Below are 72,089 nucleotides of genomic sequence, written 5' to 3'. Positions count from 1 at the left end.
GACTAGTCTCTGGAACAGTCTCTCCTGACAGATCGGACCGTCTCTCTTGACAGATCGGACCGTCTCTCCTGACAGACCAGTCTCTCCTAACAGATCAGACTAGTCTCTCCTGACAGATCAGACCGTCTCTCCTGACAGATCGGACTGTCTCTCCTGACAGATCACACTAGTTTCTCCTGACAGATCAGACTAGTCTCTCCTGACAGATCGGACCGTCTCTCTTGACAGATCGGACAGTCTCTCCTGACAGATCAGACCGTCTCTCCTGACAGATCATACCGTCTCTCCTGACAGACCAGTCTCTCCTGACAGATCAGACCGTCTCTCCTGACAGATCAGACCGTCTCTCCTGACAGATCAGACTAGTCTCTCGAACAGTCTCTCCTGACAGATCGGACCGTCTCTCCTGACAGTTCGGACCGTCTCTCCTGACAGTTCGGACCGTCTCTCCTGACAGATCAAACCAGTCTCTCCTGACAGATCAGACCAGTCTCTCCTGACAGATCGGACCGTCTCTCCTGACGGATCAGACCGTCTCTCCTGACGGATCAGACCGTCTCTCCTGACAGATCAGACTAGTCTCTCCTGACAGATCAGACTAGTTTCTCCTGACAGATCAGACCGTCTCTCCTGACAGATCAGGTTAGTCTCTCCTGACAGATCAGACTAGTTTCTCCTGACAGATCAGACCGTTTCTCCTGACAGATCAGACCGTCTCTCCTGACAGATTGGACTAGTCTCTCCTGACAGATCGGACAGTCTCTCCTGACAGATCGGACAGTCTCTCCTGACAGATCAGACCGTCTCTCCTGACAGATCGGACCGTCTCTGGACCAGTCTCTCCTGACAGATCAGACCGTCTCTCCTGACAGATCAGACTAGTCTCTCCTGACAGATCAGAACATCTCTCCTGACAGATCAGACCAGTCTCTCCTGACAGATCGGACCAGTCTCTCCTGACAGATCGGACCGTCTCTCCTGACAGATCGGACCGTCTCTCCTGACAGATCAGACCAGTCTCTCCTGACAGATCAGACCAGTCTCTCCTGACAGATCAGACCGTTTCTGGACTAGTCTCTCCTGACAGATCAGACTAGGCTCTGGACCGTCTCTCCTGACAGATCGGACCAGTCTCTCCTGACAGATCAGACCAGTCTCTCCTGACAGATCAGACCAGTCTCTCCTGACAGATCAGACTGTCTCTGGACCAGTCTTTCCCGACAGATCAGACCGTCTCTCCTGTTAGATCTGACCGTCTCTCCTGACAGATCAGTCTCTCCTGACAGATCAGACCGTCTCTCCTGACAGATCAGACCATCTCTCCTGACAGATCAGACTAGTCTCTGGACCAGTCTTTCCCGACAGATCAGACCGTCTCTCCTGACAGATCAGACCGTCTCTCCTGACAGATCAGACCGTCTCTGGACTAGTCTCTCCTGACAGATCAGACCATCTCTGGACTAGTCTCTCCTGACAGATCACACCGTCTCTCCTGACAGATCGGACCGTCTCTCCTGACAGATCGGACCGTCTCTGGACCAGTCTCTCCTGACAGATCAGACCAGTTTCTCCTGACAGATCAGACTAGTCTCTCCTGACAGATCGGACCGTCTCTCCTGACAGACCAGTCTCTCCTGACAGATCAGACCGTCTCTCCTGACAGATAAGACTAGTGTCTCCTGACAGATCAGACCGTCTCTCCTGACAGATCAGACCGTCTCTGGACTCGTCTCTCCTGACAGACCAGTCTCTCCTGGACAATTCAGACCGTCTCTAGACCAGTCTCTCCTGACAGATCAGACCGTCTCTCCTGACAGATCAGACTAGTCTCTCCTGACAGATCAGAACATCTCTCCTGACAGATCAGACCAGTCTCTCCTGACAGATCAGACCGTCTCTCCTGACAGATCAGACCGTCTCTCCTAACAGATCAGACTAGTCTCTCCTGACAGATCGGACAGTCTCTCCTGACAGATCGGACTGTCTCTCCTGACAGATCAGACTAGTTTCTCCTGACAGATCAGACTAGTTTCTCCTGACAGATCAGACCGTCTCTCCTGACAGATCAGACTAATCTCTGGAACAGTCTCTCCTGACAGATCGGACCGTCTCTCTTGACAGATCGGACCGTCTCTCCTGACAGACCAGTCTCTCCTGACAGATCAGACCGTCTCTCCTGACAGATCAGACCGTCTCTCCTAACAGATCAGACTAGTCTCTCCTGACAGATCAGACAGTCTCTCCTGACAGATCGGACTGTCTCTCCTGACAGATCAGACTAGATTCTCCTGACAGATCAGACTAGTCTCTCCTGACAGATCAGACAGTCTCTCCTGACAGATCGGACTGTCTCTCCTGACAGATCAGACTAGATTCTCCTGACAGATCAGACTAGTTTCTCCTGACAGATCAGACCGTCTCTCCTGACAGATCGGACTAGTCTCTCCTGACAGATCGGAGCAGTCTCTCCTGACAGATCAGACCATCTCTCCTGACAGATCGGACCAGTCTCTCCTGACAGATCAGACCGTCTCTCCTGACAGATCCGAGCGTCTCTCCTGACAGATGAGACTAGTCTCTCCTGACAGATCAGACTAGTTTCTCCTGACAGATCAGACCAGTCTCTCCTGACAAATCAGACCGTCTCTGGACTAGTCTCTCCTGACAGATCAGACCGTCTGTCCTGACAGACCAGTCTCTCCTGACAGATCAGAACGTCTCTCCTGACAGATCAGACCGTCTCTCCTGACAGATCAGACCGTCTCTCCTGACAGATCAGACCGTCTCTCCTGACAGATCAGACCGTCTCTCCTGACAGATCAGACCGTCTCTCCTGACAGATCAGACCGTCTCTCCTGACAGATCAGACTAGTCTCTCCTGACAGATCAGACTAGTCTCTCCTGACAGATCAGACCGTCTCTCCTGACCGATCAGACTAGTCTCTGGAACAGTCTCTCCTGACAGATCGGACCGTCTCTCCTGACAGTTCGGACCGTCTCTCCTGACAGATCGGAACGTCTCTCCTGACAGATCAGACCGTCTCTCCTGACAGATCAGACCGTCTCTCCTGACAGATCAGACCGTCTCTCCTGACAGATCAGACCGTCTCTCCTGACAGATCAGACTAGTCTCTCCTGACAGATCAGACTAGTCTCTCCTGACAGATCAGACCGTCTCTCCTGACCGATCAGACTAGTCTCTGGAACAGTCTCTCCTAACAGATCGGACCGTCTCTCTTGACAGATCGGACAGTCTCTCCTGACAGATCAGACGGTCTCTCCTGACAGATCAGACCGTCTCTCCTGACAGATGAGACTAGTCTCTCCTGACAGATCAGACTAGTTTCTCCTGACAGATCAGACCAGTCTCTCCTGACAAATCAGACCGTCTCTAGACCAGTCTCTTCTGACAGATCAGACCGTCTCTGGACCAGTCTCTCCTGACAGATCAGACCAGTTTCTCCTGACAGATCAGACTAGTCTCTCCTGACAGATCGGACCATCTCTCCTGACAGATCGGACAGTCTCTCCAGACAGATCAGACTAGTCTCTCCTGACAGATCAGACCAGTCTCTCCTGACAAATCAGACCGTCTCTAGACCAGTCTCTCCTGACAGATCAGACCGTCTCTGGACCAGTCTCTCCTGACAGATCAGACCAGTTTCTCCTGACAGATCAGACCGTCTCTGGACCAGTCTCTCCTGACAGATCAGACCAGTCTCTCCTGACAGATCAGACCGTCTCTGGACCAGTCTCTCTTGAGAGATCAGACCGGCTCTCCTGACAGATAAGACTAGTGTCTCCTGACAGATCAGACCATCTCTCCTGACAGACCAGTCTCTCCTGACAGATCAGACCGTCTCTCCTGACAGATCGGAACAGTCTCTGCTGACAGATCAGACCGTCTCTCCTGACAGATCAGACCGTCTCTCCTGACAGATCAGACTAGTCTCTGGAACAGTCTCTCCTGACAGATCGGACCGTCTCTCTTGACAGATCGGACCGTCTCTCCTGACAGACCAGTCTCTCCTGACAGATCAGACCGTCTCTCCTGACAGATCAGACCGTCTCTCCTAACAGATCAGACTAGTCTCTCCTGACAGATCAGACAGTCTCTCCTGACAGATCGGACTGTCTCTCCTGACAGATCACACTAGTTTCTCCTGACAGATCAGACTAGTTTCTCCTGACAGATCAGACTAGTCTCTGGAACAGTCTCTCCTGACAGATCGGACCGTCTCTCTTGACAGATCGGACCGTCTCTCCTGACAGACCAGTCTCTCCTAACAGATCAGACCGTCTCTCCTGACAGATCAGACCGTCTCTCCTAACAGATCAGACTAGTCTCTCCTGACAGATCAGACAGTCTCTCCTGACAGATCGGACTGTCTCTCCTGACAGATCACACTAGTTTCTCCTGACAGATCAGACTAGTCTCTCCTGACAGATCGGACCGTCTCTCTTGACAGATCGGACAGTCTCTCCTGACAGATCAGACCGTCTCTCCTGACAGATCATACCGTCTCTCCTGACAGACCAGTCTCTCCTGACAGATCAGACGGTCTCTCCTGACAGATCAGACCGTCTCTCCTGACAGATGAGACTAGTCTCTCCTGACAGATCAGACCGTCTCTCCTGACAGATCAGACCGTCTCTCCTGACAGATCAGACTAGTCTCTGGAACAGTCTCTCCTGACAGATCGGACCGTCTCTCTTGACAGATCGGACCGTCTCTCCTGACAGACCAGTCTCTCCTGACAGATCAGACCGTCTCTCCTGACAGATCAGACCGTCTCTCCTAACAGATCAGACTAGTCTCTCCTGACAGATCAGACAGTCTCTCCTGACAGATCGGACTGTCTCTCCTGACAGATCACACTAGTTTCTCCTGACAGATCAGACTAGTTTCTCCTGACAGATCAGACCGTCTCTGCTGACAGATCGGACTAGTCTCTCCTGACAGATCGGAGCAGTCTCTCCTGACAGATCAGACCATCTCTCCTGACAGATCGGACCAGTCTCTCCTGACAGATCAGACCAGTCTCTCCTGACAGATCAGACCATTTCTCCTGACAAATCAGACCGTCTCTAGACCAGTCTCTCCTGACAGATCAGACCGTCTCTGGACTAGTTTCTCCTGTCAGATCAAACCAGTCTCTCCTGACAGATCAGACCGTCTCTCTTGACAGATTAGACTGTCTCTCCTGACAGATCAGACCGTCTCTCCTGACAGATCAGACAGTCTCTCCTGACAGATCAGACTAGTTTCTCCTGACAGATCAGACTAGTCTCTCCTGACAGATCAGACCATCTCTGGACTAGTTTCTCCTGTCAGATCAGACCAGTCTCTCCTGACAGATCAGACCGTCTCTCCTGACAGAAGAGACCGTCTCTCCTGACAGATCATATAGTTTCTAGATCAGTCTCTCCTGACAGATCAGACCGTCTCTGGACCATTCTCTCCTGAGAGATCAGACCGTCTCTGGACCAGTTTCTCCTGACAGATCAGACTAGTTTCTCCTGACAGATCAGACTAGTTTCTCCTGACAGATCGGACTAGTCTCTCCTGACAGATCGGACCAGTCTCTCCTGACAGATCGGACCAGTCTCTCCTGACAGATCAGACCAGTCTCTCCTGACAGATCAGACTAGTCTCTGGACAAGTCTCTCCTGACAGATCAGACTACTCTCTGGACAAGTCTCTCCTGACAGATCGGACCATCTCTCCTGACAGATCAGACCATCTCTCCTGACAGATCAGACCAGTCTCTCCTGACATATCAGACTAGTCTCTCCTGACAGATCAGACCATTTCTCCTGACAGATCAGACCAGTCTCTCCTGACAAATCAGACCGTCTCTAGACCAGTCTCTCCTGACAGATCAGACCGTCTCTCCTGACAGATCAGACCGTCTCTCCTGACAGATCAGACTAGTCTCTGGAACAGTCTCTCCTGACAGATCGGACCGTCTCTCCTGACAGTTCGGACCGTCTCTCCTGACAGATCAGACCGTCTCTCCTGACAGATCAGACCAGTCTCTCCTGACAGATCAGACCGTCTCTGGACCAGTCTCTCTTGAGAGATCAGACCGTCTCTCCTGACAGATCAGACCGTCTCTCCTGACAGATCAGACCGTCTCTCCTGACAGATCAGACCGTCTCTCCTGACAGATCAGACTAGTCTCTCCTGACAGATCAGACTAGTTTCTCCTGACAGATCGGAACAGTCTCTCCTGACAGATCAGACCAGTCTCTCCTGACAGATCAGACCGTCTCTAGACCAGTCTCTCCTGACAGATCAGACCGTCTCTGGACCAGTCTCTCCTGACAGATCAGACCAGTTTCTCCTGACAGATCAGACTAGTCTCTCCTGACAGATCGGACCGTCTCTCCTGACAGACCAGTCTCTCCTGACAGATCAGACCGTCTCTCCTGACAGATAAGACTAGTGTCTCCTGACAGATCAGACCGTCTCTCCTGACAGATCAGACCGTCTCTCCTGACAAATCAGACCGTCTCTAGACCAGTCTCTCCTGACAGATCAGACCGTCTCTGGACCAGTCTCTCCTGACAGATCGGACCGTCTCTCCTGACAGATCAGACCGTCTCTGGACCATTCTCTCAAGAGAGATCAGACCGTCTCTGGACCAGTCTCTCCTGACAGATCAGACTAGTTTCTCCTGACATATCAGACTAGTTTCTCCTGACAGATCAGACCGTCTCTCCTGACAGATCAGGCCAGTCTGTCCTGGCAGATCGGACCTGTCTCTCCTGACAGATCAGACTAGTCTCTCCTGACAGATCAGACCAGTCTCTCCTGACAGATCAGACCGTCTCTCCTGACAGATCAGATCGTCTCTGGACCAGTCTCTCCTGACAGATCAGACCAGTCTCTCCTGACAGATCAGACTGTCTCTGGACCAGTCTCTCCTAACAGATCAGACCGTCTCTCCTGACAGATTAGACCAGTCTCTCCTGACAGATCAGACCAGTCTCTCCTGACAGATCGGACCGTCTCTCCTGACAGATCAGACCGTCTCTGGACCATTCTCTCAAGAGAGATCAGACCGTCTCTGGACCAGTCTCTCCTGACAGATCAGACTAGTTTCTCCTGACAGATCAGACCATCTCTCCTGACAGATCAGACCAGTCTCTCCTGACAGATCAGATCGTCTCTGGACCAGTCTCTCCTGACAGATCAGATCGTCTCTGGACCAGTCTCTCCTGACAGATCAGACTAGTTTCTCCTGACAGATCAGACCGTCTCTCCTGACAGATCAGGCCAGTCTCTCCTGACAGATCAGACTAGTTTCTCCTGACAGATCAGACCGTCTCTCCTGACAGATCAGACCATCTCTCCTGACAGATCAGACCAGTCTCTCCTGACAGATCAGATCGTCTCTGGACCAGTCTCTCCTGACAGATCAGATCGTCTCTGGACCAGTCTCTCCTGACAGATCAGACCAGTCTCTCCTGACAGATCAGACCGTCTCTAGACCAGTCTCTCCTGACAGATCGGACTAGTCTCTCCTGACTGATCGGACCATCTCTCCTGACAGATCAGAAAGTCTCTGGACCAGTCTCTCCTGACAGATAGGACCGTCTCTCCTGACAGATAGGACCGTCTCTCCTGACAGATCAGACAGTCTCTCCTGACAGATCAGACCAGTCTCTCCTGACAGATCAGACCGTCTCTCCTGACAGATCAGACCGTCTCTCCTGACAGATCAGACTAGTCTCTCGAACAGTCTCTCCTGACAGATCGGACCGTCTCTCCTGACAGTTCGGACCGTCTCTCCTGACAGTTCGGACCGTCTCTCCTGACAGTTCGGACCGTCTCTCCTGACAGATCAGACCAGTCTCTCCTGACAGATCAGACCAGTCTCTCCTGACAGATCGGACCGTCTCTCCTGACAGATCAGACAGTCTCTCCTGACAGATCAGACCAGTCTCTCCTAACAGATCAGACAGTCTCTCCTGACAGATCGGACAGTCTCTCCTGACAGATCGGACCGTCTCTCCTGACAGATCAGACCGTCTCTCCTGACAGATCAGACCGTCTCTCCTGACGGATCAGACCGTCTCTCCTGACAGATCAGACTAGTCTCTCCTGACAGATCAGACTAGTTTCTCCTGACAGATCAGACCGTCTCTCCTGACAGATCAGGTTAGTCTCTCCTGACAGATCAGACTAGTTTCTCCTGACAGATCAGACCGTTTCTCCTGACAGATCAGACCGTCTCTCCTGACAGATTGGACTAGTCTCTCCTGACAGATCGGACAGTCTCTCCTGACAGATCGGACAGTCTCTCCTGACAGATCAGACCGTCTCTCCTGACAGATCGGACCGTCTCTGGACCAGTCTCTCCTGACAGATCAGAACATCTCTTCTGACAGATCAGACCAGTCTCTCCTGACAGATCAGACCAGTCTCTCCTGACAGATCGGACCGTCTCTCCTGACAGATCGGACCGTCTCTCCTGACAGATCAGACCAGTCTCTCCTGACAGATCAGACCAGTCTCTCCTGACAGATCAGACCAGTCTCTCCTGACAGATCGGACCAGTCTCTCCTGACAGATCAGACCAGTCTCTCCTGACAGATCGGACCGTCTCTCCTGACAGATCGGACCGTCTCTCCTGACAGATCAGACCAGTCTCTCCTGACAGATCAGACCAGTCTCTCCTGACAGATCAGACCGTCTCTGGACTAGTCTCTCCTGACAGATCAGACTAGGCTCTGGACCGTCTCTCCTGACAGATCGGACCAGTCTCTCCTGACAGATCAGACCGTCTCTCTTGACAGATTAGACTGTCTCTCCTGACAGATCAGACCGTCTCTCCTGACAGATCAGACCGTCTCTGGACCATTCTCTCCTGAGAGATCAGACCGTCTCTGGACCAGTTTCTCCTGACAGATCGGACTAGTCTCTCCTGACAGATCGGACCAGTCTCTCCTGACAGATCGGACCAGTCTCTCCTGACAGATCAGACCAGTCTCTCCTGACAGATCAGACTAGTCTCTGGACAAGTCTCTCCTGACAGATCGGACCGTCTCTCCTGACAGATCGGACCAGTCTCTCCGGACAGATCGGAACAGTCTCTGCTGACAGATCAGACTAGTTTCTCCTGACAGATCAGACCGTCTCTCCTGACAGATCGGACTAGTCTCTCCTGACAGATCGGACCAGTCTCTCCTGACACATCGGAACAGTCTCTGCTGACAGATCAGACCAGTCTCTCCTGACAGATCAGACTAGTCTCTCCTGACAGATCAGACCAGTCTCTCCTGACAAATCAGACCGTCTCTAGACCAGTCTCTCCTGACAGATCAGACCGTCTCTGGACCAGTCTCTCCTGACAGATCAGACCAGTTTCTCCTGACAGATCAGACTAGTCTCTCCTGACAGATCAGACTAGTGTCTCCTGACATATCAGACCGTCTCTCCTGACAGATCAGACTACTCTCTGGACAAGTCTCTCCTGACAGATCGGACCGTCTCTCCTGACAGATCGGACCGTCTCTCCTGACAGATCGGACAGTCTCTCCTGACAGATCGGACAGTCTCTCCTGACAGATCAGGCTAGTCTCTCCTGACAGATCAGACCGTCTCTCCTGACAGATCGGACTAGTCTCTCCTGACAGATCGGACCAGTCTCTCCTGACAGATCAGACCATCTCTCCTGACAGATCAGACCATCTCTCCTGACAGATCAGACCAGTCTCTCCTGACATATCAGACTAGTCTCTCCTGACAGATCAGACCATTTCTCCTGACAGATCAGACCAGTCTCTCCTGACAAATCAGACCGTCTCTAGACCAGTCTCTCCTGACAGATCAGACCAGTCTCTCCTGACAGATCAGACTAGTCTCTCCTGACAGATCAGACTAGTTTCTCCTGACAGATCAGACCGTCTCTCCTGACAGATCAGACTAGTCTCTCCTGACAGATCAGACCATCTCTCCTGACAGACCAGTCTCTCCTGACAGATCAGACCGTCTCTGGACCAGTCTCTCCTGACAGATCAGACCAGTTTCTCCTGACAGATCAGACTAGTCTCTCCTGACAGATCGGACCGTCTCTCCTGACAGACCAGTCTCTCCTGACAGATCAGACCGTCTCTCCTGACAGATAAGACTAGTGTCTCCTGACAGATCAGACCGTCTCTCCTGACAGATCAGACCGTCTCTCCTGACAAACCAGTCTCTCCTGACAGATCAGACCGTCTCTAGACCAGTCTCTCCTGACAGATCAGACCGTCTCTGGACCAGTCTCTCCTGACAGATCGGACCGTCTCTCCTGACAGATCAGACCGTCTCTGGACCATTCTCTCAAGAGAGATCAGACCGTCTCTGGACCAGTCTCTCAAGAGAGATCAGACCGTCTCTGGACCAGTCTCTCCTGACAGATCAGGCCAGTCTCTCCTGACAGATCAGGCTAGTTTCTACTTACAGATCAGACCGTCTCTCCTGACAGATCGGACTAGTCTCTCCTGGCAGATCGGACCAGTCTCTCCTGACAGATCAGACTAGTCTCTCCTGACAGATCGGACTAGTCTCTCCTGGCAGATCGGACCAGTCTCTCCTGACAGATCAGACTAGTCTCTCCTGACAGATCAGACCATCTCTCCTGACAGATCAGACCAGTCTCTCCTGACAGATCAGATCGTCTCTGGACCAGTCTCTCCTGACAGATCAGATCGTCTCTGGACCAGTCTCTCCTGACAGATCAGACCAGTCTCTCCTGACAGATCAGACCGTCTCTAGACCAGTCTCTCCTGACAGATCGGACTAGTCTCTCCTGACTGATCGGACCATCTCTCCTGACAGATCAGAAAGTCTCTGGACCAGTCTCTCCTGACAGATAGGACCGTCTCTCCTGACAGATAGGACCGTCTCTCCTGACAGATCAGACAGTCTCTCCTGACAGATCAGACCAGTCTCTCCTGACAGATCAGACCAGTCTCTCCTGACAGATCAGACCGTCTCTCCTGACAGATCAGACCGTCTCTCCTGACAGATCAGACTAGTCTCTCGAACAGTCTCTCCTGACAGATCGGACCGTCTCTCCTGACAGTTCGGACCGTCTCTCCTGACAGTTCGGACCGTCTCTCCTGACAGTTCGGACCGTCTCTCCTGACAGATCAGACCAGTCTCTCCTGACAGATCAGACCAGTCTCTCCTGACAGATCGGACCGTCTCTCCTGACAGATCAGACAGTCTCTCCTGACAGATCAGACCAGTCTCTCCTGACAGATCAGACCGTCTCTCCTAACAGATCAGACAGTCTCTCCTGACAGATCGGACAGTCTCTCCTGACAGATCAGACCGTCTCTCCTGACAGATCAGACCGTCTCTCCTGACGGATCAGACCGTCTCTCCTGACAGATCAGACTAGTCTCTCCTGACAGATCAGACTAGTTTCTCCTGACAGATCAGACCGTCTCTCCTGACAGATCAGGTTAGTCTCTCCTGACAGATCAGACTAGTTTCTCCTGACAGATCAGACCGTTTCTCCTGACAGATCAGACCGTCTCTCCTGACAGATTGGACTAGTCTCTCCTGACAGATCGGACAGTCTCTCCTGACAGATCGGACAGTCTCTCCTGACAGATCAGACCGTCTCTCCTGACAGATCGGACCGTCTCTGGACCAGTCTCTCCTGACAGATCAGAACATCTCTTCTGACAGATCAGACCAGTCTCTCCTGACAGATCAGACCAGTCTCTCCTGACAGATCGGACCGTCTCTCCTGACAGATCAGACCAGTCTCTCCTGACAGATCAGACCAGTCTCTCCTGACAGATCAGACCGTCTCTGGACTAGTCTCTCCTGACAGATCAGACTAGGCTCTGGACCGTCTCTCCTGACAGATCGGACCAGTCTCTCCTGACAGATCAGACCAGTCTCTCCTGACAGATCAGACTAGTCTCTGGACAAGTCTCTCCTGACAGATCGGACCGTCTCTCCTGACAGATCGGACCAGTCTCTCCGGACAGATCGGAACAGTCTCTGCTGACAGATCAGACTAGTTTCTCCTGACAGATCAGACCGTCTCTCCTGACAGATCGGACTAGTCTCTCCTGACAGATCGGACCAGTCTCTCCTGACACATCGGAACAGTCTCTGCTGACAGATCAGACCAGTCTCTCCTGACAGATCAGACTAGTCTCTCCTGACAGATCAGACCAGTCTCTCCTGACAAATCAGACCGTCTCTAGACCAGTCTCTCCTGACAGATCAGACCGTCTCTAGACCAGTCTCTCCTGACAGATCAGACCAGTCTCTCCTGACAGATCAGACCAGTTTCTCCTGACAGATCAGACTAGTCTCTCCTGACAGATCAGACTAGTGTCTCCTGACATATCAGACCGTCTCTCCTGACAGATCAGACTACTCTCTGGACAAGTCTCTCCTGACAGATCGGACCGTCTCTCCTGACAGATCGGACCGTCTCTCCTGACAGATCGGACCGTCTCTCCTGACAGATCGGACAGTCTCTCCTGACAGATCGGACAGTCTCTCCTGACAGATCGGACAGTCTCTCCTGACAGATCAGGCTAGTCTCTCCTGACAGATCAGACTAGTTTCTCCTGACAGATCAGACCGTCTCTCCTGACAGATCGGACTAGTCTCTCCTGACAGATCGGACCAGTCTCTCCTGACAGATCAGACCATCTCTCCTGACAGATCAGACCATCTCTCCTGACAGATCAGACCAGTCTCTCCTGACATATCAGACTAGTCTCTCCTGACAGATCAGACCATTTCTCCTGACAGATCAGACCAGTCTCTCCTGACAAATCAGACCGTCTCTAGACCAGTCTCTCCTGACAGATCAGACCAGTCTCTCCTGACAGATCAGACTAGTCTCTCCTGACAGATCAGACTAGTTTCTCCTGACAGATCAGACCGTCTCTCCTGACAGATCAGACTAGTCTCTCCTGACAGATCAGACCATCTCTCCTGACAGACCAGTCTCTCCTGACAGATCAGACCGTCTCTGGACCAGTCTCTCCTGACAGATCAGACCAGTTTCTCCTGACAGATCAGACTAGTCTCTCCTGACAGACCAGTCTCTCCTGACAGATCAGACCGTCTCTCCTGACAAATCAGACCGTCTCTAGACCAGTCTCTCCTGACAGATCAGACCGTCTCTGGACCAGTCTCTCCTGACAGATCGGACCGTCTCTCCTGACAGATCAGACCGTCTCTGGACCATTCTCTCAAGAGAGATCAGACCGTCTCTGGACCAGTCTCTCAAGAGAGATCAGACCGTCTCTGGACCAGTCTCTCCTGACAGATCAGGCCAGTCTCTCCTGACAGATCAGGCTAGTTTCTACTTACAGATCAGACCGTCTCTCCTGACAGATCGGACCAGTCTCTCCTGGCAGATCGGACCAGTCTCTCCTGACAGATCGGACTAGTCTCTCCTGGCAGATCGGACCAGTCTCTCCTGACAGATCAGACTAGTCTCTCCTGACAGATCAGACCATCTCTCCTGACAGATCAGACCAGTCTCTCCTGACAGATCAGACCAGTCTCTCCTGACAGATCAGACCGTCTCTAGACCAGTCTCTCCTGACAGATCAGATCGTCTCTGGACCAGTCTCTCCTAACAGATCAGACCGTCTCTCCTGACATTAGACCAGTCTCTCCTGACAGATCAGACCAGTCTCTCCTGACAGATCGGACCGTCTCTCCTGACAGATCAGACCGTCTCTGGACCATTCTCTCAAGAGAGATCAGACCGTCTCTGGACCAGTCTCTCCTAACAGATCAGACCGTCTCTCCTGACAGATCAGGCCAGTCTCTCCTGACAGATCAGACTAGTTTCTCCTGACAGATCAGACCGTCTCTCCTGACAGATCAGACCATCTCTCCTGACAGATCAGACTAGTCTCTGGACCAGTCTTTCCCGACAGATCAGACCGTCTCTCCTGACAGATCAGACCGTCTCTCCTGACAGATCAGACCGTCTCTGGACTAGTCTCTCCTGACAGATCAGACCATCTCTGGACTAGTCTCTCCTGACAGATCACACCGTCTCTCCTGACAGATCGGACCGTCTCTCCTGACAGATCGGACCGTCTCTCCTGACAGATCGGACCGTCTCTCCTGACAGATCGGACCGTCTCTCCTGACAGATCGGACCGTCTCTCCTGACAGATCGGACCGTCTCTGGACCAGTCTCTCCTTATAGATCAGACCAGGAGAGTTTTCTTAAGTGATTGTGGTCTGACCTCAGAATGGCTGTCATCATTCACGGTCATGACTCTGCGTCGTTGGGAAAGAGCTTGTAAGTTAGAATCTCAGTGAGGGTCGACAGCCGTTATAAATCTGCATGTGACAACTGCAACTCCCATCCGAGGAATCCCTATCAGCTATTGATCGGTAGTAATGGATTATATTCTACCTGTTGCCATTGTTTTTAATTGAAAAACCACATGATCAAAGTTGAATTACTCTACAAAAACATTCAGACATTTTTTGTTGTTGTTGAATTTATACATTTATTTACAGCACCCTTATGATACAATCCCACACGAAAATCAGACCCAAGTCACCGGGTTTAGTAGATAAAGCTTTGGTATTAAATACGTTTCACCACGTGGTTAAAAGCATCCCAGAGTGCAGCTGGATACATTCCGAGATGACATCAAAGCATTACAAAACGACATCGTTTTTGGAAGACTGTGCAAAAGATTGGTTATGAAAAAAAAAAGAAAAAAAAAAAGAGCTTAGATTCAAATCTAAAAAACAGGAAATGCAGTCATTCAAATTGGACAGGCCAGTTACGGTCAACACAAACATACCTCAACATTGGGGTTTGCATCCCTAATGGCACCCCGATTCTCTACTTGGTGCACTACTTTAGACCAGGGCCCATAGGGTAGTAGTGCACTGTATAGGAAATGATGCCATTTGGGACACACACACCTAATAACAGGATTCTCTGTTCCCTCCCTCCACCCTTGGTATGTTCCTCCTGAAGGAATAAAGGGACACTTTTGGTCGGCTGTTACTTTGTAACAATCTTTTCAAGTGTGCCAAAATGATCACTACTATAATTATAATGTAATTCGACTATTTAATAGGCTAAACGCAAAATACAACATCTGCAAGGCAGCATATATGACAAAATGAAGCTAAATGAATTATATAACCCTTTAAAGAAAAAAGTAAAGATAATATAAAGTCCACATCCGCAACTAAAAACTACTATTCCAGAAAATAAGATCCATGCAACAAAAAAACACTTCTAACTAAAAAAAGACAGGAAACCTTAAGATTCTTCCTATACAGCTACCGCTGTACAATGCTTTTAAACACACACACACACACACACACACACACACACACACACACACACACACACACACACACACACACACACACACACACACAGAGAGAGAGTCAGAATAAAGTAATAAATATAGCGAGTTAATGGTTAATTAAAAAGGACAGATGCTCCCCAGCATGAAGAGAACAGACCCCAGGACAGTTTATAAAAAAAACACCTGGAGAACAGTTCAACAGCATCGTTCTCCATAGAACGGATGGCCTAACATGTCAGTAGCCAGTCACTAATATGGATGTCTGAGCCGTCTCTAGCCCTTCCTGAATCGTTGACTGATTTCGTGGTCCGTCCCAAAAGCCTATTCCCTTTCTAGTGCACTACTGTTGGCCAGGGCCCCAATAGTGCACTACTTTTGACCAGGGCCCGCAATAGTGCACTACTTTTGACCAGGGCCCGCAATAGTGCACTACTTTTGACCAGGGCCCGCAATAGTGCACTACTTTTGGCCAGGGTCCCCAATAGTGCACTACTTTTGGCCAGGGTCCCCAATAGTGCACTACTTTTGGCCAGGGTCCCCAATAGTGCACTACTTTTGGCCAGGGCCCCCAATAGTGCTCTGGTCAACAGCAGTGCACTATAGAAGGGAAAAACCCATCCATGGTATTCAGTCAGCGTTCACTTCTCCTGGAGTGTTCATTACATTGGACTGTAGGTCGCAGCAGTCAGAACCGGTCTCCGCTTCCCTTTGATCTTCAGAGATCCATAACGGGCCTGTTGGACAGAATAGATTAGAACAACAATGTATTCATCATCATCATCATCAGACTGGTATAACTCTGACCTAGTTAATGTACAATAACAAGGATTACAGCCTCCTGAAACAGAACAGAGCCTTTAAAAGACTGAAGAAGAAGAAGACAGTTGTATAGACTGTAGAGGTGGTCACCAGCCTTTCCTCAGTAGAGATCACTTTCAGTGTCAAAAAGCAAGCAGAGATGTTTATTTAAACATTCAAAAAGCAAGCAGAGATTTTTATTTAAAACATTCAATGTAACATTAACCCAATAAAAACAGTTCTGTAGGAATGTGGTTTGGGCAGTACACCTAATACATTATCACAACATAGTGGCTATCTGCCAGGCCTAATACATTATCACAGCATAGTGGCTATATGCCTGGTCTAATACATTATCACAGCATAATGGCTATGTGTCTGGTCTAATACATTATCACAGCATAATGGCTATATGCCTGGTCTAATACATTATCCCAGCATAATTGCTACATGTCTGGTGTAATACATTATCACAGCATAATGGCTAGCTCTCTGGCCTGTCAATATTGTTATTCTCAGACCATATTATATTTCAGAACTTGAGCGTTGATAACAAAAGAGATCAGTTGATGTAGCACCTGCCAGGCACAGCTGAGAATAAATTGAAATAATTAGTGGTTTTTATTTTTAGGCATCTTTCTCGTTATACCCCATTGTTGGCTTTTCTACACAAATTGTTTGGTGATCAACCGGTTGGTGACCACTGCATTAGAGAGCTAGTATTTAACACATCCAAGCCAGAAGAGAGCAGCGGCAGAGCGCGTTGTAGTCAGACGTACATCTTCACGGCGCGTTGTAGTCAGACGAACATCTTCACGGCGCGTTGTAGTCAGACGTACATCTTCACGGCGCGTTGTAGTCAGACGTACATCTTCACGGCGCGTTGTAGTCAGACGTACATCTTCACGGCGCGTTGTAGTCAGACGTACATCTTTACGGCGCGTTGTAGTCAGACGTACATCTTTACGGCGCGTTGTAGTCAGACGTACATCTTCACGGCGCGTTGTAGTCAGACGTACATCTTCACGGCGCGTTGTAGTCAGACGTACATCTTCACGGCGCGTTGTAGTCAGACGTACATCTTCACGGCGCGTTGTAGTCAGACGTACATCTTCACGGCGCGTTGTAGTCAGACGTACATCTTCACGGCGCGTTGTAGTCAGACGTACATTTTCACGGCGTGTGATAGTCAGACGTACATCTTTACGGCGTGTGATAGTCAGACGTACATCTTTACGGCGTGTGATAGTCAGACGTACATCTTTACGGCGTGTGATAGTCAGACGTACATCTTTACGGCGTGTGATAGTCAGACGTACATCTTTACGGCGTGTGATAGTCAGACGTACATCTTTACGGCGTGTGATAGTCAGACGTACATCTTTACGGCGTGTGATAGTCAGACGTACATCTTTACGGCGTGTGATAGTCAGACGTACATCTTTACGGCGTGTGATAGTCAGACGTACATCTTTACAGCGTGTGATAGTCAGACGTACATCTTTACAGCGTGTGATAGTCAGATGTACATCTTTACAGCGTGTGATAGTCAGACGTACATCTTTACAGCGTGTGATAGTCAGACGTACATCTTTACAGCGTGTTATAGTCAGACGTACATCTTTACAGCGTGTTATATTCAGACTTACATCTTTACGGCGTGTTATAGTCAGACATACATCTTTACGGCGTGTTATAGTCAGACATACATCTTTACGGCGTGTTATAGTCAGACTTACATCTTTGCGGGCTTTAGAGCGTGTGATCTTGACACTCTGGGACCTCCTCAGACCTCTCTGGGTGACAGCCTCGTCCTCTGAGAAAAGTTGCTCCCCCTCCTCGTCTGTCCTGTCCTCCTGCTCATAGTACTCTGGGGAGACACGTCCATATCAGTTAGACATAGTACTCTGGGGAGACACGTCCATATCAGTTAGACATAGTGCATGTCTCCCCAGAGTACTATGCCTAACTGATATGGACAACTAAACCAGAAGCAGGTTAACTTGGTCTTCTGACATGACTCCTAGATCGTGTCCTCATGGTAAAAGTGCTGAGTCCGAGGGGGACAGACTGGTGTGTTGGAGAGAGAGAGAGACGGGCTGCCTGGGGACAAAGCCAATCACTGGGGCTGAATTCCACAGCCGAGGCCACAACAACCAAACGCTGTCATCCCCTGACAGATTGCTATGACATACACTACATTACCTAAAGTATGTGGACACAGTGCAGGACAGTCAAGTTCTTCCGCACTCATCTCCACAATCCATTTCTGATTGGACCTCACTTTGTGCACGGGGGCATTGTCATGCTGAAACAGGAAAGGGCTTTCCCCAAACTGTTGTCATAAAGTTCGAAGCACAGAATTGTCTAGAATTTCATTGTATGCTGTAGCGTTAATATTTTCCTTCACTGGAACAAAGGGGCCCGAACCATGAAAAACAGGCCCAGACCAGTATTCCTCCTCCACCAAACTTTACAGTTGGAACAGGTAATGTTCTACTGGCATCCACCAAACCCAGATTCATCCATCGGACTGTCAGATGGTGAAACATGATTCATCACTCCAGAGAACGAGTTTCCACTGATCCACAGTCCAACGGTGGCGAGATTTACACCACCTCATCACTGGGATATGACCACTACTAACTGACTGGGTCTGTTCTGTTCTGTAATATCATCACTGGGATATGACCACTACTAACTGACTGGGTCTGTTCTGTTCTGTAATATCATCACTGGGATATGACCCCTACTAACTGACTGGGTCTGTTCTGTTCTGTAATATCATCACTGGGATACGACCACTACTAACTGACTGGGTCTGTTCTGTAATATCATCACTGGGATACGACCACAACTAACTGACTGGGTCTGTTCTGTAATATCATCACTGGGATACAACCACTACTAACTGACTGGGTCCGTTCTGTAATATCATCACTGGGATACGACCCCTACTAACTGACTGGGTCTGTTCTGTAATATCATCACTGGGATACGACCACTACTAACTGACTGGGTCCGTTCTGTAATATCATCACTGGGATATGACCACTACTAACTGACTGGGTCTGTTCTGTAATATCATCACTGGGATACGACCACAACTAACTGACTGGGTCTGTTCTGTAATATCATCACTGGGATACGACCACTACTAACTGACTGGGTCTGGTCTGTTCTGTAATATCATCACTGGGATACGACCACTACTAACTGACTGGGTCTGGTCTGTTCTGTAATATCATCACTGGGATACGACCACCACTACTAACTGACTGGGTCTGGTCTGTTCTGTAATATCATCACTGGGATACGACCACCACTACTAACTGACTGGGTCTGGTCTGTTCTGTAATATCATCACTGGGATATGACCACTACTAACTGACTGGGTCTGTTCTGTAATATCATCACTGGGATACAACCACTACTAACTGACTGGGTCTGTTCTGTAATATCATCACTGGGATACGACCACAACTAACTGACTGGGTCTGTTCTGTAATATCATCACTGGGATACAACCACTACTAACTGACTGGGTCTGTTCTGTAATATCATCACTGGGATACGACCCCTACTAACTGACTGGGTCTGTTCTGTAATATCATCACTGGGATACGACCACTACTAACTGACTGGGTCCGTTCTGTAATATCATCACTGGGATATGACCACTACTAACTGACTGGGTCTGTTCTGTAATATCATCACTGGGATACGACCACAACTAACTGACTGGGTCTGTTCTGTAATATCATCACTGGGATACGACCACTACTAACTGACTGGGTCTGGTCTGTTCTGTAATATCATCACTGGGATACGACCACTACTAACTGACTGGGTCTGGTCTGTTCTGTAATATCATCACTGGGATACGACCACCACTACTAACTGACTGGGTCTGGTCTGTTCTGTAATATCATCACTGGGATACGACCACCACTACTAACTGACTGGGTCTGGTCTGTTCTGTAATATCATCACTGGGATACGACCACCACTACTAACTGACTGGGTCTGGTCTGTTCTGTAATATCATCACTGGGATATGACCACTACTAACTGACTGGGTCTGTTCTGTAATATCATCACTGGGATACAACCACTACTAACTGACTGGGTCTGTTCTGTAATATCATCACTGGGATACGACCACAACTAACTGACTGGGTCTGTTCTGTAATATCATCACTGGGATACAACCACAACTAACTGACTGGGTCTGTTCTGTAATATCATCACTGGGATACAACCACTACTAACTGACTGGGTCTGTTCTGTAATATCATCACTGGGATATGACCCCTACTAACTGACTGGGTCTGTTCTGTAATATCATCACTGGGATACGACCACTACTAACTGACTGGGTCTGTTCTGTAATATCATCACTGGGATACGACCCCTACTAACTGACTGGGTCTGTTCTGTTCTGTAATATCATCACTGGGATATGACCCCTACTAACTGACTGGGTCTGTTCTGTTCGGTAATATCATCACTGGGATATGACCCCTACTAACTGACTGGGTCTGTTCTGTTCTGTAATATCATCACTGGGATACGACCACAACTAACTGACTGGGTCTGTTCTGTAATATCATCACTGGGATATGACCACTACTAACTGACTGGGTCTGTTCTGTAATATCATCACTGGGATACGACCACTACTAACTGACTGGGTCTGGTCTGTTCTGTAATATCATCACTGGGATACGACCACTACTAACTGACTGGGTCTGGTCTGTTCTGTAATATCATCACTGGGATACGACCACCACTACTAACTGACTGGGTCTGTTCTGTAATATCATCACTGGGATACGACCACCACTACTAACTGACTGGGTCTGGTCTGTTCTGTAATATCATCACTGGGATATGACCACTACTAACTGACTGGGTCTGTTCTGTAATATCATCACTGGGATATGACCACTACTAACTGACTGGGTCTGTTCTGTAATATCATCACTGGGATATGACCACTACTAACTGACTGGGTCTGTTCTGTAATATCATCACTGGGATATGACCCCTACTAACTGACTGGGTCTGTTCTGTAATATCATCACTGGGATATGACCCCTACTAACTGACTGGGTCTGTTCTGTTCTGTAATATCATCACTGGGATATGACCCCTACTAACTGACTGGGTCTGTTCTGTTCTGTAATATCATCACTGGGATACGACCACAACTAACTGACTGGGTCTGTTCTGTTCTGTAATATCATCACTGGGATACGACCACAACTAACTGACTGGGTCTGTTCTGTAATATCATCACTGGGATACGACCACCACTACTAACTGACTGGGTCTGTTCTGTAATATCATCACTGGGATACGACCACTACTAACTGACTGGGTCTGGTCTGTTCTGTAATATCATCACTGGGATACGACCACCACTACTAACTGACTGGGTCTGGTCTGTTCTGTAATATCATCACTGGGATACGACCACCACTACTAACTGACTGGGTCTGTTCTGTAATATCATCACTGGGATACGACCACTACTAACTGACTGGGTCTGGTCTGTTCTGTAATATCATCACTGGGATACGACCACCACTACTAACTGACTGGGTCTGGTCTGTTCTGTAATATCATCACTGGGATACGACCACCACTACTAACTGACTGGGTCTGGTCTGTTATGTAATATCATCACTGGGATACGACCACCACTACTAACTGACTGGGTCTGGTCTGTAATATCATCACTGGGATATGACCACTACTAACTGACTGGGTCTGTTCTGTAATATCATCACTGGGATATGACCACTACTAACTGACTGGGTCTGTTCTGTAATATCATCACTGGGATATGACCACTACTAACTGACTGGGTCTGTTCTGTTCTGTAATATCATCACTGGGATATGACCACTACTAACTGACTGGGTCTGTTCTGTAATATCATCACTGGGATATGACCACTACTAACTGACTGGGTCTGTTCTGTAATATCATCACTGGGATATGACCACTACTAACTGACTGGGTCTGTTCTGTAATATCATCACTGGGATATGACCACTACTAACTGACTGGGTCTGTTCTGTTCTGTAATATCATCACTGGGATATGACCACTACTAACTGACTGGGTCTGTTCTGTAATATCATCACTGGGATATGACCACTACTAACTGACTGGGTCTGTTCTGTAATATCATCACTGGGATACGACCCCTACTAACTGACTGGGTCTGTTCTGTAATATCATCACTGGGATATGACCACTACTAACTGACTGGGTCTGTTCTGTAATATCATCACTGGGATACGACCACAACTAACTGACTGGGTCTGTTCTGTAATATCATCACTGGGATACAACCACTACTAACTGACTGGGTCTGTTCTGTTCTGTAATATCATCACTGGGATACGACCACTACTAACTGACTGGGTCTGGTCTGTTCTGTAATATCGTCACTGGGATATGACCACTACTAACTGACTGGGTCTGTTCTGTGTTGTGAGTCACGACAGCTGCCATTCTACCAGCCACCACCAGGGGGAGCAGTAACACAGTAACAGCCTCTAGTGCTCTCCTTTGTTCCTGTAGCTCGTCACATCTGCTCTCCATTCTCAAAGTATCCTCGGGATCTGGAGCCACTATTAAAATCTACAAGGATATTCATACTTGTTTGAGGATTGAAACTTTCTGTAAGCTAAGAAATGTTGTTTTTTGTTTTTTAATGCTAGTCTTCACACAGTCCAAGGCAAACGGCTATGTATCATATGAAGCTGTTGAGACCTATTGGTCGAGCAGTCCAGCCCAGCGAATTCATCTCACCAATGATCTATATCCATTATTAGGATCTTTAATATCCTGGATTTATCTGTCTTCTAGCACACCTCTGACAGGTCATGGCTGAGCTGGTCCAGCCCAGAGCAGCCCAGCCCAGAGCAGTCCAGCCCCACTGATCCTCTGTTAACCTGAGGAGAACAGAACCAACCCCTCCCTGTACTGATCCTCTGTTAACCCGAGGAGAACAGAACCAACCCCTCCCTGTACTGATCCTCTGTTAACCTGAGGAGAACAGAACCAACCCCTCCCTGTACTGATCCTCTGTTAACCCGAGGAGAACAGAACCAACCCCTCCCTGTACTGATCCTCTGTTAACCCGAGGAGAACAGAACCAACCCCTCCCTGTACTGATCCTCTGTTAACCCGAGGAGAACAGAACCAACCCCTCCCTGTACTGATCCTCTGTTAACCCGAGGGGAACAGAACCAATAGAAGACCCAACCATGTGGACGTTTGAGGAAGGTGGAGAACAGAGCCTTACTGTGGTATAAATGGATCCCACTTCAGATCAATGATTAACAGACCACCGGAAGGTACTAGGTGACGGGTTCATGTAAGGACGTGTGTGTGTGTGTGTGTGTGTGTGTGTGTGTGTGTGTACACCACGTCCTACCTGTTCTGTCGGTCAAGTTTGCGGCGAGTGCCCTCCTGCTCACGGCAGGGTTGCCGGCATGGGCTGTATAGATCTGATTGGCTGCTGCGTCGTCGAGGGGTATCTGAGTCAGGTCGTGCATACTGAAGCTCCTCAGCTTCTCTGAGATCGCTCCCTGGCCCTACACACACACACACACACACAGTTAGCGTCACCACTGGGATAACACTGTCCTCTAAACGCCTCCTCATGACATCATGGCTACAGCATCTTATTGTAATCTGACAAAATACAGTAACACGCCGAGGGAGCGTCACGGCAACATGCCGAGGGAGCGTTTGTTATTGTAATCTGACAAAATACAGTAACACGCCGAGGGAGCGTTACAGTAACATGTTAAGGGAGTGTGTGTTATTGTAATCTGACAAAATACAGCAACACGCCGAGGGAGCGTCACGGCAACATGTTAAGGGAGTGTGTGTTATTGTAATCTGACAAAATACAGCAACACGCCGAGGGAGCGCCACGGCAACACGCCGAGGGAGCGCCACGGCAACACGCCGAGGGAGCGTCACGGCAACACGCCGAGGGAGCGTTACGGTAACACGCCGAGGGAGTGTTTGTGTTATTGTAATCTGACACATACAGTAACATGCTGAGGGAGGTAGACAAACGCAACACACACTGGGACATTCCTGTGCCCTTTCAGGAAGTTGTAGAAAAATACCAATCACTATGTGTTTTCATTAACTGGGTTCAAACCAATACATTTAGTTGATTTCCTACTATATTCAATACATTTAGTTGATTTCCTACTAAATTCAACACATTTAGTTGATTTCCTACTAAATTTAACACATTTAGTTGATTTCCTACTAAATTTAACACATTTAGTTGATTTCCTACTAAATTCAACACATTTAGTTGATTTCCTACTAAATTTAACACATTTAGTTGATTTCCTACTAAATTCAACACATTTAGTTGATTTCCTACTAAATTCAACACATTTTAGAATATTGTTGAATTCCGTTTTAAATGGTGTGGATTCCGTCCTCATGGTAAACTTTACAGGGCTCAACACTAGCATGTTCATATTGTTAGTTACAACCAGTCAGACACAATACCAGCACAATCAATCAGATCCCTCTGACTTCAACAGACAAGACTGACGCCTCCATGGAACTCTCTCTCTCTCGCTCTCTGAAGCAAAAACAGTCCCATTAAGAGTAGAAAAGGAGAACAAAACACTAGTCCCTCTGTGTTGAGTCCTGATGACACAGGCCAGGGACTGGCACGTGCTGCTCTGTGTATTGCTGTTAGCCCTGGGACTGGCACGTGCTGCTCTGTGCATTGCTGTTAGCCCAGGGACTGGCACGTGCTGCTCTGTGCATTGCTGTTAGCCCAGGGACTGGCACGTGCTGCTCTGTGCATTGCTGTTAGCCCAGGGACTGGCACGTGCTGCTCTGTGCATTGCTGTTAGCCCAGGGACTGGCACGTGCTGCTCTGTGCTAGAGGTCGACCGATTAAATCAGAATGGCCGATTAATTAGGGCCGATTTCAAGTTTTCATAACAATCGGAAATCGGTATATTTGGACGCCGATTTGGCCGATATTTTTTTCGATATATATTTTTTAGACCTTTATTTAACTAGGCAAGTCAGTTAAGAACACATTCTTATTTTCAATGACGGCCTGGGAACGGTGGGTTAACTGCCTTGTTCAGGGGCAGAACGACAGATTTTTACCTTGTCAGCTCGGGGATTCGATCTTGCAACCTTACGGTTAACTAGTCCAACGCTCTAACCACCTGCTTTACATTGCACTCCACGAGGAGCCTGCCTGTTACGTGAATGCAGTAAGAAGCCAAGGTAAGTTGCTAGCTAGCATTAAACTTATCTTATAAAAAACAATCAATCATAATCACTAGTTAACCTAACTAGATTCCTTGATGCCCTTCCAGACTGCCTCTGCCTACCCAAGGACGTCAGAGGACAAAAATCAGTTAACCACCTAACCGAGGAACTCAATTTAACCTTGCGCAATACCCTAGATGCAGTTGCACCCCTAAAAACATCTGTCATAAGAAACTAGCTCCCTGGTATACAGAAAATACACGAGCTCTGAAGCAAGCTTCCAGAAAATTGGAACGGAAATGGCGCCACACCAAACTGGAAGTCTTCCGACTAGCTTGGAAAGACAGTACCGTGCAGTATCGAAGAGCCCTCACTGCTGCTCGATCATCCTATTTTTCCAACTTAATTGAGGAAAATAAGAACAAGCCGAAATGTCTTTTTGATACTGTCGCAAAGCTAACTAAAAAGCAGCCTTCGCAAATGGAGGATGGCTTTCACTTCAGCAGTAATACATTTATGAACTTCTTTGAGGAAAAGATCATGATCATTAGAAAGCAAATTACAGACTCCTCTTTAAATCTGGGTATTCCTCCAAAGCTCCATTGTCCTGAGTCTACACAACTCTGCCAGGACCTAGGATCAAGGGAGATGCTAAAGTGTTTTAGTACTATATCTCTTGACGCAATGATGAAAATAATCATGGCCTCCAAACCCTCAAGCTGCATACTGGACCCTATTCCAACTAAACTACTGAAAGAGCTGCTTCCTGTGCTTGGCCCTCCTATGTTGAACATAATAAACGGCTCTCTATCCACCGGATGTGTACCAAGCTCACTAAAAGTGGCAGTAATAAAGCCTCTCTTGAAAAAGCCGAATCTTGATCCAGAAATTATAAAAAACTATCGGCCTATATCGAATCTTCCATTCCTCTCAAAAATTGTAGAAAAAGCTGTTGCACAGCAACTCACTGCCTTCCTGAAGACAAACAATGTATACGAAACGCTTCAGTCTGGTTTTAGACCCCATCATAGCACTGAGACTGCACTTGTGAAGGTGGTAAATGACCTTTTAATGACGTCAGACCGAGGCTCTGCATCTGTCCTCGTGCTCCTAGATCTTAGTGCCGCTTTTGATACCATCGATGACCACATTCTTTTGGAGAGATTGGAAACCCAAATTGGTCTACATGGACAAGTTCTGGCCTGGTTTAGATCTTATCTGTCGGAAAGATATCAGTTTGTCTCTGTGAATAGTTTGTCCTCTGACAAATCAATTGTAAATTTCGGTGTTCCTCAAGGTTCCATTTTAGGACCACTATTGTTTTCACTATATATTTTACCTCTTGGGGATGTCATTCGAAAACATAATGTTAAATTTCACTGCTATGCGGACGACACACAGCTGTACATTTCAATGAAACATGGTGAAGCCCCAAAATTGCCCTCGCTAGAAGCCTGTGTTTCAGACATAAAGAAGTGGATGGCTGCAAACTTTCTACTTTTAAACTCGGACAAAACAGAGATGCTTGTTCTAGGTCCCAAGAAACAAAGAGATCTTCTGTTGAATCTGACAATTAATCTGGATGGTTGTACAGTCGTCTCAAATAAAACTGAAGGACCTCGGCGTTACTCTGGACCCTGATCTCTCTTTTGAAGAACATATCAAGACTGTTTCAAGGACAGCTTTTTTCCATCTACGTAACATTGCAAAAATCAGAAATTTTCTGTCCAAAAATGACGCAGAAAAATTTATCCATGCTTTTGTTACTTCTAGGCTGACTACTGCAATGCTCTACTTTCCGGCTACCCGGGATAAAGCACTAAATAAACTTCAGTTAGTGCTAAATACGGCTGCTAGAATCCTGACTAGAACCAAAAAATTTGATCATATTACTCCAGTGCTAGCCTCCCTACACTGGCTTCCTGTTAAGGCAAGGGCTGATTTCAAGGTTTTACTGCTAACCTACAAAGCATTACATGGGCTTGCTCCTACCTATCTTTCCGATTTGGTCCTGCCGTACATACCTACACGTACGCTACGGTCACAAGACGCAGGCCTCCTAATTGTCCCTAGAATTTCTAAGCAAACGGCTGGAGGTAGGGCTTTCTCCTATAGAGCTCCATTTTTATGGAATGGTCTGCCTACCAATGTGAGAGACGCAGACTCAGTCTCAACCTTTAAGTCTTTACTGAAGACTTATCTCTTCAGTAGGTCCTATGATTAACCTCTCTAGGCTAGGCGGGACGAATTCGTCCCACCTACGTAACAGCCACTGCTATCCTGTGGCGCGATTTTCAAAACCTTAAAAATCCTATTACTTCAATTTCTCAAACATATGACTATTTTACAGCCATTTAAAGATAAGACTCTCGTTAATCTAACCACACTGTCCGATTTCAAAAAGGCTTTACAACGAAAGCAAAACATTAGATTGTCAGCAGAGTACCAAGCCAGAAATAATCAGACACCCATTTTTCAAGCCAGCATATAATGTCACCAAAACCCAGAAGACAGCTAAATGCAGCACTCACCTTTGATGATCTTCATCAGATGACAACCCTAGGACATTATGTTATACAATACATGCATGTTTTGTTCAATCAAGTTCATATTTATATCAAAAACCAGCTTTTTACATTAGCATGTGACGTTCAGAACTAGCATACCCCCCGCAAACTTCCGGGGAATTCGCTAACATTTTACTAAATTACTCACGATAAACGTTCACAAAAAGCATAACAATTATTTTAAGAATTATAGATACAGACCTCCTCTATGCACTCGATATGTCCGATTTTAAAATAGCTTTTTGGTGAAAGCACATTTTGCAATATTCTAAGTACATAGCCCAGGCATCACGGGCTCGCTATTTAGACACCCGGCAAGTTTAGCACTCACCATAATCATATTTACTATTATAAAAATGTCATTACCTTTTGTTGTCTTCGTCAGAATACACACCCAGGACAGCTACTTCAATAACAAATGTTGGTTTGGTCCAAAATAATCCATCGTTATATCCGAATAGCGGCGTTTTGTTCGTGCGTTCCAGACACTATCCGAAATAGTAAAGAAGTGTCACGCGCTTGGCGCAATTCGTGACAATAAAATTCTAAGTATTCCATTACCGTACTTCGAAGCATGTCAACCGCTGTTTAAAATCAATTTTTACGACATTTTTCTCGTAGAAAAGCGATAATATTCCGACAGGGAATCTCCTTTTCGGCAAACAGAGGAAAAAATCCCAAAGGCGGGGGCGGTCGGGGTCACGCGCATAAGCTAGTGTCTCTTGATGGGCCACTTGAGAAAGGCGATAATGTGTTTCAGCCTGGGGCTGGAATGACGACATTCTGTTTTTTCCCGGGCTCTGAGCGCCTATGGACGACGTGGGAAGTGTCACGTTAGAGCAGAGATCCTTAGTAAATGATAGAGATGGAAAAGAAGTTCAACAAATGGTCAGACAGGCCACTTCCTGTAAAGGAATCTCTCAGGTTTTGACCTGCCATTTGAGTTCTGTTATACTCACAGACACCATTCAAACAGTTTTAGAAAATTTAGGGTGTTTTCTATCCATATGTAATAAGTATATGCATATTCTAGTTACTGAGTAGGAGTGGTAACCAGATTAAATCGGGTATGTTTTTTATCCAGCCGTGTCAATGCTGCCCCCTAGCCCTAACAGGTTAAGTATAGTCTGGCCCAGGAGTGTGAAGGTGAACGGAAAGGCTGGAGCAACGAACCGCCCTTGCTGTCTCTGCCTTGCCGGTTCCCCTCTTTCCACTGGGATTCTCTGCCTCTAACCCTTTTACAGGGGCTGAGTCACTGGCCTACTGGTGTTCTTCCATGCCGTCCATGGGAGGGGTGCGTCACTTGAGTGGGTTGAGTCACTGACGTGGTCCTCCTGTCTGGGTTGGCGCCCCCCCCTTGGGTTGTGCCATGGCGGAGATCGTTGTGGGCTATACTCGGCCTTGTCTTAGGACGGTAAGTTGGTGGTTGGAGACATCCCTCTAGTGGTGTGGGGGCTGTGCTTTGGCAAAGTGGGTGGGGTTATATCCTGCCTGTTTGGCCCTGTCCGGGGGTATCATCGGATGGGGCCACAGTGTCTTCTGATCCCTCCTGTCTCAGCCTCCAGTATTTATGCTGCAGTAGTTTATGTGTCGGGGGGCTAGGGTCAGTCTGTTACATCTGGAGTATTTCTCTTGTCTTATCCGGTGTCCTGTGTGTATTTAAATATGCTCTCTCTAATTCTCTCTTTCTGTCTTTCTCTCGGAGGACCTGAGCCCTAGGACCATGCCTCAGGACTACCTGGTATGATGACTCCTTGCTGTCCCCAGTCCACCTGGCCGTGCTGCTGCTCCAGTTTCAACTGTTCTGCCTGCGGCTATGGAACCCTGACCTGTTCACCGGACGTGCTTGTTGCACCCTCGACAACTACTATGATTATTATTATTTGACCATGCTGGTCATTTATGAACATTTTAACATCTTGACCATGTTCTGTTATAATATCCACCCTGCACAGCCAGAAGAGGACTGGCCACCCCTCATAGCCTGGTTCCTCTCTAGGTTTCTTCCTAGGTTTTTGGCCTTTCTAGGGAGTTTTTCCTAGGGAGTTTTTCCTAGCCACCGTGCTTCTTTCACATGCTTGCTTGCTGTTTGGGGTTTTAGGCTGGGTTTCTGTACAGCACTTTGAGAATATCAGCTGATGTACGAAGGGCTATATAAAAATAAATTTGATTTGATTTGATCTAGACGTTCCGCTAGCGGAACACCTGCTCCAATATCCAATGATGGGCGTGGCGCGAAATACAAAGTCGTCGAAAATCCGAAAAATTGAAGTTTTCAAACATATGACTATTTTACACCATTTTAAAGACAAGACTCTCCTTTATCTAACCACACTGTCCGATTTCAAAAAGGCTTTACAACGAAAGCAAAACATTAGATTATGTCAGCAGAGTATCCAGCCAGAAATAATCAGACACCCATTTTTCAAGCTAGCATATAATGTCACAAAAACCAAAACCACAGCTAAATGCAGCACTAACCTTTGATGATCTTCATCAGATGACACTCCTAGGACATTGTTATACAATACATGCATGTTTTGTTCAATCAAGTTCATATTTATATCAAAAACCAGCTTTTTACATTAGCATGTGACGTTCAGAACTAGCATTCCCACCGAACACTTCCGGTGAATTTACTAAATTACTCACGATAAACGTTCACAAAAAACATAATTATTTTAAGAATTATAGATACAGAACTCCTTTATGCAATCGCGGTGTCAGATTTTAAAATAGCTTTTCAGTGAAAGCACATTTTGCAATATTATGAGTAGATAGCTCGCCATCACGGGCTAGCTATTTTGACAGCCACCAAGTGTGGTACTCACCAAACTCAGATTTACTATAAGAAAAATTTGATTACCTTTGCTGTTCTTCGTCAGAATGCACTCCCAGGACTTCTACTTCAATAACAAAATATTCCATTACCGTACTTCGAAGCATGTCAAACGCTGTTTAAAATCAATTTTTATGCGATTTTTCTCGTAAAAAAGCGATAATATTCCGACCGGGAAACCTTGTTTTCGTTCAAAGACGAAAAAATAAAAACATGGAGTCGTCTCGTGCATGCAGTCTCATTGTTCTCAGATCGACCACTATCCAAATGCGCTACTGTTTTTCAGCCATGGCCTGCAAAGTCATCATTCAACGTTCTGGCGCCTTCTGAGAGCCTATGGGAGCGTTAGAAAATGTCACGTTACAGCAGAGATCCCCTGTTTTGGATAGAGATGATCAAGAAGGCCAAGAAATAGAGAGGGCGCTTCCTGTTTGGAATCTTCTCAGGTTTTGACCTGCCAAATTAGTTCTGTTATACTCACAGACACCATTCAAACAGTTTTAGAAACTTTAGGGTGTTTTCTATCCAAATCAAACAATTATATGCATATTCTAGTTTCTGGGCAGGAGTAATAATCAGATTAAATCAGGTACGTTTTTTATCCGGCCGTGAAAATACTGCCCCCTATCCATAAAAAGTTAACTACACATGGTTGATGATATTACTAATTTATCTAGCCTGTCCTGCGTTGCATATAATCACTTAGGTACACGTTGCTCCAACCATAAACATCAATGCCTTTCTTAAAATCAATACACAAGTATATATTTTTGAACCTGCATATTTAGTTAATATTGCCTGCTAACATGAATTTCTTTTAACTAGGGAAAATGTGTCACTTCTCTTGCAAACAGAGTCAGGGTATATGCAGCAGTTTGGGCCGCCTGACTCGTTGCGAACTGTGAAGACTATTTCTTCCTAACAAAGACAGCCGACTTCGCCAAACGGGGGATGATTTAACAAAAGCGCATTTGCAACAAAAAAAAGCACAATCGTTGCACGACTGTACCTAACCATAAACATCAATGCCTTTCTTAAAATCAATACACAGAAGTATATATTTTTAAACCTGCATATTTAGCTAAATGAAATCCAGGTTAGCAGGCAAAATTAACTGGGTACTACACATTCATTTCACGCAGAGTCAGGGTATATGCAACAGTTTGGGCCGCCTGGCTCGTTGTGAACTAATTTGCCAGAATTTTACGTAATTATGACATAACATTGAAGGTTGTGCAATGTAACATGAATAACGTTTTGTTTTTGAGATGATAGTTTCCGGATTCGACCATATTAATGACCTAAGGCTCGTAATTCTGTGTGTTATTATGTTGTAATTAAGTCTATGATTTGATATAGCAGTCTGAGCGGTGGTAGGCAGCAGCAGGCTCGTAAGCATTCATTCAAACAGCACTTTCGTGCATTTTGCCAGCAGCCCTTCGCAATGCATTGCGCTGTTTATGACTTCAAGCCTGTCAACTCCCAAGATGAGGCTGGTGTAACCGATGTGAAATGGCTAGCTTGTTAGCCGGGTGCGCGCTAATAGCGTTTCAAACATCACTCGCTCTGAGACTTGGAGTAGTTGTTCCCCTTCCTCTACATGGGTAACGTTGCTTCGAGGGTGGCTGTTGTCGATCTGTTCCTGGTTCGAGCCCAGATAGGAGCGAGGAGAGGGACGGAAGCTATACTGTTACACTGGAAATACTAAAGTGCCTATAAGAACATCCAATAGTCAAAGTTATATGAAATACAAATCGTAGAGAGAGAAATAGTTCTATAATTCCTATAATAACTACAACCTAAAACATCTTACCTGGGAATATTGAAGACTCATGTTAAAAGGAACCACCAGCTTTCATATGTTCTCGTTCTGAGCAAGGAACTTAAACGTTAGCTTTTTTACATGGCACATATTGCACTTTTACTTTCTTCTCCAACACTTTGTTTTTGCATTATTTAAACCAAATTGAACATGTTTCATTATTTATTTGAGGCTAAATTGATTTTATTGATGTATTAAGTTAAAATAAGTGTTCATTCAGTATAGTTGTCATTATAAAAAAAATAAAAAAAGTTATATATATATATATACACACAACTAAATTAAATCAGCCGATTAATCGGTATCGGCTTTTTTTGGTCCTCCAATAATCAGTATCGGCATTGAAAAATCATAATCGGCCAACCTCTAGTCTGCGCATTGCTGTTTGCCCAGTTACACCCAATAGAGAGTCTCACACACACACTCACACACACACACACACACACACACACACACACACACACACACACACACACACACACACACACACACACACACACACACACACACACACACACACACACACACACACACACACACACACACACACACACACACGCCAGTCCTTTAACCTGTTGGGGGTAGGGGGCAGTATTGACACGGCCGGATAAAAAACGTACCCGATTTAATCTGGTTACTACTCCTGCCCAGTAACTAGAATATGCATATAATTATTGGCTTTGGATAGAAAACACCCTAAAGTTTCTAAAACTGTTTGAATGGTGTCTGTGAGTATAACAGAACTCATATGGCAGGCAAAAACCTGAGAGGATTCTATATGGGAAGTGGCCTGTCTGACAAGTTGTTGTTCATCTGGGCTCTTTTTATTGAAGACTGAGGATCTTTGCTCTAACGTGACGCTCCCATAGGCTCTAAGAGCCCGGGAAAAAGCTGAACGATATCGAGGCAGCCTCTGGCTGAAACACTTTATCGCTTTTGGCAAGTGGCCGATCAGAGTACTATGGGCTTAGGCGCGTGCCCGAGTCGACCCCATGCTTTATTTTCTTTCGTCTGTTTACCTAAACGCAGATTCCCGGTCGGAATATTATCGCTTTTTTATGAGAAAAATGGCATAAAAATGGATTTTAAACAGCGGTTGACATGCTTCCAAGTACGGTAATGGAATATTTAGACATTTTTTGTCACGAAATGCGCCATGCTCGTCACCCTTATTTACCCTTTCGGATAGTGTCTTGAACGCACGAACAAAACGCCGCTATTTCGATATAACTATGGATTATTTGGGACCAAACCAACATTTGTTATTGAAGTAGAAGTCCTGGGAGTGCATTCTGACGAAGAACACCAAAGGTAATAACATTTTTCTTATAGTAAATCTGACTTTGGTGAGTGCTAAACTTGCTGGGTGTCTAAATAGCTAGCCCTGTGATGCCGGGCTATCTACTTAGAATATTGCAAAATGTGCTTTCATCGAAAAGCTATTTTAAAATCGGACATATCGAGTGCATAGAGGAGTTCTGTATCTATAATTCTTAAAATAATTGTTATGCTTTTTGTGAACGTTTATCGTGAGTAATTTAGTAAATTCACCGGAAGTTTGCGGGGGGTATGCAAGTTCTGAACATCACATGCTAATGTAAAAAGCTGGTTTTTGATATAAATATGAACTTGATTGAACAAAACATGCATGTATTGTATAACATAATGTCCTAGGTGTGTCATCTGATGAAGATCAAAGGTTAGTGCTGCATTTAGCTGTCTTCTGGGTTTTTGTGACATTATATGCTAGCTTGAAAAATGGGTGTCTGATTATTTCTGGCTGGGCACTCTGCTGACATAATCTAATGTTTTGCTTTCGTTGTAAAGCCTTTTTGAAATCGGACAGTGTGGTTAGATTAACGAGAGTCTTGTCTTTAAAATGGTCATATGTTTGAGAAATTGAAGTAATAGCATTTCTAAGGTATTTGAATAACGCGCCACAGGATTCCACTGGCTGTTACGTAGGTGGGACGATTTCGTCCCGCCGGCCCTAGAGAAGTTAACAGACTCTTTATCCAGAGCGACTTAGTTAGGGCATTCATCTTCAGATAGCTAGGTAGGAAAACCACATATCACAGTAAGTACATTTTTCCTCAATAAAGTATCACATTAGCAAAGTCACAGCCAGTAACAAGGGCTGGGGGGTGGGGGACTCGTGCAGTACTTGCCTTGACAGCTGCGGAGACAGCTGCAGTAGCAGCTATACTGAGGCCCTGCTTGCCGAAGGTCACCATGGTCTCGTAACTACGCTCCTTGGCCTGGACAATGTACTCGTCTATCTCCTGGGTGACGACAACCGTTACAGAGAGTCCATTTACAGAACACCAACTGTAGTACGCAACATGTCCACCCATGACAACACAACCGCTAAATATCTTGTCAACTGACAGCTTTTTTTAAGTAGAAGGATAAAAAACAAATACAGGATTCAAAAAGGTATTCTTCTATTGCTTGCCTTGGCTTCATATTCAAACACATTCAATACACCATTAACAAAGTGCTCAGTATTCAGTCAGTCAGTCTTACCCTCTCTCTTGAGGACAGTAGAGGATGGAGACACTTCCTGTAGATGAGACTAGCTCCTCTGGTGTAGGGAGACAGCAACCAGATAACAAACGCTATCTTTATCTCATAGTACAGAGGGAACCTAGAGAGAGACAACGCATTACATTATTAACACAGTGTTAACACTGACCCATAATACACTAGGTCCTCTGGTGTAGAGAGACCAGATATTTCATAGTACAGGGGGAACCTAGCGAGAGACCAGATATCTCATAGTACAGGGGGAACCTAGAGAGAAAGACCAGATATCTGATAGTACAGGGGGAACCTAGAGAGAGAGACCAGATATCTGATAGTACAGGGGGAACCTAGAGAGAGAGAGACCAGATATCTGATAGTACAGGGGGAACCTAGAGAGAGAGAGACCAGATATCTGATAGTACAGGGGGAACCTAGAGAGAGAGAGACCAGATATCTCATAGTACAGGGGGAACCTAGAGAGAGAGAGAGACCAGATATCTCATAGTACAGGGGGAACCTAGAGAGAGAGAGACCAGATATCTCATAGTACAGGGGGAACCTAGAGAGAGAGAGACCAGATATCTCATAGTACAGGGGGAACCTAGAGAGAGAGAGACCAGATATCTCATAGTACAGGGGGAACCTAGAGAGAGAGAGACCAGATATCTCATAGTACAGGGGGAACCTAGAGAGAGAGAGACCAGATATCTCATAGTACAGGGGGAACCTAGAGAGAGAGACCAGATATCTCATAGTACAGGGGGAACCTAGAGAGAGAGACCAGATATCTCATAGTACAGGGGGAACCTAGAGAGAGAGACCAGATATCTCATAGTACAGGGGGAACCTAGAGAGAGAGACCAGATATCTCATAGTACAGGGGGAACCTAGAGAGAGAGAGACCAGATATCTCATAGTACAGGGGGAACCTAGAGAGACCAGATATCTCATAGTACAGGGGGAACCTAGAGAGACCAGATATCTCATAGTACAGGGGGAACCTAGAGAGACCAGATATCTCATAGTACAGGGGGAACCTAGAGAGACCAGATATCTCATAGTACAGGGGGAACCTAGAGAGCATTATGTTAATTTGAACAGGGACAACGTACAACAAAAAGTCTAAGTAGACTTGAGAAAAGATTTAGCCAACAGCTCATTTCTGTCTTATTGACAACACATTAGGGTTAGGAACGAGGGTCAGATTAAGGTTAGGGAAAGGCATTGGGTTAGGGTTAGCATTAGGGTTAGGAACGAGGGTCAGATTAAGGTTAGGGAAAGGCATTGGGTTAGGGTTAGCATTAGGGTTAGCATTAGGGTTAGGAACGAGGGTCAGATTAAGGTTAGGGAAAGGCATTGGGTTAGGGTTAGCATTAGGGTTATGGAAAGGCATTAGGGTAGCGTTAGCATTAGGGTTAGGAACGAGGGTCAGATTAAGGTTAGGTATAGTTTCACTGAGGTTCAGGTAAGCGTTAGGGTTAGCATTAGGGTTAGGGAAAGGCATTGGGTTAGCGTTAGGGAAAGGCATTGGGTTAGGGTTAGCATTAGGGTTAGGGAAAGGCATTGGGTTAGCGTTAGCATTATGGTTAGGGAAAGGCATTGGGATTAGCGTTAGGTTAAGGCATTGGGTTAGCATTAGGGTTAGGGAAAGGCATTGGGTTAGCATTAGCATTAGGGTTAGGGAAAGGCATTGGGTTAGCATTAGCATTAGGGAAAGGCATTGGGGTTAGCGTTAGCATTAGGGAAAGGCATTGGGGTTAGCGTTAGCATTAGGGTTAGGGAAAGGCATTGGGTTAGCATTAGCATTAGGGTTAGGGAAAGGCATTGGGTTAGCATTAGCATTAGGGAAAGGCATTGGGGTTAGCGTTAGCATTAGGGAAAGGCATTGGGGTTAGCGTTAGCATTAGGGTTAGGGAAAGGCACTGGGTTAGCTTACCGCCGCTATTCATTTTCTGCCAGTGTAATATCCACTGCTGAAATCCTATTAACCAGCCGACATGACGCTCCTCATTAAAACTGAACAACAAATTTATAAGACTGAATCTCAATTAAATCTCATTAAGCCTGGATTGTTTTCGGCACAGCGTGATGATCAAAGACAACACGGAAAACTACATGGGCTTGTTTGTTTGGTTTAACACATTCAAGGCCAATCAACCAAATGAAGAATTAGCATAAAAATCAATGCTTCTGTCTGTATTCAGTCTCCCCAGGCTACAGTGAGGTCTGTATTCAGTCTCCCCAGGCTACAGTGAGGTCTGTCTTCAGCCTTCCCAGGCTACAGTGAGGTCTGTCTTCAGCCTCCCCGGGCTACAGTGAGGTCTGTATTCAGTCTTACCGGGCTACAGTGAGGTCTGTGATGGTCTCCCCGGGCTACAGTGAGGTCTGTATTCAGTCTCCCCGGGCTACAGTGAGGTCTGTATTCAGTCTCCCCGGGCTACAGTGAGGTCTGTATTCAGTCTCCCCGGGCTACAGTGAGGTCTGTATTCAGTCTCCCCGGGCTACAGTGAGGTCTGTATTCAGTCTCCCCGGGCTACAGTGAGGTCTGTATTCAGTCTCCCCGGGCTACAGTGAGGTCTGTATTCAGTCTCCCCGGGCTACAGTGAGGTCTGTATTCAGTCTCCCCGGGCGACAGTGAGGTCTGTATTCAGTCTCCCCGGGCGACAGTGAGGTCTGTATTCAGTCTCCCCGGGCGACAGTGAGGTCTGTATTCAGTCTCCCCGGGCGACAGTGAGGTCTGTATTCAGTCTCCCCGGGCGACAGTGAGGTCTGTATTCAGTCTCCCCGGGCGACAGTGAGGTCTGTATTCAGTCTCCCCGGGCGACAGTGAGGTCTGTATTCAGTCTCCCCAGGCTACAGTGAGGTCTGTATTCAGTCTTACCAGGCTACAGTGAGGTCTGTATTCAGTCTTACCAGGCTACAGTGAGGTCTGTGATGGTCTCCACTACGGTGTAGAGAGCAAACACAATCCAGTACATCATCCAGCGGACCTGTTGGAACAGAGAGAGAGATGGTCAACACTTTCTACATGTTACAGTACACCTGTTGGAACAGAGAGAGAGAGAGACAGAGAGACAGAGAGATGGTCAACACTTTCTACATGTTACAGTACACCTGTTGGAACAGAGAGAGAGAGAGAGATGGTCAACACTTTCTACATGTTACAGTACACCTGTTGGAACAGAGAGAGAGAGATGGTCAACACTTTCTACATGTTACAGTATGCTAGACATACACCTGTTGGAACAGAGAGAGAGAGAGAGAGAGAGAGAGAGAGAGATGGTCAACACTTTCTACATGTTACAGTACACCTGTTGGAACAGAGAGAGAGAGAGATGGTCAACACTTTATACATGTTACAGTATGCTAGACATACACCTGTTGGAACAACAGAGATAGGATATCTCTCTCTATTATGGATGGGAATACTTTGGAACAGATTTCCTGAATTAAAATCACTTGGAGCTGATTGGCTGGTGTTTTACAGTCTTTTATGTCCAAAAAAGAAGCACCAGGGAAGCCTGCAATAAGGCAGGAGCAGCTCAGTACAGGCCTGCAGGCTACAGGCCTACAGGCCTACAGGCTCCCATCCAAAGCAAGCATTCCTCCCTCTCAGACAGACTCTGGGAGAGGACATACCTAGCCAACAAGCCACGGCCTCTGAGAAATGAGACGTCAACTTGTTCCAGCTAGATTATTCCTCATTTGTAACTAAAGCCTTGTTCACACAGCAGGCCTTAAGGCTGCAATCAGTTTGGTAGGCAGTGTCTCTCTCTCAAATACAGTTGTTGAAAATATTAATTTTTGTTATAACATACAAGGCACTGGCAACAGAAAATAAGTATAAAAGTACTTCTCACTTTACATGGGCTCAGCAGTCAACTACAGTCCTATCTGTATGTGCAGTCCTAACTATAGTCCTATGTGAATGTGCAGTCCTAACTATAGTCCTATGTGTATGTGTAGTCCTATGTGAATGTGTAGTCCTATGTGAATGTGTAGTCCTATGTGAATGTGTAGTCCTATGTGAATGTGTAGTCCTATGTGAATGTGTAGTCCTATCTGTATGTGCAGTCCTAACTATAGTCCTATGTGAATGTGTAGTCCTAACTATAGTCCTATGTGTATGTGTAGTCCTATGTGAATGTGTAGTCCTATGTGAATGTGCAGTCCTATGTGAATGTGCAGTCCTCACTATAGTCCTATCTGTATATGCAGTCCTAACTATAGTCCTATGTGAATGTGTAGTCCTAACTATAGTCCTATGTGAATGTGCAGTCCTAACTATAGTCCTATGTGAATGTGCAGTCCTAACTATAGTCCTATGTGTATGTGCAGTCGTAACTATAGTCCTATGTGAATGTGCAGTCGTAACTATAGTCCTATGTGAATGTGCAGTCGTAACTATAGTCCTATGTGAATGTGCAGTCGTAACTATAGTCCTATGTGAATGTGTAGTCGTAACTATAGTCCTATGTGAATGTGTAATCCTAACTATAGTCCTATGTGAATGTGTAGTCCTATCTGTATGTGCAGTCCTCACTATAGTCCTATGTGTATGTGCAGTCCTAACTATAGTCCTATGTGTATGTGCAGTCCTAACTATAGTCCTATGTGTATGTGTTGTCCTAACTATAGTCCTATGTGTATGTGTTGTCCTAACTATAGTCCTATGTGTATGTGTATTCCTATCTGTATGTGTAGTCGTAACTATAGTCCTATGTGTATGTGTTGTCATATACACAGATAGTTACATAATTTCGATCTTTGTATTTACTTCAGAACAAACAAGCAACTATGAAAAGAGCAACAACACGAAGCGTGATTTGTCCAGGCTATTTTCAGGAGAGGTTTCTCCATTACTAGTCTGCCGTTCACTGTGCATTTAAATGCGATCGTAACCAAAGTCATGCCGTTCTGAAATGGCTTCGTGGTAGAAAGCTCTGTACTCCGTGTTCTACAACCAAACCCAGCCGGTTAAAGTCTGACTGGAGGATTTACTGAAATTAACTTTCAAATCTTGACACTAGTCCACATGTCCCAGTTACTGCCATGAATGACAACAGTCTTATTAAGTAGGTCCTACACTTTTTTACTTGTACATTTAGTATCTAGAAAGTGTAAGACTTGATAACAGAACGTCTTAACTCACAGGTCCGAGTGCCGGTCCTTTCCTCATTGTGAAAAGGTCTTATAAGATCAGGTCTGAAGGCTCCAGTCGTTCCCTGATCACTAGACCCACTATAACAACACATGCTAATGTTTATCTAAAAACAAATGATAGTCCCACTAAGCCCAAACCAGATGGGATGGCGTATCACTGCAGAATGCTGTGTTAACCATGCTGGTTCAGTAGGCCTACATTTGGGCTTAGTGGGACTATCATTTGTTTTTCATCAGGACAATGACCCAACACACCTCCAGGCTGTGTTAGGACTATTTGACCAAGAAGGAGAGTGATGGAGTGCTGCATCAGATGACCTGGCCTCCACAATCACCCAACCTCAACCCAATTGAGATGGTTTGGGATGAGTCGGACCGCAGAGTCCGCAGAGAAAAAAAGCAGCCAACAAGTGCCTAGCATATTATGGGAATATCCTTCAAGACTGATGGAAAAGCATTCCAGGTGAAACCGGTTGAGAGAATGCCAAGAGTGTGCAAAGCTGTCATCAAGGCAAAGGGTGGCTATTTGAAGAATCTCAAACATAAAATATATTTAGATTTGTTTAACACTTTTTTGGTTACTACATGATTCCATATGTGTTATTTCATAGTTTTGATGTCTTCACTATTATTCTACAATGTAGAAAATAGTAAAAACATAAATAAAAACCCTGGAATGAGTAGGTGTTGTAAAACTTTTGACCTGTAGTTTAGACAGGTGTGTGCCTTTCCAAATCACGTCCAATCAATTTAAATTTACCACAGGTGGACTCCAATCAAGTTGTAGAAACATCTCAAGGATGATCAATGGGAAACAGGATGCAACTGAGCTCAATTTCGAGTCTCAGAGCAAAAGGTCTAAAGACAAATAAATTTGCGAAAAATTATAATAACATGTTTTCCCTTTGTCATTATAGGGTTACTGTGTGTAGACTGATAAAGATTTTTTTTTTATTTGAACTAATTTAGAACAAGGTTGTAGCGTAACAAAAAAAAGGTGGAAAAAGAGGTCTGAGTACTTTGCGAATGCACTGTATGTAGTGTTATGAATATTATGCATTCATTCCGTTTGTGGTGTTCTGGTTCCTGTTTGGACCCCAGGAAGAGCAGCCACTGCCTTGGAAAACAGATAATTAGGGATCCTAATAAAATACTACTAAAAACACCACTTCTGCCTTGATAGATATGATGCTGTGTCTATGAAACTGGGACAGGCAATAATACGACACAACACATTTCTTTAAAAAGAAGTTGTCTTGGTGCATGCTGGGAGACATAACGCCAAAAATATCATAATGCTTTATGAGTGGAGTGTGACAACACATACATTCTAAGTGATTTCAAAATGGGTCTTTCTCCATTCTGATTGTTTTAGACTGTTCAAATAAACTTCAACCAATTTATATTTCTGAATTTCCTGCACTCATTTGAGATAATTTCCACACTGCCATGTCGGGCTGCACGATACATGCAAATAATCTAGGACTTTTTTTTAACCAAACGTTGCAATTGCGATTTGACTTGCGATTTAGATCAGAACACTTGGGCGAACTGTTGGAATAACGGGAAAAAAATGATGATTATTCTAATTATATAGTTAGAAGATAAGTAGGCACTTTGAATAAAAGTGTTGTTTGACATGACAATGAATTAAAATGTCAGAGGCGTTATTGTGACAGGGTAGGAACCAAAGTGTTGGTCAGGGTTTCCTAGGGGACCCTATAATCTTTGGTTACATTAAAATGTTATCTTAGCTACTTCATGTAGCTAACATATTCAAGCTTCACCTATTCCTCTTTGATTTAGAAGATACTGTTGCACAAACATGCTGATTTAGGCCTACACCAAAAGGTATTTATCAGGCTAAATAGCTAGCTATGTTTGCTCCGACTCAGTACATTTACTAGCTAGCTAGCCAGCTAACTAGTGATTAGCGGCGAACAAGATTTAGGCCCAACTTGCTAAAATACAAAACTAGCCGTTTGCAGATGTAAGGAACACAAAGTGTCATTATAGAAATGCTTGTGGATTTCTATTAAAGAAGCAAAGTAGAAATGCCATCATTGTTGCTTGTGCTGCATTGACCAGGCAGACTGAACGCATGCGTCTCGTGGTCAAGAGACAACAAACGCGCACCTTGAGTACGGGGCGGGGCTAGGAGAGCGAGAGAGAGGACTCAACTAACGTAGTAAACTATAAACATGGACGTTACACACCGCGTATCACATTTAACAAACCAAAACATTGAAATACCGTTATAGAAGGTAACGTAAAAAAAACAATACCTGTCTATAGTAAAATACAATATACCGCACAGCCCTATCTGCGTGGAATGAAGTAAACAAAGGGAAAAAAAAGAAATTGAGGAGAGGAGACGGATGATATCCTCATAAAGAACCTCTCCTAAAACCTGTTGGCCACACGCTCAATATAGCATTCCTGTAAGGCCCCTGCTTGGATTATTCTAGTGATGACAGGAGCCCAGCCTGCTGCATGTCTCCACAGATAGGCATGTCAATGTGTTTGTTTCCAGTCATAGGCAGTTAACTCCCATTCACATGCCTGGACTTGTTCTCAATACCTTCAGACTAGACACGGGCTGCGTTTCAAACTCATAGAAGACACACCCTCGTCTTACGCCCTTGGGGGAAGCCCACACACACACACTAGTATGATGAAAGCAATGATGTTGAAATAAGGGTCTTTGTACTTACATATTCCTTGACATTTTTGGTTTTCACTGCTTTGTAGGAATAGTATGCAGGATACAGGGTCCCGAAGACGAGCCTGTGTAGAGACCAGAGAAATATGAAACTATCAGCGTCAAGGCAAATCATTTACCACCAAGAGAAAACACAAAAGGACACATTCAGGTTCCTGTCGTCCTCCATGTAGCCTGGTGTTAGGATGCGCTACCACTCCCTATACATGGGGGGAGCTGGGACTGTACTAAACCAGCCTCCTGAGTTTCCTGTCGTCCTCTATGTAGCCTGGTGTTAGGATGCACTACCACTCCCTACACATAGGGGGAGCTGTGACTTCAACAGAGATTTGATCTAACATGTGCTCTTCGTTTACATCCTGGGGTCCAGGCTTGTCTGGGAGGGGGTATTGGGTTCTGGGAGGGGGTATTGGGTTCTGTGAGGACTCAGGAAGAGAACCCCCCCCCCAACCCAGCACGTCCCAGTGAGTGGATGACCCATACCAGATGTAAAGCCTACACATGGCTGTATGCCAAATGGCATCCTATTCCCTTTATAGTGCACTACCCATGGGGCCCTGGTCTAAAAGTAGTGCACTACCCATGGGGCCCTGGTCTAAAAGTAGTGCACTATATAGAGGATGCTGCCATATGGGATGTACTCCATGTATTATATACAGTCCCTATAGGATTCTCTCTGACCTGATCGGAGACAGGGCTGCAGTGAGGAGTCACTATGTATGTATGTATGTATGTATGCATGTATGCATGCATGTATGTATGCATGTATGTATGCATGCATGTATGTATGCATGCATGCATGTATGCATGTATGTATGCATGCATGCATGTATGTATGCATGCATGTATGCATGTATGTATGCATGCATGCATGTATGCATGTATGTATGTATGTATGCATGCATGTATGTATGTATGCATGCATGTATGTATGCATGTATGTATGCATGTATACTGCTCAAAAAAATAAAGGGAACACTTAAACAACACAATGTAACTCCAAGTCAATCACACTTCTGTGAAATCAAACTGTCCACTTAGGAAGCAACACTGATTGACAATACATTTCACATGCTGTTGTGCAAATGGAATAGACAACAGGTGGAAATTATAGGCAATTAGCAAGACACCCCCAATAAAGGAGTGGTTCTGCAGGTGGTGACCAAAGACCACTTCTCAGTTCCTATGCTTCCTGGCTGATGTTTTGGGTCACTTTTGAATGCTGGTGGTGCTTTCACTCTAGTGGTAGCATGAGACGGAGTCTACAACCCACACAAGTGGCTCAGGTAGTGCAGCTCATCCAGGATGGCACGTCAATGCGAGCTGTGGCAAGAAGGTTTGCTGTGTCTGTCAGCGTAGTGTCCAGAGCATGGAGGCGCTACCAGGAGACAGGCCAGTACATCAGGAGACGTGGAGGAGGCCGTTGGAGGGCAACAACCCAGCAGCAGGACCGCTACCTCCGCCTTTGTGCAAGGAGGAGTAGGAGGAGCACTGCCAGAGCCCTGCAAAATGACCTCCAGCAGGCCACAAATGTGCATGTGTCTGCTCAAACGGTCAGAAACAGACTCCATGAGGGTGGTATGAGGGCCCGACGTCCACAGGTGGGGGTTGCGCTTACAGCCCAACACCGTGCAGGAGGTTTGGCATTTGCCAGAGAACACCAAGATTGGCAAATTCGCCACTGGCGCCCTGTGCTCTTCACAGATGAAAGCAGGTTCACACTGAGCACATGTGACAGACGTGACAGAGTCTGGAGACGCCGTGGAGAACGTTCTGCTGCCTGCAACATCCTCCAGCATGACCGGTTTGGCGGTGGGTCAGTCATGGTGTGGGGTGGCATTTCTTTGGGGGGCCGCACAGCCCTCCATGTGCTCGCCAGAGGTAGCCTGACTGCCATTAGGTACCGAGATGAGATCCTCAGACCCCTTGTGAGACCATATGCTGGTGCGGTTGGCCCTGGGTTCCTCCTAATGCAAGACAATGCTAGACCTCATGTGGCTGGAGTGTGTCAGCAGTTCCTGCAAGAGGAAGGCATTGATGCTATGGACTGGCCCGCCCGTTCCCCAGACCTGAATCCAATTGAGCACATCTGGGACATCATGTCTCGCTCCATCCACCAACGCCACGTTGCACCACAGACTGTCCAGGAGTTGGCAGATGCTTTAGTCCAGGTCTGGGAGGAGATCCCTCAGGAGACCATCCGCCACCTCATCAGGAGCATGCCCAGGCATTGTAGGGAGGTCATACAGGCACGTGGAGGCCACACACACTACTGAGCCTCATTTTGACTTGTTTTAAGGACATTACATCAAAGTTGGATCAGCCTTTAGTGTGGTTTTCCACTTTAATTTTGAGTGTGACTCCAAATCCAGACCTCCATGGGTTGATAAATTGGATTTCCATTGATTATTGTTGTGTGATTTTGTTGTCAGCACATTCAACTATGTAAAGAAAAAAGTATTTAATAAGATTATTTCATTCAATCAGATCTAGGATGTGTTATTTTAGTGTTCCCTTTATTTTTTTGAGCAGTGTATGTATGTATGTATGTATGTATGCATCTATGTATAATGCAGTCGGAAAGTATTCAGACCCCTTGACTTTTTCTACGTTACAGCCGTACTCTAAATGTTTATACTGCCCAACAACACCACATATACAACAAAGCAACAACTGGTTTTATAAGTAAAAACTGAAAACTCTTTACACACAGTACCAGTCAAAAGTTTGGACACATCTACTCATTCCAAGGCTTTTTCTTTATTCAAGGTCCCTTTATAAAAATGGATTCCCTGAAGAATTCACAGCGTCCTGGAGGATCCAACCCAGTACTAGATGGGTGTACCTAATAAACTGGCCTACTGAGCGTATAAGAGTGAAATTCTCTTCCTGTTCGTTGTGTGTTTCATGGCCTCTGTCCAGGGACCCACCTCACTCGCCTCCAACACAGAGTTTATTTAGCTGTTGCCATAGAAACAGCAGAGGAGCTACACAGGGGCTCTAAGAATAGTCCTGGTTGGCTGTAGTCAGGCAGTCCTTTCTCTAAGCCTCCCTCACGTCAGGGAGGGAAGGAAGGAAGGAAGCTAAGGAAGGAAGGAAGGAGGTAGTCAGACAGTCCTTTCTCTCAGCCTCCCTCACAACAGGGAAGGAAGGACAGAAGGAAGGAAGGAAGGAAGGCTGTAGTCAGACAGTCCTTTCTCTCAGCCTCCCTCACAACAGGGAAGGAAGGAAGGAAGGAAGGCTGTAGTCAGACAGTCCTTTCTCTCAGCCTCCCTCCAACAAGGAAGGAAGGAAGGAAGGAAGGAACCTAATTTGTAAAAAGTCCTTCCATGTAACAGCGACTTATTAAATTAAAATGGTGATGTGCTTAGTTAATAGGTGCCATTTCTCCTTAATTTGGCTGCTGTTCTTTAAAAAAAAAATCAGCTTCATTTAGCACCACCCACAACACAGACAGCAGGAGGTAGACACACCATGGAAGTAGATTTACACTGGGAAGAAAACAACAACAACATCCCTTCCTACTGGACAGCAACGACTTAGCTTTACATTAAAAATGGTGGACTAATTATAAAGCCTGTTCATATTATTACACCTCACCAAGTTCTTCTGTTTGAGCAGGATCTGTCCTATAGGATATCAACAGGCTGCCTACAGTATATTCAGCTGTATTAGGTAGTGTAATGAAATGACTGTTTAGAGCGCATTGAGTTCAGGCAGCACTCCCAGACCATCACCATCAGGAGAATCTTTTATTTTTTTTGTCACATGCTTAGTAAACAACAGGTGTAGACTAACTGTGAAATGCTTCCTGACTGCAGAGATAAAGACCATAGAGAAATAATAGAAAAGTAAAACACGTAATAATAAATTACAATCGATACACAATGAATAACGATAACGCGGCTACACACGGGGAGTACCGGGTAATAACGCGGCTACACACGGGGAGTACCGGGTAATAACGCGGCTACACACGGGGAGTACCGGGTAATAACGCGGCTACACACGGGGAGTACCGGGTAATAACGCGGCTACACACGGGGAGTACCGGGTAATAACGCGGCTACATACGGGGAGTACCGGGTAATAACGCGGCTACATACGGGGAGTACCGGGTAATAACGCGGCTATATACGGGGAGTACCGGGTAATAACGCGGCTATATACAGGGAGTACCGGGTAATAACGCGGCTATATACAGGGAGTACCGGGTAATAACGCGGCTATATACAGGGAGTACCGGGTAATAACGCGGCTATATACAGGAAGTACCAGGTAATAACATGGCTATATACAGGAAGTACCAGGTAATAACATGGCTATATACAGGAAGTACCGGGTAATTGAGGTAGATATGTACATATAACTAGGAATATAGAGACAGAGCAGAGTAGCAGCGTATGTGATGATGTCATACAAGTTAGTGCAAAATGTAGGTAGTTGAATAGTTCAAATAGCATCCTGAACTAACTAGTTAGAAATCTAAATGAGAAGGGAATACCTAGTCAGTTGTACAACAATGCATTCAACCAAACTGAGTCTTCTGCATTTAACCCAACCCCTCTGACTCACAGAGAGGGCTGCCTTAAACAAAACGACGTTGTCGGCGCCCGGGGAGCAGTTGTTGTGAGTTAACTGGCAGTTCGGGGATTCGAACCAGCGATCTTTCGGTTACCGTAGCAACACCCTTACCCGCTAGGCTACCTGCCACCCTTGGGGGGTAGAAGCTGTTCAGGGTCCAATTGGTTCCAGACTTGGTGTATCGGTACCACTTGCCGTGCGGAAACAGAGAACAATCTATGACAAGCGTGGCTGGAGTCTTTGACAATTTTTTGGGCCTTCCTATGACACCGCCTGGTATAGAGGTCCTGGATGGCAGGAAGCTTGGCCCCAGTTATGTACTGGGCAGTACGCACTACCCTCTGCAGCGCCTTGCGGTGGGATGTCAAGCAGTCAGTCAAGACGCTCTCAATGGTGCAGCTGAAGAACTTTGAGGATGTGAGGGTACCATCTTCACGACTGCGTAGGTGCGTTTGGACCACGATAGATTGTTATTGATGCAAACACAGTGGAACTGGACGCTCTCGACCCGCTCCACTACCGCCCCGTCGACGTGAACGGGGGCGTGCTCAGCCCTCCGTTTCCTCAACCCGCTCCACTACAGCCCCGTCGACGTGAAAGGGGCGTGCTCAGCCCTCCGTTTCCTCAACCCGCTCCACTACAGCCCCGTCGACGTGAACGGGGACGTGCTCAGCCCTCCGTTTCCTCAACCCGCTCCACTACAGCCCCGTCGACGTGAACGGGGGCGTGCTCAGCCCTCCGTTTCCTCAACCCGCTCCACTACAGCCCCGTCGACGTGAATGGGGGCACGCTCAGCCCTCCGTTTCCTGTAGTACACCATCAGCTCCTTTATCTTGCTGACGTCGAAGGAGAAGTTGTCGTCCCTGGTACCCCACGGTCAAGTCTCTGGGACACAATCATTGGGTCACGCTTTATTTGGATAGTATTTGGATTTTTTTTATTACAGGATGGTCATACTATCAACAAACTACCTGTTGATAAGCAATTACTTGCTACGGTTAAGTTAAGGGTTAACGTTAAGGCTAGGGTTAAGTTTAGGCTTAGGATAAGGGTTAACATTAAGGCTAGGGTTAAGTTTAGGCTTAGGATAAGGGTTAACGTTAAGGCTAGGGTTAAGTTTAGGCTTAGGATAAGGGTTAAGGCTAGGGTTAAGTTTAGGCTTAGGGTTAACATTAAGGCTAGGGTTAAGTTCAGGCTTAGGATAACGGTTAAGAGGTTAGGGTTCATGTTAAGGGTTAGGAGAAGGGTGAAGGTTAGAGCTAGTGTTAGTCTGTAGAGCATCTACAGAAGGGCTATCCAAATGAAACATAAATCATTGTTTGCCTGGCCTGCAGAAATAGACCCTGTCTCGCTCGGGGAAGGCCACAGTATTTTCACACAGGGAAGGAGGACTATTTCTCCATAAACCTTGAACATGAAGGAGAAAGAGCCTGCAGAGAGGCTTCTTGAAACAATTGTGTGAAATGGGGCCTCACTAGCAGCATGTAGCTGAAAAAAAATACACCCATACACAAGCCTTAACATTCTGTTTTAGATTAACTTTCCCAGTTCTGGTAAAAATAGAAATAAAAAATAAAATGTAATCTCGGACAGCACACCCACCGCTCGCTCACGGCTCCTAGCATGAAGCCTGGGAGAGAGTCAGATGTAGAGTTACTGGGATAAAGACAGAGTTAGGATTTTAAGATCCAGGCAGAGAGCTCACCTCCAACATCTGGTTTCAGCTACAGGGTAAAGGGCTGACAGCTTTCCTCTGTGGAAATACACATCTGTCGCTACAGTCCTTTCAGACATCTTTTGTGGTTAAAAATGGCGTCTTTCCTTTCCCCCCCAACGCAGTTAAGCCAAAACTACACCCCGTTATTCAGTATTACTACGCTCCCGTTGGCTAGCTAGCGTTGTCTCACTCACAGGCGATCAGCGCAGAGACAGTGACCTTCTAAGGTAAGGATGGAAAGTGTAATTTAACAATTAGCTGCCTACCATAATGCAGGCCTATTATCATCAACATCATCATCATGTCCTACCATAATGCAGGCCTATTATCATCATCATCATCATCATCATGTCCTACCATAATGCAAGCCTATTATCATCATCATCATCATGTCCTACCATAATGCAGGCCTATTATCATGTTTGTTAACATTTGCCCATGTATTTATTTTCAGAGTTTCAATAAGTTGTAAAAATGTGAGAGAACTCTGCTGAATTCCCTCAGTTGAAGGTCAGCTAAGTTAACCGAGGCTACTCAACGTTACTAGTTAACTGAGGCTACTCAACGTTACTAGGTCGGTATTTCAAGTTATATTATCATTAGTGGTCTATAAATCGGGTTAAAAGCATATGCTTATTATTCATAATTTCTCTAATATTTATTAGCTAAATCAGTCAGTGGAATACACTATGCTACAGCCATTGAATCTGTCTGAGCGTTAAGGGATGTTTAATGGCTAGTTCGGTCCACGTCATTATGTTATTATATTTTCAATCTTTAAATACAAGGGCAAATGTTATTAAATCAGTGACTGAAATTTCACGTGCCATGATATTCACTTCCGGACTTGGAGACTTGGAGAGCGCTCAAAGCACTGTAGAACGGCCCTCTGAATAACAGGGCAAGGTTTAGGATTAACTGCGTTGGGAAAAATAGACGAGTTAAAATTCCAGCCCTTTATAACCAGATCTGTCCTGGTCATTATCCTAACTAAAATCACAACGTTCCAGTAGAAGTAAAAACAATAGAAAAACAAAGTGTTGGTCCCATGTTTGATGAGCCAAAATAAAAGATGCCAGACATTTTCCATACAGACAAAAAGCATATTTTTGTGCACAAATTTGTTTACATCCCTGTTAGGGAGCATTTCTCCTTTGCCAAGATATGATGACGGAGCATGCAATTGGCATGCTGACTGCAGGAATGTCCACCAGAGCTTCTGCCAGAGAAGCCGCCTCCAACGTCAATTTAGATCATTTGTCATTACATCCAACCGGCCTCAACCACAGACCACATGTAATCACGCCAGCCCAGGACCTCCACATCGGCTTCGCCACCTGCAGGATCGTCTGAGACCAGCCATCTGTCTAGTAGAGAGGCCAGACGGAAGCCACTCCTCAGTAAAAGGCACATGACAGCCAACTTGGAGTTTGCTAAAAGGCACCTAAAGGACTCTCAGACCATGAGAAACAAGATTCTCTGGTCTGATGAAACCAAGATTGAACTCTTTGGCCTGAATGCCAAGCGTCACGTCTGGAGGAAACCTGGCACCATCCCTACGGTGAAGCATGGTGGTGGAAGCATCATGCTGTGGGGATGTTTTTCAGTGGCGGGAACAGAGAGAATAGTCAGGATTGAGGGGAAATAGCTATGCAACAATGCTCCCCATCCAACCTGACAGAGATTGAGAGGATCTGCAGAGAAGAATGGGATAAACTCCCTAAATACAGGTGTGCCAAGCTTGTCGCGTCATACCCAAGATGACGCGAGGCTGTAGTCGCTGTGTCAACAAAGTACTGACTAAATTAGTTTTCTAAATATACTGCTCAAAAAAAATTAAGGGAACACTTAAACAACACATCCTAGATCTGAATGAAAGAAATAATCTTATTAAATACTTTTTTCTTTACATAGTTGAATGTGCTGACAACAAAATCACACAAAAATAATCAATGGAAATCCAATTTATCAACCCATGGAGGTCTGGATTTGGAGTCACGCTCAAAATTAAAGTGGAAAACCACACTACAGGCTGATCCAACTTTGATGTAATGTCCTTAAAACAAGTCAAAATGAGGCTCAGTAGTGTGTGTGGCCTCCACGTGCCTGTATGACCTCCCTGCAACGCCTGGGCGTGCTCCTGATGAGGTGGCGGATGGTCTCCTGAGGGATCTCCTCCCAGACCTGGACTAAAGCATCCGCCAACTCCTGGACAGTCTGTGGTGTAACGTGGCGTTGGTGGATGGAGCGAGACATGATGTCCCAGATGTGCTCAATTGGATTCAGGTCTGGGGAACGGGCGGGCCAGTCCATAGCATCAATGCCTTCCTCTTGCAGGAACTGCTGACACACTCCAGCCACATGAGGTCTAGCATTGTCTTGCATTAGGAGGAACCCAGGGCCAACCGCACCAGCATATGGTCTCACAAGGGGTCTGAGGATCTCATCTCGGTACCTAATGGCAGTCAGGCTACCTCTGGCGAGCACATGGAGGGCTGTGCGGCCCCCCAAAGAAATGCCACCCCACACCATGACTGACCCAACGCCAAACCGGTCATGCTGGAGGATGTTGCAGGCAGCAGAACATTCTCCACGGCGTCTCCAGACTCTGTCACGTCTGTCACATGTGCTCAGTGTGAACCTGCTTTCATCTGTGAAGAGCACAGGGCGCCAGTGGCGAATTTGCCAATCTTGGTGTTCTCTGGCAAATGCCAAACGTCCTGCACGGTGTTGGGCTGTAAGCACAACCCCCACCTGTGGACGTCGGGCCCTCATACCACCCTCATGGAGTCTGTTTCTGACCGTTTGAGCAGACGCATACACATTTGTGGCCTGCTGGAGGTCATTTTGCAGGGCTCTGGCAGTGCTTCTCCTGCTCCTCCTTGCACAAAGGCGGAGGTAGCGGTCCTGCTGCTGGGTTGTTGCCCTCCAACGGCCTCCTCCACGTCTCCTGATGTACTGGCCTGTCTCCTGGTAGCGCCTCCATGCTCTGGACACTACGCTGACAGACACAGCAAACCTTCTTGCCACAGCTCGCATTGATGTGCCATCCTGGATGAGCTGCACTACCTAAGCCACTTGTGTGGGTTGTAGACTCCGTCTCATGCTACCACTAGAGTGAAAGCACCGCCAGCATTCAAAAGTGACCAAAACATCAGCCAGGAAGCATAGGAACTGAGAAGTGGTCTGTGGTCCCCACCTGCAGAACCACTCCTTTATTGGGGGTGTCTTGCTAATTACCTATAATTTCCACCTGTTGTCTATTCCATTTGCACAACAGCATGTGAAATTTATTGTCAATCAGTGTTGCTTCCTAAGTGGACAGTTTGATTTCACAGAAGTGTGATTGACTTGGAGTTACATTGTGTTGTTTAAGTGTTCCCTTTATTTTTTTGAGCAGTGAATAAATTAACAACCATGTCTAAAAAACAGTTTGTGCTTTGTCATTATGCGTGTAGTGTGTGTAGATTGATGAGGGCGGAAAAAAGTAATTTTAGAATAAGGCTGTAACATAAAAATGTGGAAAAAGTCAAGGGGTCTGAATACTTTCCAAAGGCACTGTATATGTGACTAACAGAAGCATATCTGTATTCCCAGTCATGTGAAATACATAGATTAGGGCCTAATTTATTTAAATTGACTGATTTCCTTATATGAACTATAACTTTGAAATTGTTGCATTTTGCGTTTATATTTTTGTTCAGTAGTTAGAAAACTAAAATTGAGCCCGCAACATTTCCATTGATGTAAGCAAATGTAAATCATCCATAAACAGTGAGTAGAGTCCATTGTATATTACATGACTCATTTCACATTCCTATTCCACGATGCCTCAAAAACAAATCAATCATAAACACACCTTATAATGACTAACCTATGGAAAGGTATGAAAAGGACCCAGCCAACGCCACACAGCAGTCTGGAAAAACTGACTTGGGAGACAAGATAATCCACTAAACCATAACGTGGTTAAATAACTGTAATAACCACTTAAAGAAGGCTCTACAATACATGCCCCAGTACCTTGAAGTTATTTTTGTCATTGGTGAATTAAATCATGTGATCAATGACATGGCAGGTTAATTTGATTCGGTGAAAGCAGACAGGAAGAGAGGTCAGAATCAGTGCATTGAGCCTAGTTCTGCCCTCAAGACTTCAGACTTAGAACTGTAAACGCTAAACGTGGATACAGGCAGACCTTAACTGCCAAGTTAACTTGTCTGCAGCGTAATATGGCTAGCCAGCCCTGTAGACTAGAGCATGTGTTATCTAATGCATATGGCTAGCCAGCCCTGTAGACTAGAGCATGTGTTATCTAATGCATATGGCTAGCCAGCCCTGTAGACTAGAAAATGTGTTATCTAATGCATATGGCTAGCCAGCCCTATAGACTAGAACATGTGTTATCTAATGCATATGGCTAGCCAGCCCTGTAGACTAGAACATGTGTTATCTAATGCATATGGCTAGCCAGCCCTGTAGACTAGAACATGTGTTATCTAATGCATATGGCTAGCCAGCCCTGTAGACTAGAACATGTGTTATCTAATGCATATGGCTACCCAGCCCTGTAGACTAGAACATGTGTTATCTAATGCATATGGCTACCCAGTCCTGTAGACTAGAACATGTGTTATCTAATGCATATGGCTAGCCAGCCCTGTAGACTAGAACATGTGTTATCTAATGCATATGGCTAGCCAGCCCTGTAGACTAGAACATGTGTTATCTAATGCATATGGCTAGCCAGCCCTGTAGACTAGAACATGTGTTATCTAATGCATATGGCTAGCCAGCCCTGTAGACTAGAACATGTGTTATCTAATGCATATGGCTAGCCAGCCCTGTAGACTAGAACATGTGTTATCTAATGCGTATGGCTAGCCAGCCCTGTAGACTAGAACATGTGTTATCTAATGCGTATGGCTAGCCAGCCCTGTAGACTAGAACATGTGTTATCTAATGCGTATGGCTAGCCAGCCCTGTAGGCTAGAACATGTGTTATCTAATGCATATGGCTAGCCAGCCCTGTAGACTAGAACATGTGTTATCTAATGCATATGGCTAGCCAGCCCTGTAGACTAGAACATGTGTTATCTAATGCATATGGCTAGCCAGCCCTGTAGACTAGAACATGTGTCATCTAATGCATATGGCTAGCCAGCCTTGTAGACTAGAACATGTGTCATCTAATGCATATGGCTAGCTAGCTAGCCCTGTAGACTAGAACATGTGTTATCTAATGCATATGGCTAGCTAGCTAGCCCTGTAGATTGGAACATGTGTTATCTAATGCATATGGCTAGCTAGCTAGCCCTGTAGACTAGAACATGTGTTATCTAATGCATATGGCTAGCTAGCTAGCCCTGTAGACTAGAACATGTGTTATCTAATGCATATGGCTAGCTAGCCCTGTAGACTAGAACATGTGTTATCTAATGCATATGGCTAGCTAGCTAGCCCTGTAGACAAGAACATGTGTTATCTAATGCATATGGCTAGCTAGCTAGCCCTGTAGACTAGAACATGTGTTATCTAATGCATATGGCTAGCTAGCTAGCCCTGTAGACTAGAACATGTGTTATCTAATGCATATAGCCCTGTAGACTAGAACATGTGTTATCTAATGCATATGGCTAGCTATAGCTAGCTATCCCTGTATACTAGAACATGTGTTATCTAATGCATATAGCTAGCTATCCCTGTATACTAGAACATGTGTTATCTAATGCATATAGCCCTGTAGACTAGAACATGTGTTATCTAATGCATATGGCTAGCTAGCTAGCCCTGTAGACTAGAACATGTGTTATCTAATGCATATAGCCCTGTAGACTAGAACATGTGTTATCTAATGCATATAGCCCTGTAGACTAGAACATGTGTTATCTAATGCATATAGCCCTGTAGACTAGAACATGTGTTATCTAATGCATATAGCTAGCTATCCCTGTATACTAGAACATGTGTTATCTAATGCATATAGCTAGCTATCCCTGTATACTAGAACATGTGTTATCTAATGCATATAGCTAGCTATCCCTGTATACTAGAACATGTGTTATCTAATGCATATAGCTAGCTATCCCTGTATACTAGAACATGTGTTATCTAATGCATATAGCTAGCTAGCCCTGTATACTAGAACATATGCCATCTAATGCTTTCACTTATGTATTACTTTTAAATGAATTGTCTGATTGTTTTGAAGCATTGACAGGATGCCTTTACCAGTGACTCATGTCCAGTGTCGGCTACAGTGGAAGAACATAACACTGAGTAGACTGCAAATACTGTGCTGTCTCTTCTCCCAATCACACCTGAAGCAGTCTCCCCCCTCCTATGTACTGTGGCCTACAGTACAGTTATGTAATTGTACTGGACCATGAGTTGTGAGGGGAACTCAGAGCATAAAAAAACTAGGGCGTTTTCTTTCTCTAAAAATGTACAAACTCGTCCATCATCTGGTCTCACATACTTGTGTCGTTCAGCAAGCTAACTAGTAGTCATGGGAGTGTGTATTGGTTGGGCTACTTGAGTTGTGCATTATTCTGGTGGACGGCGACAGAAAATAACCCTACCACATTGTAACTTAGCCGGCTTTACAACAACAATAAAAATAGTTTCCTGTCAGCAAAGACATATGTATTCTCTCTAGGAACTCTACTTGACGTAAAGTGAAATGTCCTTCGCTATCAAATAAACTGAATCTGAACCGCACCACATTCCGTGCTTCAATTACACCAAACTTCACCCGAAACAACATCCTACCTCTAAATCTACCCCCAGTACACACAGCAGGAATGTAATGCGGTTCCAACGCTAACTAACTTAACTAGTTTCTAGATAGTATAAGTTGACTTGCTGACCTGCCCCTAGCTAGTTAACAAGTAGCTAAACAACATCCTAATGGTACAACTCTTACAGGGCCAAACACCTAAACAACAACAAGCTAACGTTAAGACAGCTTGCTAGCTAACGTTAGCTAATAGTTGTTATTAAAATGTTGACAAAATTATGACTTTAATTTTTTTTTTTACATAACTTCTACAAATATATAACTTCGAAATGAATGCCATAGAATAAGCGAAATTGCTTTGCCTAAAAGTAATTTTAAAGTGCCATGCTAACATCAGCGTTAGCATGCTAATTGGTTAGCTAGCTAAACTTGTAACGTTGTTTACCTCTCCAGCTAGCTAGCTATAGAAAACACTTTTTTTTTAAAGTTATAAATGATAATCATTTCCGCAAAATACAATATAAAATTCGCCCTTAACTTACACAACGCTTCTGGAGATCATCCACGACACCATGTTTCCAGATGGAGGTTTGTTGAGAGGCAAGAGAGAGAGAGAGAGAGGCAGGAGAGAGAGAGAGGCAGGAGAGAGAGAGAGAGAGGCAGGAGAGAGAGAGAGGCAGGAGAGAGAGAGAGAGGCAGGAGAGAGAGAGAGGGGCAGGAGAGAGAGGGGCAAGAGAGAGAGAGAGAGGGGCAGGAGAGAGAGAGAGAGGGGCAGGAGAGAGAGAGAGAGCAGGAGAGAGAGAGAGAGAGGCAGGAGAGAGAGAGAGGCAGGAGAGAGAGAGAGGCAGGAGAGAGAGAGAGAGAGGCAGGAGAGAGAGAGAGGCAGGAGAGAGAGAGAGAGGCAGGAGAGAGAGAGAGAGGCAGGAGAGAGAGAGAGGGGCAGGAGAGAGAGAGAGGCAAGAGCAGAGAGAGAGAGGGGCAGGAGAGAGAGAGAGAGGGGCAGGAGAGAGAGAGAGAGGGGCAGGAGAGAGAGAGAGAGGGGCAGGAGAGAGAGAGAGAGAGGAGGCCCAGGGGCCGGAGAGGTAACGGCTACACCGGGGTGGTGGTAAAACACCGGAAAACACTCCCGTAGGGGTAACAAGTTAACTACGAGCTATCTTCTCAACCATGACTTTGAAAAATAATATATAAAACGTGTTGTTTCACAATCTAAGTTAAAGCAGCCATCGGATAAAGAGAGAAGTTACGACTTAGATATAGCTATGTTTAAATGATTTGGGTCCAACTCCTTTGGGTCCAACTCCTTTGGGTCCAACTCCTTCACCTCTCCTATGTCTGTGCTTGGCACGCAGAAAGACGCTCCACACCAGGTGACGGAAAATCAAATAGACCTTCCTCCTGCTTTATCTCATTGGACAGAAGTGCCTGGTTACACCAATGCCGCATAACTATTGGCTAGTGAAGATGGTACTTGTGAATTATGATGAAATATCTGATTGGTGTAGATTTCCATGCGTGGCGAGTATGAACCAATCACGGTACAAAGCGTTGAGAATAGTATTGTTGCTTTACAATGCGCTGTTGTTGTTGCGAGGAAGTACTGTAAAATAACAACCTTATCGGTTAGCAGGGATTTATTTAAAAATAGACAAATTATACTGGATTAATGCACATCACGTAGTTTTCATTTGCAGAGAGAGCACATAATGAGCCATAACACAGAGAGAAACCTATATCTGTAATTATTGGAAAATATTATATGTGTAGAATTTGTCCTTATTAACTGACTTGCCTAGTTAAATTAAAAAATATATTTATATATTGATTAATTTCATGCCCTGTACTATAAAGTATTCTCTCTTATACAACACTGTACAAAGTCCAACAACAAAATAATTTGAGGCATTGAGCCGTTTCATAGGGTTTAGAAAATATTACGATATACGCAGTAGAGTAGATCACGAATAAATCTTTAACATGGTGGATGTTGATTACTACAATCACAAAAAAGAAAATGTCTGGTCAGGTTTCTGATGAACCGTACTATTGTGTTCTGGTCAGTAGCCTACAGATGGGAGATCAGAGGTATAGCAGTACACTGGGAGCCTCTTCTTCCATGCAGTGGATTTAGTCTGTGAACAGGGGAAAGCCCTACAGTGTATTTCAACTATTTTAAACAGATAAAAATATAAATGTCCACTCCACTCCACATTGAAGTAAACCCCAGCACACCATCCCATTGCACATGACCTAATCCAATCAACCCCCAGCTACGGGAGACATTCTCCAAATGCACTGCAGAGGACTAATGTAATAAGAAACCATTGTATTAAACCCAAATGGGCTTTCTTCCAAGGTCTTTAGTGAGCTTTACATTAGCTCACAAGACTTTGCTACTAATATACAGTAGTGGACTGCTTACTTGCATAATAATAGCCCCTTGTCGGGAAATATAAAATATAGATGTATTTCTATTTAGTAAATGCTAATGTCCAAGAATGTAGGCAGTCTAATGGCCCACAATGATATAGCAACATTAGCAGGACAGGAGACTAAACAGACTAAACTCTGATTTTCAGTGGCATGATGTTCATCACAGTATATTGACTATTTCCTCATGTCATAGAGTCTAGGTGATGTGGGTAAGGCGGAGTCAGGCGCAGGACACAGAGATGAGTAATAATAGTAACTTTACTCAAAAATAATCCTCCAACAAGGAGAACGAAAAATCCAGAATCACATAAACGAGACAACTGACAACAATAAACACGCACAAAACCATGATGGCTTAAATAGGGAAAAAATTCAAACGAAATGGGAACCAGGTGTATACAATACAGACAAAATCAAATGGAAAAAGAAATGTAGATCGGTGGAGGCTAGCTTCTCTAGGGCCAGTGGGACGATTTCGTCCCACCTACGTAACAGCCAGTGGAACCCTGTGGCGCGTTATTCAAATACCTTAGAAATGCTATTACTTCAATTTCTCAAACATATGACTATTTTACACCATTTTAAAGACAAGACTCTCGTTAATCTAACCACACTGTCCGATTTCAAAAAGGCTTTACAACGAAAGCAAAACATTAGATTATGTCAGCAGAGTACCCAGCCAGAAATAATCAGACACCCATTTTTCAAGCTAGCATATAATGTCACATAAACCCAAACCACAGCTAAATGCAGCACTAACCTTTGATGATCTTCATCAGATGACAATCTTAGGACATTATGTTATACAATACATGCATGTTTTGTTCAATCAAGTTCATATTTATATCAAAAACCAGCTTTTTACATTAGCATGTGACGTTCAGAACTAGCATACCCCCCGCAAACTTCCGGTGAATTTACTAAATTACTCACGATAAACGTTCACAAAAAACATAACAATTATTTTAAGAATTATAGATACAGAACTCCTCTATGCACTCGCTATGTCCGATTTTAAAATAGCTTTTCGGTGAAAGCACATTTTGCAATATTCTAAGTAGATAGCCCGGCATCACAGGGCTAGCTATTTAGACACCCACCAAGTTTAGCCCTCACCAAAGTCAGATTTACTATAAGAAAAATGTTATTACCTTTGCTGTTCTTCGTCAGAATGCACTCCCAGGACTTCTACTTCAATAACAAATGTTGGTTTGGTTCAAAATAATCCATAGTTATATCCAAATAGCGGCGTTTTGTTCGTGCGTTCAAGACACTATCCGAAAGGGTAAAGAAGGGTGGCGCGCCCGACGCGTTTCGTGACCAAAAATTCTAAATATTCCATTACCGTACTTCGAAGCATGTCAACCGCTGTTTAAAATCAATTTTTATGCAATTTTTCTCGTAAAAAAGCGATAATATTCCGACCGGGAATCTGTGTTTTAGTACAAAGAGAGAGAAAATAAAAACATGGGGTCCCCTCGTGCATGCGCCTCAGTCTCATTGTCCTCTGATAGACCACTTACCAAAGGCGCTAATGTTTTTCAGCCAGGGGCTGGAATTACATCATTCAGCTTTTTCCCGGGTCTGAGAGCCTATGGGAGCCGTAGGAAGTGTCACGTTACAGCAAAGAGCCTCAGTTTTCAATAAAGAGAGTCAAGAAGAACAAGAACTTGTCAGACAGGCCACTTCCTGTAAGGAATCTTCTCAGGTTTTTGCCTGCCATATGAGTTCTGTTATACTCACAGACACCATTCAAACAGTTTTAGAAACTTTAGGGTGTTTTCTATCCAAAGCCAATAATTATATGCATATTCTAGTTTCTGGGCAGTAGTAATAACCAGATTAAATCGGGTACGTTTTTTATCCGGCCGTGTAAATACTGCCCCCTAGCCCTAACAGGCTAGAAAGCCGGTGACGTCGACCGCCGAACGCCGCCCGAACAAGGAGAGGCACCAACTTCGGCGGAAGTCGTGACACATATAATGTATATCTGGCATCTGATAGAATCTGTGAATTGAACTGTGGACTCCATCCAGACAGTGGCAAGAAAAAGTATGTGAACCTTTTGGAATTACCTGGATTTCTGCATAAATTGGTCATCAAATTTGATCTGATCTTCATCTAAGTCACAACAATAGACAAACACAGTCTGTTTAAACTAATAACACACAAACAATTATACATTTTCATGTCTTTATTGAACCCACCATGTAAACATTCACTGTGCAGGGTGGGAAAAGTATGCGAACCCTTGGATTTAATAACTCCTTTGGCAGCAGTAACCTCAACCAAACGTTTTCTGTAGTTGCGGATCAGACCTGCACAATGGTCGGTAAGAGTTTAGGAAAATTCCTCTTTACAAACCTGTTTCAGTTCAGCAATATTCTTGGGATGTCTGGTGTGAACTGCTCTCTTGAGGTCAGGCCACAGCATCTCAATCGGGTTGAAGTCAGGACTCTGACTGGGCCACTCCAGAAGGCGTATTTTCTTCTGTTGAAGCCATTCTGTTGTTGATTTACTTCTGTGTTTTGGGTCGTTGTCCTGTTGCATCACCAAACTTCTGTTGAGCTTCAATTGGCAATTACATTCTCCTACAAAATGTCCTAATAAACTTGGGAATTTGTTTTTCCGTCGATGATAGCAAGCTGTCCAGGCCCTGAGGCAGCAAAGCAGCCCCAAACCATGATGCTCCCTCCACCATTCTTTACAGTTGGGATGAGGTTTTGATGTTGGTGTGCTGTGCCTTTTTTTCTCCACATAGTGTTGTGTGTTCCTTCCTTGCAAACATCTCAACTGTAGTTTCATCTATCCACAGAATATTTTGCCAGTAGCGCTGTGGAAAATCCAGGTGCACTTTTGCGAACTTCAGACGTGCAGAAATAATTTTGTTTTTGGACAGCAGTGGCTTCTTCCGTGGTGTCCTCCCATGAACACCATTCTTGTTTAGTGTTTTACGTATCGTAGACTCGTCAACAGAGATGTTAGCATGTAAGCATGCAAGTCTTTAACTGACACTCTAAGATTCTTCTTAACCTCGTTGAGCATTCTGCGCTGTGCTCTTGCAGTCATCTTTCACTTACGGCCACTCCTAGGGAGAGTAGCAACAGTGCTGAACTTTCTCAATTTCTAGACAACATCAAGGCTTTTAGAGATACTTTTGTAACATTTTCCAGCTTTATGCAAGTCAACCACTCTTAATCTTAGTTCTTCTGAGATCTCTTTTGTTCAAGGCATGGTTCACATCAGGCAATGCTTCTTGTGAATAGCAAATTAACATTTTGAGAGTGTTTTTTTATAGGGCAAGGCAGCTCTAACCAACTTCTCCAATCTCATCTCATTGATTGGATTCCAGGTTAGTTGACTCCTGACTCCAATTAGCTTTTAGAGAAGTCATTAGCCTAGGGGGTTCACATAGTTTTTCCAACCTACACTGTGAAAGTTTAAATGATGTATTCAAAATAGACAAGAAAAATACAATCATTTGTGTGTTATTAGTTTAAGCCCATGGTGTTTGTCTGTTGTTGTGACTTAGATGAAGATCAGATCAAATTTTATGACCAATTTATGCATAAATCCAAAGGGTTCACATACTTGTTCTTGCCACTGTAGATAATATTGAATGTTATTCATGAACACGCCAGTAGGCTAGAGAGATTCCCCACGGGATCCCTGGTCTCACAAGCGAAACTGAACACAGATACCACATTTGTGTATTGAATAGACAAGGCTTAAACTCTCAATGAACTGCCAGTGTTAATGTTGCTGCACAATGTCAACATTACAAGGCTATTCAAAATGGCTATTCAAAATGTGGAATCTTTACAATAGTGATAAGGATAATGAAATTCCTCTTAAGTCAGACAATTGCATTTTTCTCTGTACTCTACATGCGAGGATTTGATTAATGCATGAAGAAGCAATTGCAGAAATAATTTTGTGATTGCTTCTGACTGAAAGCATGATGCCACTGAAGGGTACGATGCCATTTCTAATTGCAATCATTGGTGTTCAAGTTGCTGAAAATTAGACTGGTGGAATTGCCTGCTCTGCTTCGATACATCTCGGCTGGTTGGACTCCTCTGTTTTCAGGAGGAGAGTGTATCTGGGTCCCAAAAGGCACCCTATTCCCTATATAGTGCACAACGTTTGACCAGGGCCCATGGAGTAGTGAACTATGTAGGGAATAGTGTTCTGTTTTGGCCAAGCAGCACAGTTTAACATCCGTCTCAGGTGTTATGTAATTCTATCAGCAGCGGGGTATGTTTCTCCATCCAATCAGCCCTGACCTAAAGGTAACACAAGGCTGATTGGCTCCAGTGGACAGGCTTTACACACAGCGAGACACCTTCTCCTTTATATTACAGGCAGCACAGCACAGCCATAAGGCAAGCCTCAGGGGGAGAGCTGTAAAAGGGATAAACAGAGAAAACACAATAGCACAAAACATATAATAGATTTTTCCCCTAAACTGTGGTTGAGCCGCATCAACAAGAGAAAATAAAGCTTAGATAAATAAAAAAAATAAAAAAAACATAATTTCCTACATTTAAAATATCTATTGTCTTATGCATTGTATTTGATATCTGTCAAGTTATTATCAAAATATACCCGTACATCACTAATATTCAATATAATAATACATCATTTTATTTTTTGGGGACAAATGTACATAATGTTTCTGCCGCCGTCTCTTATGACCGAAAAGAGCTTCTAGATATCAGAACAGTGATTACTCACCTCGTATTGAAGGAAACATTTTTTATTTAACGAGTCGGACGAGAGGGATTGACTCCAGACACCCGACAAGGCCCTCATCCCCGTCATTCGCAGGAGAAAAAGACGGAGGTATCGAGGACGAAGTTCGGGGTGCCATGTAAGGATCCGGCAACGAGTGGGTAATTTGCCTTTACCATCAGTCCTATCAGCCAACGTACAATCATTGGATAATAAAATAGACAAACTACAAGCACGTATATCCTACCAACGGGACATTTAAAAACTGCAATATCTTATGTTTCACCGAGTTGTGGCTGAACGACGACATGAATAACACAGTTGGTGGGTTTTAAGTGTTTTCGGCAGGATAGAACAGCAGCCTCTGGTAAGACAAGGGATGGCAGTCTATGTATATTTGTAAACAACAGCTGGTACACGATATCTAAGGAAGTCTCAAGGTTTTGCTCGCCTGAGGTAGAGTATCTCATGATAAGCTGCAGACCACACTATTTACCAAGAAAGTTTTAATCTATGTTCTTCGTAGCTGTCTATTTACCACCACAAACCGATACTGGCACCAAAACCGCACCCACTTTGCCAAAACACAGCCCCCACACTACATTAGAGGGATATTTTCAAACCACCAACTTACTACCCTGAGACAAGGCCGAGTATAGCCCACGAAGATCTCCCCCACGGCATGAAGCTGAGGGGGACGCCAAACCCGGACAGGAAGATCACGTCAGTGACTCAACCCACTCAAGTGACGCACCCCTCCTAGGGACGGTATGGAAGAGCACCAGTAAGCCCGTGACTCAGCCCCCATAATAGGGTTAGAGGCAGAGAATCCCAGTGGAGAGAGGGGAACCGGCCAGGCAGAGACAGCAAGGGCGGTTCGTTGCTTCAGTGAAGACACTTGCCAGTTGGTCAGCGCATGCTCGGAGTACACGTCCTGGTAATCCGTCTGGCCCTGCGGCCTTGTGAATGTTGACCTCTTACTCACATCGGCTACGGAGAGCATGATCACACAGGAGCCCCTCAGGGGTGCATGTTCAGTCCCCTCCTGTACTCCCTGTTCACTCATGACTGCACGGCCAGGCACGACTCCAACACCATCATTAAGTTTGCTGATGACACAACAGTGGTAGGCCTGATCACCGACAATGATGAGACAGCCTATAGAGAGGAGGTCAGAGACCTTGCCGTGTGGTGACAGGACAACAACCTCTCCCTCAACGTGATCATAACAAAGGAGATGATTGTGGACTACAGGAAAAGGAGGACAGCACGCCCCCATTCTCATCAACGGGGCTGTAGTGGAGGAGGTTGAGGGCTTCAAGTTCCTTGGTGTCCACATCACCTAGAAACTATCATGGTCCAAACACACTAAGACAGTCATAAAGAGGGCACGACAAAACCTATTTCCTCTCAGGAGACTGAAAAGATTTGGCATGGGTCCTCAGATCCTCGAAAGGTTTTACAGCTGCACCATCGAGAGCATCCTGACTGGTTGCATCACTGCCTGGTATGGCAACTGCTCGACCTCCAACCGCAAGGCACTGCAGAGGGTAGTGCGTACGGCCCAGTACATCACTGGGGCCAAGCTACCTGCCATCCAGGACCTCTATTCCAGGCGGTGTCAGAGGAAGGCCCCAAAAAATTGTCAAAGACAACAGCCACCCTAGTCATAGGCTGTTCTCTCTGCTACCGTACGGCAAGCGGTACCGGAGTGCCAAGTCTAGGTCCAAGAGGCTTCTCAACAGCTTCTATCCCCAAGCCATAAGACACCTGAACAGCTAATCAAAATGCTATTTGCATTGCCCATCCCCCCTTTTACGCTGCTGCTATTCTCTGTTTATTATCTGTTGCATAGTCACTTTAACTCTACCCATATGTCCATATTACTGCAATTACCTTGACTAACCGGTGCCCCCAGCATATTTACTCTGTACTGGTACCCCTATACATAGCATCGCTATTGTTATTTTACTGCTGCTCTCTAATTATTTGTTACTTTTATTTCTTATTTTTTACTTATCTATTATTTATTTTTTTACTTAACACGTATTTTTCTTAAATTTGCATTGTTGGTTAAAAGGGCTTGTAAGTAAGCATTTCACTGTAAGGTAACAGTGGTAGAGAATGGATCTGTGTCTGGCGGATGGAGAAGTCTGCTACTGCGGTTTTCCACGGTTGTCTGCCTCGGGGAGCGGAGGGATACCCTGTTTTACCATGGCAGTGATGTGTTCCAGTGTTCATTTCCACGGAGCTGAAGAACGACTGTTTACGGGTGGACACGGCAAGGAATTTAAATCCCCCGGCGTGTTGCGCTACACTTTTAAAAGACCAAATAACACTTTTAGTTGATTTGTTTCATTTTTGGGGGGGTTGGATTATTTAGTACAGTTTAATGTAGTACATGTCAGATCGATAGGGCGTCGGTGTTAAAGTTTTCGAGGGGGGGGGTTTGTTTTTTCCGCTCTCAGTGGATGGCCATGGCGGTGGAAACGCGACCGGAGCTGGTTGGGAAGCGGTTCCTCTGTGTCAGTGGAGACGAGCCGCTGGATCTCGGAGATATCGGACGCTGGGGCTGGCGAGCTGGGGTCATCCGAGCCGTTACTCACCGAGACAACAACAATTCAGAGTTAACGGTAAGGAATTCTATTCTTTTTTTAATGGTTTGTCTGACTGTAGGACGGATGAGGCATTTGGTGTTGGTTTGGCTTTGGAAAACTGAAGTTAGCTGCTTAACGTCGTTAGCTCGCTGGTTTTCAATCGCTATTGGCATATAACTATAACAAATACATCGCTAATGTATCTTGTATGAAGTAAATTTAGCTTTGTATCCTTTATAACTAATATTTGGCAGTAACGTCAGACGTTAGGTTTACGTTAGATAGCTCAAGACTAACGTTAGCTAGTTAAGTTAACGTTATCTGGCCGTTAGTACGGCGCTTGTCAGCAATGTCAGAGAATTGTAAGAGCAAATAAACCCGAGATAGTTAACAGAGATAACTAACAGAGATAGATGGGCCCGGTTTCCCATAAAACAATCATATTAATGTTAAATGTAACAGTCAGAACCATTGAGCTGTGATTAAATTAGCTAGCTAGTTAGCTAGCCAACGAGTCGACCGTTACATACACAGCTCGAGCGACCCGTTCCAGGATTTAAACATCAAGGCTGAAATTCCATGACTTGTACAGTAATTAGCTAGAAGCTAAAGTGCATATTAACTCCTGGCATGGACACCAGTTGTATAGAGGACAAAACATTTACAATGTGCTTGATAAATAGGTAAATCATTCCAGATTTGTCCTAAATCACAGGGTCCATGTAAAAAGAAAAAACCCCACTATCGTTTTTGTTGTTGTTGTTGCCAGATTACTAATGGTAAGTGCACAGGCAGTGTTGCTAATGTAGCCTACATAAATACTGTCTGACAGTTAGCCAGCTAAATGAATAGTTGCATTTACATTGGCCCCGTTTTATTAGCCAGGAATGAACAGCTGAGTGAACACAAGGATTTAACATTAGACCATCATGTCACACACAACAGCCATTGTACTAGTGTCAGTAGCTAGAATAGCAACACAATTACACTAAAAAGCTCGCCTGCTACTGCTGTAATTAACGTAGGTTGGTCAATGCACTATTTTCTAAGAAATGTACTGCCTTTACTGGTCTTTACGTTGTTTTTACACTCATAATCTGTATTTGATTTTAGGATGACCAGAAAATGCATTATCGTTTAGAAATAATTTGACTATGCCACCAAGATGACTATCAATAATGAGCTATATCATATTAGTGAGCACAATTTTAATATGCAAGACAAGCATGAATACATGAAGGGAAGTACATTCCAGTGTCCTGCATTGTAGTTGTCAGTCAGTGTCTATAGAAGTGCAGGCGAGGAGTTAAAAGTCCAGCGGCAGCATGACTCTATATGCATCAACAATGCAGCCCTCTTTTAGATTGAGATGAATGGCGTAGGGCTGTGGTGCAGGCAGCCCATTGAGGTGAATGGAGTGGTGCAGGCAGCCCATTGAGGTGAATGGAGTGGTGCAGGCAGCCCATTGAGGTGAATGGAGTGGTGCAGGCAGCCCATTGAGATGAATGGTGCAGGCAGCCCATTGAGATGAATGGTGCAGGCAGCCCATTGTATTTCTCAGTGTGTACTGTACAGTATGATAGTTTGTTTTCAGGCATGTGGCCTGAGGGCACCTACTGGAGCAGGCAGAGAGAGCTCCTAATCAGCACTAACTGACTGGGCCGGGGGAAAGAATTTTCCACTGAATAGAGGCCTGTCTGGCTGTGTCTTGCTGAGTTGGGAATCTGCAAACGAGTAGCTAGCTAGGCTGTGACACACCGTTGTGCCAACAATAGCTTCTATAAGTCTTTGGTTCAGAGTACTGTGTGTGTGTGTGTGTGTGTGTGTGTGTGTGTGTGTGTGTGTGTGTGTGTGTGTGTGTGTGTGTGTGTGTGGAGGGAGAATTAACATGCCGTACAGTATGTTTTTAGGAGTAGGATCTGAACACTAACACCTTGGCTACACTCATTCATTCTTATCACTGTTAAAACAATACTGCATGTAGGCCAGCTAGTTGTTTTAATGACCTTTTGTTTCAGAGAGAATAAACCAAACATTTTACCCTGACAATAACGATACTTGAAATGAACGTGTTATTTTGTTGCCCTAGAAGACAGAATGTAACATGAGACTGGTGGTGGCCAGCAGCACCCCCTCCCCCACCGTTATCACAACATAAGGCAGCCATGTCTGTGTTCTATGACAGTAGGCTCTCTCTGGTTTTTAGATTGCAAAGCCGGGGTTCCGGGCTCCTGTCAGGGGGCCAAGCCGGGGTTCCGGGCTCCTGTCAGGGGGCCAAGCCGGGGTTCCGGGCTAGGCGAGCACTACATTTCCACAGCTGGTGATTACCAGACAATGCCTTTCCAACGTAGGTCTAATAGTTCTCCTAGATTAAATCCCTAACTTAGGTCATGACAATAACATTTATTGTTAATATAGTGTTGGGGAAAATATGTTGACATGATTCCTACTACCGCCAGTACAGCCCTAGTAATCAGTAATTAACGCTCTGTCCCTCTTCACCAGATTCTAACGTTTTGTTTCAGACAGTTGAAGGACACTATGAAGACAGACAGAAATAGAGAACTGAAAACAAAGCATAGTATAAACATCAAGACATGTCTTGCACAATATAGGATCTTTAAATGTCTGCATAGCCCCACCCTCTGCAGTGAAGAGTTTAATTAGTGTAACTGTGGGAAGGAATTGATTGTTTGGATAAACAGTAACTCTGTGTGCTACCGTAACTGTGTGTAAATCCATAAATACCTTTTGTAAACACGTCCTCCTTTAAAGAACCTGTTTAGTTATCTTGGTAGGCTGTAGACCAGGTGGTCTCAGTAACCTGGAGTGTGACCTACTTCCTGTTTCCAGTCAGATACATGTTGGAATCATTGGGTCCTGTTGAGTTGGCCAGTAGATGGAAACATGCGTTTGATGTCGTAGGACTATAGAGCTTTATTTACACCTCTACTGCTTGTTTCAGACGTCTACTAGTGGTTTCTAGAATGTCTCATAAATCTACTGGACTAAATGTTTCTGATTCAAGTTGCTATTGTCTTATTTACTGTTGGTACAATAACACATACAGTATAAATTAACATAAGGGTAAGAAAAACACTGTCCTAGACATTGTACTTTTCTGAAAGTGAATTACTCTGCCGATTGGCCTTGTTTATGCTGTAGCAGTGTGAGTCACTGGCTTGGTAATGAGAGAGCCAGAGAGAGAGAGAGAGCCAGAGAGCCAGAGCCAGAGAGCCAGAGAGAGAGAGCCAGAGAGAGAGAGCCAGAGAGAGAGAGCCAGAGAGAGAGAGCCAGAGAGAGAGAGCCAGAGAGAGAGAGCCAGAGAGAGAGAGCCAGAGGAGAGAGAGCCAGAGAGAGAGAGAGAGAGAGAGAGAGAGAGAGAGAGAGAGAGAGAGAGAGAGAGAGAGAGAGAGAGAGAGAGAGAGAGAGAGAGAGAGAGAAGAGAGAGAGAGAGAGAGAGAGAGAGAGAGAGAGAGAGAGAGAGAGAGAGAGAGAGAGAGAGAGAGAGAGAGAGAGAGAGAGAGAGAGAGAGAGAGAGAGAGAGAGAGAGAGAGAGAGAGAGAGAGAGAGAGAGAGAGAGAGAGAGAGAGAGCCTATTTAACACGGTCTGTTCTGCACTCTTAGACATATTAACCTAATGAGAAGGACAAAGGCCAGTGTTGGATATAGCATCAAGCTAGAGTATTTATGGTACGTTTTATCATATAGGCTAGCCGACATGTCATGTATCGTCTGTGTTTGTTGACTGATATAAAGGATTGCTACATCATGTAAGGCCAACCTTCATCATTTACACTTCTGTTTTTCACATGATTTCTATCCTTTCCCCCAGAAAATACCTGCTTATCACCCTGTGGTCTTTATGCCCAGTTAGTAGGCTGTGTTTTCCTCTGTACTGACCCTGTTCTCTCTGAGACGGCCCAGTCTGCCCAGACCTTCCAACCCCATCTCTGTACTGACCCTGTTCTCTCTGCTTTGCTCTTGTGGAATATGGCCAGATGTCTTTGGTTTAGACCCAACTGTATATTAGTTTTTCATGACATACTTTCACAAATCAAATAAACGTTATGTTAGTCAAACAGCTCCACTCAAAATGTTTTGGCAGCTGATAGTAAAAACATGGTGGTGTTTGAGCCGTTTTCTCTGTGGTGGCAGAGTGTGTATTGGACGAGCATACTGGAATGCTTCAGTAATTAAACCAACCAGGACCGAAACAAGTTAACTCGTGTTACTTCATGAAGGATACTTGGCTTTGTTTTCATAGTAAATCCAGGTCATCCTTCTGCATGACCAATATCATATCGTTCTGCAATATTATCTAATTGTAGCAGAACTGAAAATAATTTACACTTCCTGTTTTATTGCTCCCACTTGTGTATTGCTCAGTCTGTCTGTTTGGAAATATAAGCTAGTCTTTCTGAAGATCCATCAAACCATGTTGTTGTTAGTGTCCTGCCTCTGTCCTGTACGCTGCTTCCCTTCCTGCCGTTAGCATCGTGTGTCTCCCCAATGGATCCCTATTCTCTATGTAGTGGACTACTGTTGACCAGGGACCATGTGCTAGTGGACTACTGTTGACCAGGGACCATGGGCTAGTGGACTACTGTTGACCAGGGACCCGGGGGGGCTGGGAGGTGTAACTGGTTAGCACACCACTGTACTTCCTTACACTGACTGGAGGGCCTTCACATGCCATGTGGTGCAATGACCTTGCTGCTTCCTGAAAAGCACACAGGGACATTTTCTATGCTGTGATTTGACATGTTAAAGAGAAGCACACAGGGACATTTTCTATGCTGTGATTTGACATGTTGGAGAAGCAGACAGGAATTCATACATCCTGTAGTGGGTCTAGCAGTCTGTTTCCAATGGCTTGGTTTCTGTTTTTAACAATGAAAGAGACAGATTGTGCTATTAATATGATTTACTACAGGTCTGACGCATCCAAAACCCTTGAATGACAAAGTACCTGTTTCTACTTGCAGGAAGTTATCGTCAGCTCGACAACAACCGGTGAATCTCCTGGGGTTGGTCTGACACACTGGGTCGTATCTGGAGCTCTGTCTAAATATTGACTTAAGGGATTAGTTGGGGGTTGCCCAGCCTCTGCTGTGTGGCATCTATAGTTTGCTGTGGATTAACAATTTGATGCGTTTAGTACAAAGTACTTGTTGACATTGCATCAGTCATTGTGCAGTAGATTTAGGCCAGTAGATTCAGCAAGGTTCTATTCTTAAAGGAATCCTACCACTTTTTCCCACATAATACCAGTAGTAAAATGTACTACCATAAAGGCCTATCGCTTTATAAAATAATGTCTTATAGGCCTAAATCATTGCTGATTTATTTATTTTTTTAAAGTACGGTTGGGTGCTATCTGGATTTTCTTATCCACCGTCGTCCTCTCATCCTGGGATTTACAGTATTACCGATTTTGTACGCAAGGGGGGCGCGAAAAAAATGCGTAAAAGCCCATTGGCCGTCTATTACCAGAATGCTAACAAAATTAGCACAAGTGATAGTGAATTTCCATGGAGGTTGCTAGCTAGGGTCGCGTTAATGCAGGATTCAGCATTTTTCACACACAAAAAAAGAACGCATAAGAAATAGATACATTTTCTCAATTCTGATGAGAATTCACTAACGGGCATTCTATCAGCAGACAAATCAAAGGTTATTTCACATGCACCGAATACAACATGAAATGCTGAATACAACAGGTGTAGACCTTACCGTGAAATGCTTACTTACAAGCCCTAAACCAACAATGCAGTATTAATAAAACTAAGAGGTAAAAAACAAGAGTAACAATGTGGAGGCTATATACAGGGGGTACCGGTACAGTCAATGTGTGGGGGTACAGGTTAGGGGAGGTCATTGAGGTAATATTTACAGTACCAGTCAAGTTTGGCCATCGACTCATTCAAGGGTTTTTCTATATTTCTACTGTTTTCTACATTGTAGAATTACAGTGAAGACGTCAAAACTATGGTCAGTAATTTAGCTCGTCTGGTAGGGTTGTTTCACTGGGCAGCTTGCAGCTGGGACTTCCCTTTGTAGTCCGTAATAGTTTCCAGTGCCTTAGACTGCTGCTCTACTCAGGAGGCCTGAAGGGAATCTATAGTTTCACTCCCCCATCACTCTGTTGAAGCAAAAAAACACTGACTTTCAATAGGACAACACACCACCCCTTTCAATAGGACAACACACACCAC

The 72,089-nt window shown here is 45.2% G+C and overlaps 1 protein-coding gene across 1 annotated transcript; it reads right to left on the bottom strand.

Annotated features, from left to right (window-relative positions):
• Positions 1-14,487: 14,487 nt before the first annotated feature.
• Positions 14,488-57,039, bottom strand: reep3b (receptor accessory protein 3b). Its single transcript, XM_045701198.2, has 8 exons — positions 56,650-57,039; positions 43,060-43,132; positions 38,096-38,172; positions 35,183-35,303; positions 34,825-34,938; positions 23,594-23,753; positions 17,877-18,007; positions 14,488-16,073 (listed from the first exon to the last, which is right to left on the bottom strand). The coding sequence occupies exons 1-8, from the start codon at positions 56,679-56,681 to the stop codon at positions 15,999-16,001; spliced, it is 783 nt and encodes a 260-aa protein (XP_045557154.1). The 5' UTR covers positions 56,682-57,039; the 3' UTR covers positions 14,488-15,998.
• Between the last annotated feature and the right edge of the window lie 15,050 nt (positions 57,040-72,089).

The sequence above is a fragment of the Salmo salar genome, chromosome 18 (genome assembly GCF_965601325.2).
Source record: "Salmo salar chromosome 18, fSalSal1, whole genome shotgun sequence".
NCBI lineage: Eukaryota > Metazoa > Chordata > Actinopteri > Salmoniformes > Salmonidae > Salmo > Salmo salar.
The sequence above is the reverse complement of the archived record's forward strand: the minus strand, read 5'-3'. Positions and strand labels throughout refer to the sequence as shown.

Bases quoted from the DNA above. Each gene is read 5' to 3' on its own strand.
- reep3b (XM_045701198.2), bottom strand. From the start codon at position 56,681: ATGGTGTCGTGGATGATCTCCAGAAGCGTTGT. The intron at 23,754-34,824 runs GCAAGTACTGCA...GTGTGTGTGTAG, and splicing joins CTGTCTCCGCAGCTGTCAAG to GGCCAGGGAGCGATCTCAGA. The intron at 16,074-17,876 runs GTAAGTCTGACT...TCTGTCCAACAG, and splicing joins GCTCTAAAGCCCGCAAAGAT to GCCCGTTATGGATCTCTGAA.